We start from the raw sequence: 72089 nt of genomic DNA, 5'->3' as shown, positions 1-72089 counted from the left end.
GTTATTTCTTACATTGGCAATACATTTTGACAAGCGGGTATAGGCTTCATCTTGGAGACGCAGGGAATTAGTTAAGTGGGAAGACAAGGTCTTCTTATTTCGGTTTTAATCAGAGGAGCCATTTCGGCACCTCCAAAGCAGGCTCATAAAAGCTCTTCCCTTTCTGTCTACCTCTCAAGTCATTTGTGGTTTCTGTTCTTACTTTTTAGTAGTTTTAGACCTGGTTGATAGCTGGAAATGTAAAGATGTATTGGGAGTTTGGGGGGGTGTCTCCCCCCTCCATTTTATTTGTATTTGTTTCCCTTTTGTGCAAAAGCTGTCTCCAGTGCTATCTGGCTTCCTGACTGCTGCCCTGTTAAGGTGGTAGGAAAGATCATCTAACCTCATTCTGTAAAAAAAAATTGAAGTTCAGAGAGTCTGATTGCTTGAATTCATTAAGCCCGAAAAGCCAGAATTTTTACCTTTACTCTTCATTACCCAGATTCAATACTCTCATCCTAAAACAACCTTACATAGCGTATCATCATTCTCAGGATATTTTCTTAGCAGACTTAGAGAGATCAAGCACAAAATATTCAACACTGTGGGATGATGGGGTTCAATAACACTTTATCACGTTGACCCTTCTGTACTTAACATCTAAGAGGTGTTCATGTCCATCAACAGACAAGATCCATTTATTTAAGTTTAAATATTCCATTAACTTTGATTTGTCACAAAAACTGATCACCTTAGGTATTCGGAGCATATCAACACGGTGACTAAAATCACTACAATAATCTGTGGGAGTGAAGAGTAAATACATGCTCCTGTTAGACTTTGCCATAATCCACAGAACCATCTTGGTGTGATTAGTACCAGATAAACTTATATGATAAGAGTTAAGCTGGACCATCTGTGACATATGCCTTCAGAGACGTGTTATCAGTAACTGCCTTGAATTCTCAGGGTCCATCCCTAGAAGGCTGTTGATGCTCCTAAGAGTTCATTATCCCTCTGATTAAGTAAGTATCACCACGTTCAAAGTGGACTTTGAAGTAGACTCAACTACTCAAAGTAGACTCAACTCAGTCTTAGCAAATGGAGATCATTTAAGAGATTAACACATATGTACAACCAAATACCCTTCTCATATATATAGAAAATCCTTCTCGTTTCTAAAAGGATTAGTTAAACCAAAAGATATCAGCCCCAGCAAAGACAGCACCTAAACCCCATAGGGGAGTTTCTTCTTTCTATTTTAGAGGCATCAAGAGCTTCTCAAAAGTGAACGTAGCACTTCTTTCTCTGCTCCAGGCAGAAGCTGGAGGTGGATTTTCAAGTGTGGACGCTGAACTTTGCCATCTCAATCAACCGTATCTATTTGAAGCCTTTCCAACCTGGGCAACCCACGGTAATAAAATTTCTTAAGTGTTGACTCCCCATAAGTCTGAATATTCATTTTTTTTGCTTTCCACTAACAACTTTACTTGCCATTTGATGTCAGCCCTACTCAACCGACTTTGTTTTGGAGTTCGGTTCTCTGCTAGTTTCAGAATCCTTTCTCTTTCCTGGGCATTTGACTTTGATCCCTTTGACTAATCCTATGACATTCTTCCTCGACATTGTTTAGAGATCTCTTGATGGCAATAATGAAAAGCCTAACCCAGACAGGCATGAAGTAGAACAGCCTGTCTATGCCCGAGGAGTGATTAGAACAGGGATGTATATTGCCACTGACATTGTTTTTTGCTTGTCTCTGCTTTTCTTTTTATATCTATTCCTTTTTTCTCTCATATGGCAGACTTGTTTTCTCTGTTTTCTAGTTGTTTGTGATGGCAGGTGTTTTGGGTGCTCATTTCGCAGAAATTCATCACTTCTTTTCAAGCAAGGAGATAAAATGAGCAGGAATCTCCTAGACATAATCCAGATTCTTAGAGAAGAATGACTTACTCATCTTGGGTCAGATGCCCACCTCAGGGCTGATCAAATGTAACCAGGGGGTGGGATAATATTTTACTGTCACGGAAAGCCTATAGTAACCATATGGATATTGAGAAGTTTGGCAGGTTGAGGGGGGATGGGGAGTAATTAGTAGTTTCCAGAAAAACAACAATAGCAACAACAACAACAAAAACCCGACAGTTCCTAGGGGGAGATTCTGCGCTCAATATAGTACTCTTTTATAACACTTTTCTCTCAACAACTCCATAATTTTTCCAAGAATCATAGGGCTTTCCAGTCTCTGCTAAAAGTAATAAAAAATGAAGTGATTTGATTTTAAGCTCCTTTGCCTACAGTCTCTGTTAGGTGAACTTTTGACATCTATCTAGCCTTTTGAAAATGAAATGTTATTTATTGTGTCTTCAGCTCTTATAATTAGCTCCAGAATATAGCTTCCTTGGCTAGCATTTCTTTCTTTAGACAAAAAAAAAAAAAAGAGAGTCTGCTTCCTGGCTGTCCCTTTCTCCCTCTGCTTTATCATCTACTCTTAATTGAGGAGAAGTTCCAAAGAAAGCTGGTGGTCATTACTGGTGTCAACCTTGCCACCATCTCCTCACTTACAGGTTACAGCCTATTATAATTACACCACGTCGCTCTACGTTCACTGCCCCCCTTCTAATGACGGCTTCATTCCCAAAGGGAATATATTATATGAAGTCTACACTTTAAAATTTGGCCTCTTGCTAAAAATTAGACTTTCATTGGGCCTTGGGGCCACCGGGGTTTCCTTCCTTTGATCTTGTATCTTCAGTAGATCTTGCCTGTTCCCCTTCTGGAAAGTATTGTCTGATGCTACAATTTTAGACATGCTGTAGTTGTCTTCTACAGATCATCGGGTGAGGCAAACGTAGCAACACACTCACAAAATATCAAGTTAATGATCATCGATGGACTCTAGGTAAAATAGTTCAACTCAAATTATGGCTGAAGATATGAAAATATTAACATTTCCAACACTCACGGAAAAGCGGTTGGTTCTAGTAATTAATAAGCATAGAATTAATTTTTGGAATCTTCAAGCTATAAACTCTTGATAAAAACAAAGGATTCGGGCATATGCTAACTTTCTGATGTGCTTTGGTACAGTGGGTCCCAACTTGGGGTACGTGTAAGAACTAACTAGGTTACTATTTAAAAAAAATAGATCCTTAAACTCTACCTGAGACTTATTGAAGTGAGAATCTTTTAGAGGAGGATCTGAATGCTTCTCAGATCTTGTCAGCTAAACTGGAAATCACAGACTTCTACTGCAGCTGTACTCTTTAAGTGAATTCCCCACAGATGTGACATTGGCAGAGTAGGAGTCAACCTCACTCATAAATCCAGAGAGTCATCCGTGTGTCCTCATTGTCCCAGGTCCAGGTAGCTCTGCCCTCCACATGCATCTTGGTTTCCATTCGGCTTCTTTTCAGAAAATATTCCCATATCAGGTGCCTATCCCGGCAAGTTTAACAAGCAAGATAATGGCTCTTCTCCACACACGAAGTCTGGGCTGATTCGAGAGGGGAGACCATCTCCACTTGACTGTAGAGCATCCAGGGGACAGAAGGGAGAGAAGCACCAAGTGGCAGGAACTGCCTGTGTTCTAGCCTCGTAGGCTTGTCTTCCACTAGGTCCACTTGCATTCCTGCCTGTGGCTCCAGCCCCACCCTCCTCCTTAAGGCCAATCTGATCTTGGACATGAATGAGAATGGGGCTTTAACCCAGCTCTTAGGACATTTGCGGCCAAGCACGATGCTGTGACCTGACTCTGGTGACCAGGTTTCAGCCTCCCTCCACTTGTCAGAGTCTCTATCTTGGCAACCCGCCTGATACTTCAGTCTTTCCATGTCACAGTTTTCAAAGAGTGATATGGAAAATCCCTCACTTGGATTTTGTGAGGTACATATCAAAAACACAGGGGCATGGGCCACCTGGGTGATGGGCACTAAGGGGGGCACTTGTGATGAGCACTGGTTGTTATATGGAAGTGATGGACCACGACTTCTACTCCTGAAACTAGTATCACACTCTGTTAACTAAGTAGCGTTTAAATAAAAACTTCAAACAAACAAACAATACAATACAGAGTAGGAGCCTACATCCATCCAGATCCACTGAGTCGGAGTTTCTAGGGCTGGAGTCCAATAAGTGCATTTAAAAACAAGTGGGCAGTCAAGATTTTATCTGGAGAGTCTCTCAGATTCCTTAATGTAGAAATCCAGGAATTCCATACGTGTCTCTGTAGCTTGTTTTTTGGTCATTTTCATTATCATTCTGACTTTGGGTCCAGGTGTGCTATAGCGCACTATTTGTACATTTCTCTTCTAGTGGAGACATCGTAAGGTGTCACCCCTAATTTGGCTTAGAGTACATCGTGCATGCACAGTATTTGGTTTCAGTACATTTTCATGTGCTAATCAAAAAGATGTTTGGGGTGCTGGCGTGGCTGAGTCGGTCAGGCGTCTGACTCTTGGTCATGATTTCAGGGTCGTGAGGTCAAGCCCGTGTCGGGCTCTGTGTTGGGCGTGGAGCCTACTTAAGATTCCGTCTCTCTCTCCCTCTGCCTGCCCCTCCCTGCCGCTTGCTTGCTCTCTCGCTCTCTCTCTCTCTCAAAAAAAGAAATGTTCTGCACTATATTTTGGGAAAAAGTAATTGTTTCTAACCATACCTATCCAAAAACATTACAAAATGCAACTCATTCCATGAAGGGCAATTAATTTTTATTATTATTGTAATCATTTCTTATCCTCTTTAAGAGCAATTAACATGATATATTACAAATAAAAATTTAAATGACTATACTAATAGCAACATCTGGAATTTTCAAGGTACTTGTCCTTTAAAAGGTCCAATAGTCTGAAAAAGAACAAATTAGGTTTTGTGAAACATTTCCTAAGCGTTCTTCTTATTTTTAAGAAATATATATTCACCTACGTGCTACCTATGTGGCGAAGGAATTGTTCTCTCAAAGCTGAATATAAATTAGAAAGTTAGGATGAGGCCTTTATTTTCTATCAGATCAAATAGTTGTAAAACACTTTGACAAGCACGACGAAGAACAAATGAGATTATATCATTGCAAAACAATCAGATCTGACTTCCGCAGATCCCACTGACAGCGATATTTAACTTGTACAGCAAAGCTAACATTTCTGCAAAATATCCTCTGCGCCGAGGCTGACATGAGTTAGAATTGGTAAATCACAATAGGCGTTTGAGTATAAGGCACAATTAGAAGTGATTTATTTAGAGGTTTTAAATCTGAGAAGGAGTTTTAAACTTGGCTCTGTATAAAGGATGTTCCTGTTTTTATGAATGCTAATTACCAAAAATTATAACATAACTCATCTGCATCGTCACTGAACCGCCTGGAGAAACGCACATAAATCTTCTCACTTAAATGAGTGTGTTAGTGTAGCTTGCAACAGCACCGAGAGTGAATAAGGCTAATTTTTTCAAATAATGGTATCGAATTATAAAGAGAGATGGTGATACTCTTCCAAATCTATTTGATGAATTTGTTAAAAATAATAATGCTTCAAGTATGCCAAAAAATAATCTCTTTCTGGCTGGGTTGCATCATATCCACTTACATATATATAACATATTACATAGATATAATACATACGACTAGAGATAATAGTAGACAGGCAGGGTTGTTTTGTTTTTTTTTTTTGTTTTTTTTTTTTTTTTTTTTTTTTTTTGATAAAGTGGAAATGGTTCTCCAACAGAATTCGGAGAATCACATCTAATTTGTGTAATCTTTTATAAGCACCATTTTTCTGTCCTTGAGATAATATTTTATAACACCTAGAATCTTCTGCAATAGGATTTTCTTCAGCCATATACGTCAGAGACTCCCACTTGCAATGACCGTATTACTCATGAATATCTATATTGCGATATTCAATGCTTTAATTAAAAAGGGGGGATCTGCAAGAGGAGAGTTCCAGAAAACCTGATGTACGTTCCAAGGCCAGCAGGTGCACCGTGCAAAGGCATCAAGTCCCTGAAAGATCGCGGCCGGTGCCCCTAGAGAGCCCCCATTTCATCTATTCATTCCTCACTTTGCTGCCATCCACCACGTTCGAGGTACTGTGCTGGCTGCAAGGGCTACAAAGACAAGGCAGCGGGTTTCCTGTCAAGTCGCCCACAGACTAGAGGGAGAGACACACAGACTGACCCTTGAGCGCCCGGTGGGACGTGTGATACAGCGTCGGGATTGAACGCAGCCCAGAGCCACACCACCGGTGTTCGAATCTCCCTCTGTCACTAATTAACTATATGACCTTAGGGACGTCATGTAATCTCTTTCCTCAGTTACATCATCTGTAAGATGGGACTGTCTCCCCCAGTGGTTCATTGTGAAAATTAAATGAATTAGTATATAACACACATTTATATGGTTGACCCACATTAATAGGGTTGAGCCGTACGCAATTGGTGTTCTTGTGGTCAAATACTGTTGAGTAAACAACGTACCAAGAGCACCAACCGGGCAACATTAACAAACTGAACTTTACCAAATGCAAACACTTGGGCTCATCAGCCCTTCGGGGGTGGAAGGCAAGCCACAGGCTGAGACACCACTGACCGCCTTGAAAGAGAGGCAACAGCTTCACGTGGGCAGGCAGGGACGCGGTCCCCGTGATGTCACCGCCTTCAGCCCAAGGCGCGCAGGTCATTTTGGGGAAGAGCCCCGGGTCAGGGATGCAAGGACAGCTCCTGCATCAGACACATGGGGTCCTGTAGCGCGTGCTGTGCTGTCCCTCTCTCCCGGCCCAGGGGGTTGACGGTCAGGTCGTAGCGGCCAGGGTGGTGCAGGCGTGGCCAGCAGCTGCAGCCGAGGTCATCTCACCGGGGAGATCTGGGAGCAGGCTTCTACGAGCGTCGTCTACCCGAGGGGCCTGCATGGTTGACCAGCCGCTGCGATTTGTCTCCACAGTCCTCCGTCCCAAAGCGGGGTAGCTTTAACCCGCCAGCCCGAGTCGTCCGGGTGACATAGGTTACAGGCAATAAAACCAAACTTAATGGGAATATCACAAGGTTCATCCAGGAGAATCGTGTCTAGAGCCCTGAGCGTGGCCTTGAGTCCTGCCCGCGGAGTGGCAGGACCGCTTCCGTTTGCGGTTCTGCAGAGCCGGCGCTGAAGTTGGATGGTCACGGGGGCCAGGCGCTGTCACATTTCAGCCTGACCGAACAGCAGTGAACTAGGCACACATTTTTACAAAAAAAAAACCAAAACAAAACAAAACAAAAAACACAAAAAAAACCAACCTTCTTCCCCACCGAGCTAGCTGGCCCTTTTCCATGTGCCTAAGAAGCCTTTGGGCCCTTCCCACTGTGAGATACTGAGTCTGAGCTCAGCCGCCCCAGAAGGTGAATCTCCGGGGGGAGTCCTAAGGCCCTCATTTGTCACACGTTCCGATGTCAGCTGTCCCCAAGGGCCCAGAAGCGAACTAACAGCTGCTTTTCAAAATGATTATCTGGTGGCAATGTCAGGGAGGGAGCCTCAGGGGATCCCCCAGATAGAGGCTGCCTCCCTTTGCCTGTGGGTCCAGTAGGTGGAATCATCCGTCACAGTGACTTTTTGCTCAAAGGGGTGGTTAGGACATTGCGGCCCCAAGGTGGGAAGGGCGCGACGTCTCGCTGGCAGCTTCCCCCCGGCCTCTGCATGGGGCCCTTCTCAAGAAATGCCGCCTTCTGGGTTAGCTCGTCCAAGAGACCCAGGGGAATGTCCAGATAAGGCCCGCGCTGTGCGGGGCTCCCTTGAGTGCTGGGAGTCTGAAGACAGAGTTTTCCCTTGACTTCCAGGGGGCTTGAGCTCGTCACACCATCTCAAGAGACCGTACTTGGCGAGTGGGTCCCTGAATACTGTGTTGGGTGTCAGCCCAGCTCCCCTCTCCTTCCGTGGGTGGAAGTCAGGGCTGCTGACCCCGAGGCTTCTGGTTCCCTAGTCGCAGGGCATGATCCCGACAAGGGCTCTTGTTCTCTTGTGCTAAATTCTGGCCCACAGGCTGGCGGCTAAAGACAGGGGGTGTGGGTGTTCCTGGACGAGGAGCTGGGAACCCGCGTGGCCTCCTGCTGAAGCACTTCCCGGCCCCACGCTCGGCCGCAGCCCAGCACCTACTAGCAGGGGGAACAAGGCCCACTCACCAGGCCCCTTTGGCTTCCCTCCCCCAGCGAACCCCGCCCCAGCCGCACCCCTGCATCTGGGTCTCGCACATCCAGGGCCCGTGGGGCAGTGACGCGGCCGCCCATCTGCAGTGGAGCCACCGGGGTGTGTGCCTCCCCTCCCGAGTGTTGGGCCCGCTGTCTCGGCATCTCCTGGGCCCCCCAAATCCCGACCCCTTCGACTCTACCTCAGCCCCAGCCCCCAAGCCCCAGAGTGTGGCCTCACCTGTCAGCGGGACCTGTAGGCACCACCAGGTAGTGCGTGGCTGTTGGGCAGCTCTGACCTGGCGCGAGCGGTGCCCCTGTGCCTCGGAGCGAGTGGCCGGCAGCAGGCGGGAGGCACCAGGCGGCGGGGACAGCCATCGCCCCGCGGCCCTGCTCACGAGCCACGACCGACCGTGGTGACCACTTTGTACTATTTCACCTCAATTGGACTTGGACCTGCCACAAGGTCTTCCGCCCCGTATCGGGGTTTTGAGACTGAAATGTGCCTTGAATTATCCAGGGACGTCTTTACACATGAAGGTGCTGAGGACCGAGCGTGAACGGTGGCGGGTGGTCGGAAGTAGAATCCGGAGATGAAGTGTCTTCCACTCTTCCCCAGGGGCCGTGGGGACGCAGCCCAGGTCGGAGGCGGCCCGTGTCCTGCAGGCCTTCCTGCCCCGGCCTCCACTGGCCGGCTCGGTGGCGGTGGTGGTGGCGCTCGTGCCAGTCTCTGCTGCAATAGCCAAAAACTGCAAAATTTTGAAAGTGTCCCCCGTACCCACCGCACAGGGCAGGGGGGAGACTACACGGCAGCTATGAGCACGGGCGAGCTTGTGTGCAGATCCCATTCCCACCACACAGGACCAAAGAAAGCAAGACAGCCGGAAAACATCCAAGTTTTTTACATAAAGTTCATGCACGACTACCCAGGGCATTGCTCGGGACGCATACACACGTCATAAAACGATACAGAAAAGCAAAAAAAGAAATGATTAATACAAAATGCTATTGTTTAGATTACTGCTTCTGAGCTCTGGCTGCACATGAGACGTAACTCGGGAGCTTAAAAAATAAATAAATAAATTGATGCCCAGGACCCAGCCCAGAACAATTAAATAACAATTAAATTAGAATCACTTTGTTCAATGGCTTAGCTAAGACTTACAGTCAACGAACAGTGCATCACTGAGGAAATTAGGGTCATCCTTCCTCGGTCCTCGAGGTCTGGGCTTCTGCAATTACTGCCTCTCTGTCCTGCAGCATCAGTTTTTCCCCAGGCCGGGTCCCTGCCTCGGGCCTGCGTGCGTGGCCCAGGGTGGGCCACCCGAAGAGAAACAATAAGACTGAGAAAGAACAGGTAACAGCCCCGAAGGCATGTCTTCCTCCCTTCGTCCACCCGCCGATTTTCCCCTGCTTTTACCCCCTGTCCGGGAGCGACTGTCCACCCCTCTTACCACGCCCTGGCTTCCGTGTGGGCCCGCAGAGCCAGGGGCGCCCCTGCAGCCCGCCCCCCCCGCCAATGCCCGAAGCTGCGTGCCCCCTGTGCAACATCAGGCAGATGGTGTGCTTGCCTGCTAGAGCCCTCGGGGCCTGGTCCACGCCTGGGCTCGCCGTGGCCTGGGCTGGGGACACACCACTTGCAGCCACGGTCTGCACCTCTGATGTCACTTCGTCCCCCCACTCTGCTGTGAGGTTTCAGACCTGCGCTTGCGTCCTTGCAGGTGGCTGGGCCCTGAGCCCCCGGTCCAAGGGCCCGGAGAGCCGCTCCTCGCTGTGACTGCGTCCTGGGCCCACCCTCGGGGCCCTTCCTGGTCCCTCGCAACGCCCGGGCCCCACACCCATGGTCCCACTCATCACCTTCTTTCCTGTCCTCCGTGGCTGTCACCACCTGCGGGCACCGAAGTTCTCTGTGGGTCTGTACTGTGTCCCCTGCTTCATAGAATATCGGGTCCCCGAGGGAGGGACTAGAGGTGATTTTTAGTGCAATGCTTGGCCGTCGGTAGGGACGCAGCAGTGTTCGGAACGGATAAATAGCAAATCCAGTGACTTTCTACCTTTTATGCATGAGGACCCTTGCTTTATGCTTATGTTGCGTAAGTGTAGTTTTCAGTTTTTTCTCAGTTTTGGGTGCCGACCTTCTAGATCATGCCGCCCTGTGCTGAGAGTCACAGCTCCTCCCCGGACATCGAGGATGTGGCCCTTTGCACTGTTGTTCCCGCACAGGAAGCACCGTGACCGACCAAGTGCTCTCAGCGTCCCTCCAGCCCCGGCCCCAGCCCATCCCCCTCCCTGCTGCAGGTGCCCCCACCCCGCGGGGGCCTGTCCCCAGCCTGTCACCCGCTGCCACTTTCCTGTGTCCTCCAAACGCTGTCTTCCCCTCGTTGCCCCTCACGACTTCCAGACGCCCCGAGCCAACGTGTGACCTCCTGGCTGCCCTCCGAGGCCCGCGGTGGCCCTGCTCCCCGCCTCCCCAGCATTTGGCAGGTGCACCTGCTGTTGGCGAGGAAGCCCGTGGCGTGGACCCGCGGGCCCGGCCACCCGGATGGGACCCGCAGCAGAGTCCGTGGCTCGAGCATCACACACCTGCCGGTCCCGGCGAGCAGCTCACGCGGGTGTGACTTGCACAAAATACAAAACGTTATTTTAAAATAGAAGTGCACCTCGTTCAAATGTTCCCGAAGTGAATTAGATGGCAATTTTGTGCAGTTTTTCGGAGAAAGGATTTACACCTACACTGTAAATTATAAAGCAAGCCGCAGTGTTCTTAGCACCCACTCCGTGCTGTTTCTGTTAAGAATTCCCAGAAGGGCCGCTTAGAATATACTAGCGATTAAGGGAGTTACAGTACATTCTGAGGGACCTCTGAATACCACGGAGAAATAGAAATAAAACCACACAACATATATTTAAATCGTAAAAAATGTTATTCCAGAAATTAAAAGTGGGGTTTATCTGATGATTCATTCTTCATAGGAACATAGGATTTCTACCCGGGCCCTAACAAGGTCCTCAAAAGGCAACATTTAATGGTACAGAGTGTCTTTTTCTGAGTGATTGAATTTTGTCAAAAGACCAAATGTCACCCTCCATTCAAGTATTTGTGGCATTTGGAAGCAAAAAAAAAAAAAAAGGCCGTCATTAAGCTAAGAGTATTATATTACCTTGAAACTAAAAATCTTACTGCGACAAGTCACAAAAGAAGAGATATATTATTCTTGCTCTTTTGTATTTTAAATGAAGTAGACATGAGGTAGAGCAATGCTTCGGGGTCGGGAACAGGCCGTGGGAAGAGTCATCCCTCTGGAACCACTGTCCACCTCTCTGGCCTGCAGGCCTGTCTCAGCGTGGACGTCCTCTCCTGACTTCTTCTTCTTTATTTTTTAACATTTTATGTATTTACTCATGAGAGACACAGAGAGAGAGGCAGAGACACAGGCAGAGGGAGAAGCAGGCTCCATGCAGGGACCCCGATGCGGGACTCGATCCCGGGACCCCAGGGTCACGCCCTGAGTGGAGGGCAGACACCCACCTCTGAGCCCCCGGGGTCCCCGTTCTGACTTCAAGGCCAAGAGCAATGAGACTTGAGGCCCATTGACCGCTGCAAATGATGACTTCTCAGATTCATCCTTTAGAGACCCTCTCCCTCTTTTCCTCTCCCTCATCCTTACCCCCATTTTTGAGCATAATTCTCTTCCCCTTCCTCGGTATTTACCACATTTGTCCATACGATTCATGATCTTTTGTGACCCTTCAAGGCAGGGACTGTAGTTCTTTATTTTGGTATTGAATTTGCCACCATAGGATTTGCTTGACGAAGGTGCTCCCTGCAAATCTGGATTGAATTATATTCCCCTTCATTACCGTTTGCTACCAACAAACTCCTATCCCATGCAAGGAATTCTATGACTCGGGACTATAGAGTTTTAGCAACAGATTAAGTGATAATAATGACTGAGTGACTTTTAAGTTCAAAATACTAACACTTACGAAAAAGGGAAGACATCAAATTGTGAAGTCTGTAGTCACGAAGGGACAAACCTGAAGGTACGACGGACTTTGTACAAAACAACAAATAGCAAAACACATCTTTGTTTCCCAAAGCAATAGGATTAAGAAAGGGGAATGGGCTCTTTCATTCTACTCAGACAGGAATTTCAACTAGTATAGAAATTTTTAGTAAAAATCCCCTAAAAAAGGGCACACAACCATAACATGTTCATAGAAGATACAGATAATTTGGAAGATATGTTACATAAGGATAGAGATGTTTGGTTTTTCAATGTAGGTTATTTCAAACATATAAGTAGAGTGAATGTGTGTATAGAAAAAACTTCGTTTTTTTTTTCTTTACTTTCAAAATTTAGAGCACCTCATTTCTGGTCACCAAGTGAGCGGTTTCTTTCCCCCAGACTGAGCGATTCTACACCACCAGCTGGATTCCTGGCAATTTAACTCCACTCTGACACCATTTACCTGCAGTTAGCATCAGATCCCGCAGGTGAAGGGCTCAGCCCCACAGCACTGGCGCCCTTCAGACACCGACCACAAGTCCCATGTTGTCACCTACACCTCTGACTCACCCACTTCAAATCATGGTTTCCATGACCCCCTCATTGGGTTTAATAATTTCCAAGAATGTCTCAAAAATTCAAGGAACCACTTACATATATTGTAAAAGGACAGGGCAGGGTATAGTTGACCATCCACAGGGAAGAGCTTCCAGGCCCCGGATGCATTACTTTCCAGGGCCTTCATGTGTTCAGCAACCCAGAAGCTTTCCAAACCCCACGCTTTGGGATTTTTATGGAGGCTACATCATTTAGGTGCCATCAGTTATTAACTCAATTTCTAGTTCTCCTGCCTTTCCTGGAGGATAGGATGGTGGGAGCTGAAAGTTCCAAGCTTATATTCATTGTTTGGTCTTTTTGGTGATAAGCCCCCATCTGGAAGCTATTCAGAAACCCACCAAAGACACTCCTATCACCCAGGAAATTATAAGGGGTTTAGGAACTCTGTGCCAATCATATATATGTGTATATGTATATATATATATTTCACATACATATATATTTCACAATATGTGTCTATTATCCCAGCCAGCTTAAAGAATTATGTCATGACCAATACTATCTTATTTACATCCCAACTAACTTCATTCCTAACACTATGAATTTGAAGCAAATTCCAGGTATAATATTATTTCGATAATAAATCTTCAAGTATGTATTCTTTAAAAATGTCATTAGAACATCTAGAAATACTAAACATAATTCATTGTAATATTCAAAATTCTCCAAGTAACTCATTAATTAATTCATTTTTTTTACATTTGATTGATGGAATCAGGATCTGCACACTAGTTCACACATTCAATGTCTTTTATTCTCTCTCTTTACTGAATATCACATTTATGCGAGAGAGCAAGAAGGAACACAGAATGGGGTTGTCAGTACTTGAAGGAAGAGGCCATGATGGGAAAACAAGAGGGAAATAGGAAATTAGATCAGGGTTCTAGGACCTAAGCCTGGTCATATTGACCCATTCTCAGGCGCCGATCTCTTTAAGGAAATATCCCCTAAATGTGCCATTGGACACCCTCCTCGTATGACTCAGTGTACCTGGCGACATGACAGCGAAGCAGTCTCCACGCTCTCTACCCCGGGAAGAGCTACTAGTGATGCCGAGTAGAACAGAGGACGCTCCCGTAGCAGCAGCTTCAGCCTGTAGCAATAGGTAGGGGTTAGGCAGCAGTTTCACAGCAATGCAATGAGATTCGAAGACTTTTAAATCTTCCATGATTACATCGTAGCTGTGTTGAGACTCCAGATCTAGACGTGCTTTCGGCAAAAGAGCCAATTTGGTCGTAGAGAGAAAATGAAATTACTTTTTTATTCTGGATAACCAAATAGATGCTTTCTGGTTTTATTTTTAAAGGATTTCCTTTTAAAACAGACTTTTAGGTCTGGAAGTCCTCAAAGAGTCATCTGATCTAGCCTCTTGCCTCTACATGTGTCTATATCCAAACAATTATTTTTAAAGAGTCTAGAGATGGAGAATCCAGAACATCCCTTGTATACTGTTTTCAAGTTCAACTTCCTAAATAGCGCCTCTGTCTTTAGGAAATTCATAGCCTCATGGAGAAGACAAATATGTACACTAATAATTAAACCTAGCGAGACCCATGTTACTACGGGGTGCACCAGTTGCTGCGGGAGCCGGGATCAGACAAAATTTCACAAGGGAATCTTGGGAAAACATGGAAAGCTTTGTGAATTTGCAAGTGCTCCGTGCACTTGCCTGTGTAAATCTTCCAGTTTTAGCACATGCTGTGACACCTGCATTTTCTATGTTGTTGAGATTGATCCTGAGGTGGGAAGAGATTCTAATTTCCTCTCCTCAGCTCCTCTTTCCAGCCTTCCTTATGCATGTAGATGTACATATATCCATGCATCTTACAGAGAAAAGAATAATTATAGTAAATTTCTAGGTCTGTGCCGGAGAGGAAAAGAAAGGGACCCGGTTTCCTCAATAGGTGAAGTTCCACATGTGTCAAGCTTGACAGCTCAGCGGGTGATCAGTGTAACTAGGCCCAGCTTAGCAAGTGCTGGTTAAATAAACTGTTACCGGAAAGTTTTGTTTTTCTTTTCTTCTGTCTTTTTTCTTTTCCTTCCCTTTTATTTTTTTGGGTCAAGATTAGAGGCACAAATGTCTGATTCCCAAAGCACTGTGATAGTGACTTCTGTCTTAAAAAGTCTAGGGTAATGTTGACAGCCCAGTGTCCACAATGGCCAAACTATGGAAAGAGCTGAGATGTCCATTAACAGATGGATGGATAAAGGTGTGAGATAGATAGATAGATGATAGATAGATAGATGATAGATACTATATATATATAATTTTATACATAATGGAATATTATTACTCAGCCACCAGGAAGGATGAATACTTACCATTTGCACTGACATGGATGGAACCAGAGGGTATTAAGCTGAGTGAAATGCCATTTAGGGAAAGACAATTACCATATGGCCTCGCTCATATGTGGAATGTAGGAAACAGCACAAGGATCGCAGGGGAGGGGAGGGAAAGCTGAACGGGAAGTCATCAGAGAGGGAGAAAAACCATAAAAGACTCTTAACTCTAGGAAACAACCTGAGGGTTCCTGGAGGGGGTGTGTGTGTGAGGGGGACGGGGTACCTGGGAGATGGGCATCAAGGAGGGCGGGTGATGGGGCGAGCACTGGGCGCCGTACGCCACTCATGAATTGTTGAGCACTCCAGGAAGACAACGGGTTCATTCATCATGATGAGTGCTGAGTATTATATGGAACTGAATCACTATATTGTATACATGAAACTAATACAACTCTGTTAACTGGGATTAAAATAAAAATTAAATTACAAAAAATAAAAAAAAAACCTTAAAAAGTCTGGGGTCTGCAGCATCGACTTGTTTACTGACGGTTTGGGTGGACGTAGGCCACAGATTACGTCTGAAATCACCCTAAAGACCAAGAGCCCGTTTCTGCCGTTGAATCTTCGTGCTGTATCTGAGTGTCCTAAGTGGGTGTTTTCTTGCAGGATAAGCTACCAGTCCAGCTACCAGCGGAGGATGTTGCTCTGCGGTACCCAAATAATGAGACCAATACGGAGGTTAACGGACAATATACTTAAGTGGTTGAGCAAACGACTCCCCTGTGATCCTTTCTATCTAGTTGTCCAACATATTTTTCTATGAGAAATAACGAATCCTCTCTTTCTAGGCTTCACAGATGCCTCCGTCAAGTTTTCAGTGACCTCTAGTTCTCATTTTCCCAGCTATCAGTCTCCGTACCAGATACCCCGGCCAGCCGGCCCCAAAGCTGTCCTCCGTTTTCAGGACAACTCCAGGTGGGATCACGGCGTCGATGCATGCAGCTGGCATCCTCTTGGATGGCCCGACGAGTCAGTGGAAGTCACCGGGGGACACCGCTGGGACAGCTGTTACTTCCTCCGTAAAACAGGGTGGATTGAGCTGGCGTGAGCCTCTTGCCATCACCTTTCACCCCTTCTTGTCCTCAGGGCGGGATTGGTGCCCAGTAGAGGAGAGCACAGCTGCGATGGTGGGAATGGAGGCCACATTCGAAATGAGTGGCTCAGAAGTGACTTGAAACCTCCTTCCCTCATGACTACATTGAGCCACCAAGCTGGTGCTGGCCTGCTCAACCCTCGGCTTGGTCAGTCACTATCATTTGGGTCACCGCAGGGGCATTTCTGTCACCGTGAGCTGAAGGCACTGCTGACCCGTTGGCTACTCCTTCCTCTTACCTGGATGGGCCATTTAATACCACAGGACGAGAACTATTGGAGCTAGAGAAGTTGGGCTCGATTTCCAATTATGCTGCTTGTTAGCTGGATGATCTTGGACAAGTTTGTTTTCTTATACGTAAAAAAATATATATTAATACTTTGCTCTTAAAATAATCATAAAATTTAAAGAATAGGTAGCAAGATATTTAAAAATAACATCTTCAGTGACTGTCATTCCTGGTATCATCTCCCTAAAACGTCCTTACGATCATCATCCACAAATGTTTGTTAATTCTGGACGTGTTACAAAGGGCTCTTGGCTGGGAAACATATTTTTGATAAGTTCCTAGAATTCCACCTCGTTGCACAGTGTACAACAGGAAAGCTAAACCGTGAATAAATGAGCCATTGCCTTCTCATAAACAAAAGCCATGAAAAAGGGAGTATAGATCTTACAAAATTCTATTGGTTGAAGTGGAGTTAGTTGATTTATATTCTACCCTTAATCTCTATTTCCTTGGTATTGGTGTCAGTGGGAAAAGGAATGGTCTGAGCTACAGCAGGCTGCCCTGTGATAGAGGCCGTTAGAATGAACGGAAACCATCCCTTTTAGAGCAGGGCACGCTTCCCTTCACGGGAGGAGGCAGGAATCGGAGGACACGGAGGGGTTTAGGTTGCAGGCCCCTGGGTGCTCCCCTCAGATCCCTCCTTGGTGTGGGAGCTGGGGGCACCAGGCCGCTCAGCCTCAGTCTCTCTTCCGTGGGACTCCGTGAATGTCTTAAATGTTCATACATGTTAAGTGTCCGATCGAGTTCCTGAGCTCAAGGCGGGGGCTTCTTCTCGATCTATGACTGTAGAGGGGCAGAGGCAGGAGGGGGGGCGGATAGTGAGGCCAGGGTCTGGCCCGGCCCGGGGCACTCCGTGCAGGCGCACGCGGCTTCTGCATCCGTGGCCGCTGAGCACAGCTGACCCCGTGGACTCTTCTCGGGTTCTCCCCTTCCCACAGTTCCATAAGAAACCAGAAAACGGCTTTTAGTCATTTTAAACCTATATTTTTGATTGTGTAGATGCTTCTTGTTTACGAACTAGGGGTGGTGGAAGGGGAGGAGGGCGGGGTGGGGGTGACTTGGTGACGGGCACTGAGGGGGGCACCTGATGGGATGAGCACTGGGTGTTATTCTGTATGTTGGCAAGTTGAACACCAATAAAAAATAAATTTATTATTAAAAAAATAAAAGAAAGGAGGAAGGAGGAAAGGAAGAGAAGGAAAGAGAGAGGGAAGATACTAAATGTTAGGAGGGGAGAAGAGAGCAAGAGGAGCCCTTTCCTCGGGTGAGGGTGACAGCGACGGTGCCCAGGCGACCTCGCCCAGTGCAGCCCCTGCCGGCCTGGAGGAGGTGTTGGCCTGCGAGCAGGTGGGGGGAGCCATACCAACAGGTGAGGGGGGCACGCGGGCAGGTGGGGGGAGCCGTGCCAATAGGTGTGTCATTGCAAATGGCAAGATTTCACTCCTTTTTAAAGATTTATTAGTATTCCATCCTATACATATATCACATAATCCTTATTCGTTTATCAGTCAATGATCTGGATTTTGACCAGGGGCTCTAACAGCACTCCCCCAAAGCCCCTACTAACAGTGTGTGCCCCACATCATAAGTGTGGGTGGTTTTTTTCATGTTTCTGTGAGGTGAACATACACTTATAACAATGGTTGTTGTGTGACAGATGCCCCATAAGTTAGAGAAATATATCATTAGGAGTGATATTGTAGCCCCAGGTAAGAGAAAATACAGAAGTTGAAGAATTGACATGAATTCTGCATGTGGAGAGAGGACGCCTTTCCTGGGTTGTATAACTGGCTCCTTGGATTTAGAAAAATAACTTCTACTTCTTTATTTTCCTAATTACCTCCAGATTTCCATTTCTACTTATGCCCAGTTTTATTTCAACCTACACAGGCATCTCAAACGTTCCTTGCCTGTGTTGTGGTTGAAGTGTTCTCATGGACCTCTTAATTTTGATTAGAGAGACACAGGTAAGCCCAGTGGGTAACAATTCAGAAATTCAGACATTTAGCCCTGGCGTGTGAGATGCGAATACAAGTAAAACACGATGATGGCACTGTCCTTAGAAAGATGAGACCTACTAAAAGGAAGTGTGAAGAACTCTATCCCGCGTGGGGAGGGAGCTGGAGGTGGCTCCCTGGAGTCACTGCAGAGGCACAGGCAGCTCTTGGTGGTGTCGTCTGATGAATAAATGTCATGGAACAAAGGAAGTGTAAAGTGTGGTGGGCTCCTGAGGAGTACGGAAGTCCTGTTTCATCTTCATGATTGACTTGAATTCCTGTGTTTTAGCACCAGATGCTGTTGGATGACAAGGATGACTGTGCCTAGGCCTAGATGGGGCAACAGACGGAGGAGGGGTATTGGATGCAGCAGCCCTCTCTTTCTTTCTTTCTTTTTTTTTTTAATTTCTTCCAATAATATATTTATTTATTTTTTAAAAATAAATTTATTTTTTATTGGTGTTCAATTTTCCAACATATAGAATAACACCCAGTGCTCATCCCGTCAAGTGCCCCCCTCAGTGCCCACCACCCAGTCACCCCCACCCCCCGCCCTCCTCCCCTTCCATCACCCCTAGTTCGCTTCCCAGAGTTAGGAGTCTTCATGTTCTGTCTCCCTTTCTGATATTTCCCACACATTTCAATATCAGAAAGGGAGACAGAACATAAAGAGCCTCCGGGCACTTCAACGGGCTGTGAGAGCACCCTTCTAGAACTCCTGGGGCTAATGACCAATTGCTGATGTAATTGATCCTTGCTCTCAGTGGCCAGCCATAGTTCCGGGGCCAGGCACACCAGGCAACCCTTGCAGATGATTGTTTTTTAGTTTCGATTAATGTTTCACCCTATTTCTCCAAGTTTTCAGGAGATGTATTTTAGTTTTTATATTTCCAAAGAACCGCACTATTACTGCTCAAGATCAACGGATGAAATTGTAGAAAACAGCTGCCACACAGACAGTCGTTAGTGCTGCTGGAAAATGTAGGGCAAGGATCTGAAATGAAGATTAAGGTCTTCTCTCCCTGTTGAAGCATGATTTTCTGGATTAGTTGAATGCTTCCCTGAGTCACTGCAAAATTGAGCCACTTAATCAGGGATGCAGAAATATTGGAACATTCAGAAAGGATACATATTACAAGAGGCATCAGCCCTTAGAAAAATGCATATATTTGATTTCTGCAATTACAATTTTTATGATTCCAGTTTCTTTGCAGTGATTTGTAATAGTTTTGAATTCACAGGCAGCTGAATCTTTCTTGTCAGGAATCTGCAGACTTACCCAGGTATTGGAGTGTTTGCCATGGATCTCTAATTAATATAATTCTACCAACAAACACCGACTCTACTGTTTGCAAAACAAGCTGTGCTCGGCAGGAGGAGGGAGATACGGTACAACACGTCTTTAAAGACGGGGTCAGACGGGCAGGTATACCAAGAAGTAGTTGGAATTCAAGGCAAATGAAGTAATTCTTATGAAATTGGTTGAAGGAAAGGTCTGAGGGGCTGCCAAAGAGGTAGGATTAAGAGACAGGATGTCTTGGGGGAGCTGCTATGGCTATTGTATAAAATCTTCAATAATCATCTGGCTTCAAGTCTATAGTATCTGACAAATATCGAGTATATGATATCTGGCAAAATCCTCAAGAAATATTGGCTCTGTGGGAAGACCAAAAACCTAGTCGGTGGTACAGTCACTTTGGAAGGTAGTTTGTTGATTTCCTACAAAACTAGACCTACTCCTGCCATATGATCCTGTAATTGTGTTCCTTGGTATTTACCCCATAAATTGATCACTTATGTCCACGCAAAGACCTGCACGTGGGTGACTGTAGCAGCGTTATTCATAATTACCAGACCTTGGCAGAAACCAAGATGTCCTATTAGTAGGTGAATGAATGAAAAAAATGGTGTCGCATCCAGAAAATGGCATCTTCCGTGTTAAAACATAATGGGCCATCAAGCCACAAAAAAGAAATGGAAGAATCTTAAATGCAAGTGAAAGAAACCGATCTAAAAATGCTACATACTGACTGTATGATTCCCAGCCCTACGGCATGCTGGGAAAAGCAAAAACCATGGAAAATGTTCTTTTACAGTGATTTGTCTCTATCTTACCAGGGGAGTCCATGTGGACTCTGCCTCTGATTCTGCGTCCTACTTGTGTGATTGTGAGAAGTCGTTTTACCTTTTAGCCATCTCAGTTTTCTCATCGCTAAAGCAAAAATAAGAAGAAATATATCTCATGGAGTGGTTTTGCAGATTAAATGGAGTGATAGTAGTAAAGGTTTTTAGAACAGTGCTTGGCACACTGTACATGCACCGTGGATGGGAACCGCTGGTCATAGAATATACATCCCATTACGTCACACTAAAATCTATTTGGCATATCAGTGCTTTTGTATGATGCCTGACATGATTATGTGACTTTCCAATAAATATTTCTTGCCTAAACAAAGAATAAATAATACAAAACCAAAGTGAATACAATTATGCCATGAAAAACCATTTCATACCTATAAAATTAAAGGGATAATAAAAGTATCTGCTGACAAGGAGTCCAACTGATTTCTGTATTTGGGTCTTAGAAAACGATCCAAGTCCTAGACGTACAGCCCAGGAAAGACAAATTTTGTTGGTGTTCTGATTAAGCGCACTGGGTGATGCTGGTTTTCCATGACTAGACTCAAAAACATGGCTATAAAAACAAGACTACCAATTTATTGATTGAGAGTGAGATATTTCATTACACAACGTACGAGAAAATTTACGTTTGGTTAGCGCTTCCTCTACTTTATAAGAAAGCATTATTGAAAGTCAGAATATTATAGGAAATGCATTTGTTAGGCCTGGAATCAGAGCAAAGGAAGAAGCTGGATGATACTTGCAAATAGTCACATCAGGCTATGAAGCTGTGGCACAGCCATCTTCCCTCTGGATACCAGGTCCTATAGACAGACCTCTTCCCCCCGGGGTTGTTCTGACTCAGTTTTCCTCTTGGTGAAAGTGTATCTTTTGCTAGACGATATGTGGGCTACTTGTTTGTGTACATATTTTTCTTCTTTTTCAGATCATCGTGTAGATTGAATTGCTATGGCTCTATTCTAGTCTTAAGGGAGCAATTTGATCTTCCTTTTATTAGACTTAGGCATTTCTTGAATCTCCTTGGTGATACTTCTGTAGTTCTACAGATTCATTTTAGAGTCTTGCTGTTGTCATTTTTTTTTTTTTGTTCCTGTTGTTATTTATTTATTTAAGTGCCTGACTCCTGATTTTGACTCATGTCATGACCTCAGGGTCTGGGACCCAGTCATGTCTGGCTCAGCGCTCATCAGGGAGTCTGCTTCAGGATTCTCTTTCCCTCCACCTCTCCCCTCGTTTGCATGCTTGCTCTCTCTCTCTCTCTCTCAAAAAACCGGATAAATCTTAAAAAAAATAAAATGATGTAAATATTCCCTCTTGATGAATACATCTTTACAAATCACCTTTGAAACCAAATTTTTCTTATTATTGGACCACAGAAAGAAATGTCATTTTATAGTCTTAATGAGTGTTTATTATTAGAGATGACTTTGCAACTATCGTTAGGTACAGTAAAAATTTCCATTTACTTGGACTAATCAGAGAGGAGAAGCTAGTTGGGATGTAATGGGAAGTCCAAAATGATTGTTATTATCTTCAAAGATAGTGATAAATACAGCAGGTTAACTCCAGCCTCCATTAACGAGACATCGCAAAGAATTAATAGTTAGCATATTGGTTGCTTTAAAATACAGTTAATTTCCAAACAAGATCTCAGCAGAAATGTTACAAACACTTAAGGCAACAAGCAGAACTCCTACTATTAATTTTTCAACCTTATTTTCCAAGATTATACAAAATTGTATTCTAAGAACCATTTCAAATTATTACAAGGTTGAGGTCTGCAAGGCAGACGTCTGCATCAGACGACATGACAAACTTTGTAGGTGGAAAGTTGAAGCAGTTATTTTTTTAAATAGTGGCTTCGTGTGTTTTATGATCTTTTGAGTTTTTAATGCCTGCACATTCCTAATTATGATTACAATTGCTGGCTCAGTTAAAGTTGAATGGTGATTACATGGGAGCATTTCAGGTAATAAGTTAGATATTTTAACTTAGTAATTGCCAGTGATTAATTTTATTTTTCCAGATTGTTTTTTGTTTGAATTCGAAAAGTTGGCTTATTATTTCCTTGAACTGTAATTGCCTCTAAATTATGCACAAGGCTCTAAGTTCTGAGTTAATTATATCCTAGTGAGCTCTTTCAAATCAAACTCAGAAATTTCAAGGTGCACACATCATAAGAACCCGTTAAATCCTTTAACATGTGTCTGGGTAAAGAACCACCATGCATGATTGATGATAGAGGTTTTTTGAAGTCCTTTCAATTCTGTGATGCCAATCATTAAAGGCATTGAAATTCATCTCTATTGAAGAATTTATAGAGATTCACAAAATTAAGATTATGCTGGTGAATCTCTCTGGCCAGTGCCTTTTATCCCAGCTTCTTTAGGAAGCACAAGCTCCTGGTCTGAATTATGGAAAAAACGTAGGCAAAGAAAGTGTCAGGGTACAACCGTTTTATTTAACTTACGTTCATTTTATATCCCAAAGTGAAAAACAAAGTGGCATAATAAATAGTAGAATGAAAAATCCTGAAGGCGAAGTATGAATATATCTCGATGATGTTACAGTTGCTTCTTAAATAAATAAGTGGCTGTAATGAAATATCCCTTCACTTACCTGCTCATTTATTTCAAAAGTGACATGGAGTTCTGACTCAAGAGTCATGCAGGAAACTCACTCACTTTTCATTCTTCTGATATTGTATAGAAATAAAACCTTTTTTTTTTCTTAAGTATAGACAATGAAGTGAAGTGTGTTATAGGGTTAAGCAGTGAAAAAGGAGAAAGATAAACATATTTCTGCAGGACTGAAAGCAGTTGGAAAGACACTGATATGTTGAAAGGTATCATAAAGCAAAGGGAGCAACATTTCATAATACATACAACAAAACTTCGGTGGAGTCAGGAATCTAATTCTTGGGTAAAGGAGAAAGAGACTAGGGGCTTGAAAACTTGGCACTGATTAATTATGCCTTTTTGGGACAGCTACTCCAGGGTCCCGCCATCCTTAATTCATCTATAAATGAAGAAGAACAAAGGAACATAGTATTAGCCACATTGGATATGAAAAATAAAACCATTCACATGGAAAACATTTTTAAGGACTTTTATTAATTAATTATTTTTTTTTTTAAATTTAAGGACTTTTTTTGAAGTTCAACTGAATTATTGATCGAGAGTGAGAGCAAGAGCTATTTTTGGAGATGTAAGAATTCATAAACTTTACTTTTCATTCACTCTTCCTGAGAAAGGCATTTGAGGGTATATATCAGAAAAAGAGGGAATAAAACCAAGAAATAGATAAAAGAATTATCCTTGGAATGAAATGATCATGATGCTAGAAGGAGAGCTTCGAAGCAGACCAGAAAAAATGAAAACTGAAAATAAAAATATATATATATGTGTATATATATAAAATAAATTAATATATGTATGTATATAATAAAAGAAATTAAATGAAGAAGTGGAGAGTTTGGGCAGATAAGCAGAGCTTATTTTTAAAAATCATGAGGAAATTCTAAGTTGGGAAACATCCCTGAAATTAAGAATCAAGTGGATGTGTTTAGCAGCAGGATGGAAATAAGAGAAAAGAAAATTAGTAAGAGAATTAGTAATCATTCATCTATCAGAAGAAAATATCCAGACTAAAGCATAGAGAAATCAAAGAATGGTTCATAAGACGCAGGGCAATGAAACTTTGAAAAAGCCTAACATACGTCAATAGTATCCAAGAAGTAGAAGAGAAAGAACAACATTTGAAAAGATAATGGCTGAGAATTTCCCAAAACTTTTCAAAAGACAATTAAATCACAGGTTCAAGAAATCTTATTGCTCTAAATAAAATTTTAAAAAATATCAGGATAAAATACTTAAACTGGTGAAGTCACAGTAATGAAAAACAAACACATAAAGAAAACCCAAAAGCAGCCAGAGGAAAATGACACATGACATTCAAAGGAACCCCAAGGATGGGAGCTGACCTTGAGCACAAAAGAAGGTCAAAGGACAATGGAATGCTGTCTTCAGAGTATTGGGAGGAGGCCTTTGAAGATGGTAACACTGCTAATTTTTATGTAGACTTTAAGTCAAGGATATATGTGGCATTTCCAGAAACACAACTAACAGAATACAAAAAAACATAATTAACCAGCTGGTATGTATAACGAGGTACGAACAGAAAGACCCTAAAGTTGACTTGGGGATGTAGGAACGGAGTGGCGGAGAGATGGGGGGCAACACTGCGGCTTCCGTTTCGTGAGCTCGTCCGACCTGCTTCATTTTTTTAGTATATTAGTGTGTTTATTAAAATTATTTTAAAATTACATATCTTGGTGCAGCTGAACGTCGCATGTCTTTGATGATGTGGCTCTAAGTCTAAATCCTTGCTTTGCTACTAATTAATTGGTGACATTTGCTGTGTTATTTAATCTTCTGAACAGAATATTGTGTTTATAAAGTTCATTTACAAATAATATTCAGAGTCGGTTAGTATTTCTCACAGATATTTCATGATCTTTTTTCACTGAACAGTATTTTATATATGATTTATTAGTCAATAAAACCAATTTTACAAGATTGCTTTTTAAATGCCAAAAGAATGTCTCATTATATGCAAGTCACAATTTGTTCTTTCAATGTCCTAATTTCAGCAATTTATTTAGTTTCCTTTTTTTTTTTTTTGGCAATTACAAACAATACCACCATAGGCATTCTGAAAACTAAATTTTGGTGTATATTATACGAAAACTACTTTAGGATTAAGCACTAGAGGTGGAATTCCTAGGACACATAGTCTGGGCATTATTAAAGAGTTTATTTCATATTGCCAAATTGCCCCCAAAAATTTTTGTAAAATTTTTGCCTTCATTGTTAATAGAAGTGCCTATATTTCTATAATCTAAAAACACTGAATATTATGTTTCCTTATACATTTTGCCATCATCGTGTGTTTAAAAGTATTTTCTTCCATCCTCAGTTTATCTGTTTGGATATTTGTGTATTCCTGCACTTTGCTACTTTTTAACCTTTGTATGAAACTTTAATCCATAGTCCTCATTTATCAGTCTTCCTTTTCAGGATATTCATGACTATTCTCAGTAATACACACAAAAATAATCTTAAATGTGCCACGCATATCAAATTCATTAATTTATCTCCTTACTCCCTCGGCCCTGCAGCTTGACAAGACGACGTAGTGGTGGTGTGGGGTGGTTGTGTGTTTTCTGGAAGTGAATTAAATTTCTCGGATGATTGCAGGAGTGCCTGGGGGAAGGCTGACCGGGCTAAACAGTGCAAATCTAGCACAAAATGTATATTGGGGTTGCCCTTGCCCAGGTCTTGTCCATCGTAAAGTGTGTTTCTGTTACCCGAAATACTTCAGATTCACTGTGCCCACAGTCCTTGGGTCACCAGCCCTTGCGCTCCCTCCACGGGGCGCTGATGCATTGTCCCCTGGCGGGTAGTTCAGGGTTGGTCTACACCCTCTAAAAAGGCGATGAGGAGCCGGCGAAGGGGGCAGGGGCGTCCCTGGGGATGGGCCCCTGACGACACAGGGAGAGGAGGAGAAGGCAGAGAAGCCACGACTGGATAGGGACCTGGAGCTGGTGAGGGGAGCAGGGAGGGAGTCTGGGGGGCGGGCAGCGCCCCTGGGGAGGCTCTCATGAAGCCTGGGCCCACGGGCCAGGAAGGCCAGAGCAAACAGTTTCCCTTCAGGAGTCCCAAGCTGGGCAGAAATGCTCGTTTTTCCCCTCATTCCATGACTTGCCCTCTCATTCTAACAGCATCTCTTGTTCAGCAATACTTTTCGATGCAGATTTTTATGGACCACGCTTCGGGGGTGACATCCTAGATCTCTTTGCTTAACCCAAAGGCTTGAGAGATTTCTCTACTGTTTTCTTACAGGAATTTTATTGCTTTTTTTTTTTTCTTTCACATTCAGGCCTATGATTCATTTTTTAGTTGGCTTTTATATAAGGTACGAAATACGAGTTGGGGTTCATTTTGTTCATTTTTTTGTTTCTTTTCTTTTTTTAATTTTTTTTCATTTTTTTGTTTCTTTTCGGCATATGGGGGTTCAGTTGTTCAAGCAATGAGCCAGCTTTTCTCCAACTAAATTTGTCTGTCTTATACGAACTTCCTATATGTCCAGGCCTGTTTCTAGATACTTCTCTCAATCTCACCAGCCTGTCTATCTTTATGCCAGGAAAACACTTTTATTTATCAAAGCTTTAAAATGTTTTGATTTTGTACAGTGACACCTACCTCATATTTTTTTCTTCAAGACATTTTTAAAAATTATTTTTGAAGCTTTACTCTTCTCTTTGAATTTTAGAACCATTTTGTCACTTTCCATAAGAATGTCCTATAGAAATTTTTGTGTCGACCCAAAGATGTCACCATGTCCACTTATTTGTTGCCACATAATTGGTGTTAATTGGAAACTTTCCCTGATATGGGGCAGAGCTGCTTGGATCTCTTCTCCATGTAACTTAAGCACAGCAATAAAATAAAGTAATAGTTGGAAAAATAATTGAATTATCATTTAATTAGTAGAATTGAATTAATAGATAATGTAGAAGAACTGATATCCCTATGATAATGAGTTGGCCCATTCATAAATTTTATATATTTTCCATTTATTCACATCTCTTTTATGACCTTCAAAAGTCTAGGAACACTTTCCCAAAGGGTCTTACCCCTTTTGGTAGATTTATTTCTTAATACTTTATAGTTCTACTTGCTTTTATAAATCAAACCCTTTATCAAGTCTCATTTTCTAAATGATCATTGCTGGCGTATATAAACGCGATTTCATTTTTCTTTTTATCTTGCATTCAACAACACTGGAAAATATTCTAATGGAGCCTAATTATTTGCTCTGGATTCCTTTTGATTCTCTTAGTTGATGGTCTTATTTTCATGAACATCTGGATTTTCTGTTTCTCTCCTTTTATCCCTTCCTTCTCCCGTCTTTCTCCCGCTCCTCCTCCTGCCCTTCCTCCTCCTGCTGTCGGGTATTCCAAGTGAGATGTTACATAGTGGTGACCGTGAGTGCCCCAGTTGTGTCCTTGACATTGGGAGAAACGTTTCTAAAGTTTCAAAACAAGCCATTCTCTTTATGATATATTTGATTGATACCTTTGAATAGTTTAAGAAAGTTCTTATCTATTACTTGTCAAGAGTTCATTGGCTTATGGCTACAAATATTAAATATCAAAAATAGAATCACTACATGAAAGCAAAATTTAATTGTACGTATCGTGATACTGATAGACTTACCTCTGGGATGTGTCTTTCCATTCTCTTTTCAATGGGAATTACTGTCTTTGTCGGTGATCTATTCCAGACCCCATCCTGGGCCTACTGAATTTTTTTTTTTTTTTTTTTTTTTTTTTTATGATAGGAACACAGTGAGAGAGAGAGAGGCAGAGACACAGGCAGAGGGAGAAGCAGGCTCCATGCACCGGGAGCCTGATGTGGGATTCGATCCCGGATCTCCAGGATCGCGCCCCGGGCCAAAGGCAGGCGCCAAACCGCTGCGCCACCCAGGGATCCCTAGGGCCTACTGAATTAATAACTGTTTAAAGGGTAAGGGGTGGAGCGGGAGTCTGTATTAAGGAAGAGAACCTTCCCAGGCCAAGTTAATGATGAGACAGGTTTCGAAGCCATGTCTGCGCAGTCCAGTGCAGGCTCCTCGTTCCTTAGCTGAGAAGACAGCCCCGTCAGACTTTTCGTTATTTCTCCAAGGCCCGTCTCTTGCCTTCCCCTCTCATGTCTTGTGTGTCTGTGATGCTGAGCTTCCTGGGTTATGCTATACTCTTAGTCGAAATGCTTTTCCTTCTTCAGCATTCCCCAGGTATGGCTGGTGTCCACTCACTGTTTAATAGTCACTCAGTGGCGTTAGCTGGGGCTGGAGGTGCAGTTGGTCACCTGTGTCTCTGCCCCGTCACAGGGCATCAGACGTCTCGGCTCAGAGACCCGGTCAGTTCTTCGAGGTCGGGACTTGTGTCTTATTCACCAGTAACTTCCCAGTGCCTAGACTAGTGCAGATCCTTGGTCACTGTACAAAATAACCTTCTGAAATGGAGCTAATTCTTTAATACGAATGCTCAAAACTGAACTCTTTTTTCCCCCCTGGACCCTCATCTGTACTATTGGGGCAAACTCTGACCATGACCTCGGGCCTTTTCCAGTGCTCCCCAGTGATGCCAAATGCTCGTGTGATATACCAGCACTGTTCTTCCCTCGGAGGTTTAAAGCACGTCTCTCAGGTCAGTTAACTGTTTCATCGCAACCAAGTCTTTGAGTGGGAACAGGTCAACACATAGCTCGGCCAACCGGGGGTGGGGGGGCGGGATGACAGACTGTATCTCTGTGTTTCTATAGATAGAGGCACGAAAAACTGTGGGGTTTCATTTTTTCCTATTATATCCTAGAGACATCCACTGACAAGCGTTTTTGAAAAATAGCCATATGCGAAAGAAGTGACTTTAGACAAGTAGGCAAAGGAAAAGCTTGAGGGAAGAATTTTTAAAATGTATTAAAAATTATCAATATTTGGTGACAGATACCCAATTTCTATCAGGGAAAAAAATACAATGACACCCTTATTACTTCCTGGCTCTTCGTCTTAGTGTCTGAGCCTTCCTGCTCAGTTCCTGTCGTGGTCTGAGGTTCTGATACGCGAGACCTACACTTCTCTTTGTCCCAGGGAATGAGCTTTATTTAGACCCTCGTCTACAACATCAGATGAACAGGGTAATGATCAGTTATGTTGTATTATTATAGTTCATTAAGTCCTAACAAGTCATTAACACGGCAAATCTGCCCTTTAAAAGGATTCGTAGGAGTTGGTCAAGCACTTTTAAGAAGCACATGGGACAAAAGCTGTTAAATAAATAGCTGTCATGACTGATAAAAAGATTTCCCGAAATAGAACCAAGAAAGAGTCTCTCATACTCCCTGTTGGCCCCGCCCTCGGGAGCAGCTTTGACCTCTGCCCGCACTTACCAACTGATAAAAATTCCCTAAAGTCATACAGATCTTTGCGATTTGCAGACCCTTGTCCCATACACACGCTCTCTCGGGTAATTCACTGAACCTCATTTCCATTTGCGCAGGTATAGCCAAGGTCCCAAGCAGGTAAATGGGTCGACTTCACTCAAAAGCTCTGACGCTAACGTGCAAACTGAGACCAAGTCACCCCTGCACCTCTGAAGCCAAGCAAGTCGTGCTGCGCTGGGGACAGTGACCTCGAAAGGACCGCTTACGTTTCAGAGACCGAAATAGGATGTATTGGAACCTGTTGGTGAGAGGGTGGACTCAAGACTCTTCCAAACCTTTCCGGCCTCGTGATTTGTCAGGGAGTTTCCACGGGGTGTCAGGGGCAGGAGGAGACACGCGCTTCTGTCAAACTTAATTTACAAGAAGGGGAACCAGAGACGCTCAGGGCCTTTCCCCTTAATGGAGGCTCTGAGCCGGGGGTGAGAGCCTTATATTTATTCTGTACCACGACAGGAAAAACATATTTACTTAGTTTCTGATATCGCCTAAAAAAAAAAAAAAAAAAAAAAAGAAAAAAAGGGAACAAATTGTATTTCCCCTAAGGACAGCATGCTCCTCTGTGCAACGGCTCCATCTCACATTTATCTTATTGGCAATGCACGCAACTTCTGATGGGAACATTTATTTCTAGAATTAGTTTGACCAAATTATAAATGCCTCCAATGGAACAGCTCGTACTAATAAATAGAGCTCCCTCTCACTTCAAAACCTACTACTACAAGATTTTTAAAGAGCATTTATCAGAAACCCCTAGACAATCCTCCAGCTTCAATTGAACCAATTAATTTTATGCAATGAAGAGTCTAAAGGAAGTCTCTTGACTGCCTCTCTGACACTTTAAATCCTGTGATATTTCATTTTTAGCAAGAAGTGATTGAGAGCAATAGACATGACTGTTTTTCAAAATGGTACGTGGGACTCCAATCTACTTTTTTTTTTTTTTTTGTTAGCAGTACTCTCTGCCTGACACCCACTTGCACTTTGAAGTCTTACCTCATTGTGTCATAACAATGATGTGTCATTTCTTAATTCGGAAGATCTGAGAAAGAAATCAGGTTATCTGGAGAAAAGAGGTAGAAGTATATATTACATAGCAGAGACTTTGGCCGTTTTTATCAACATGCCTTATCATAACCATCTTATTTGATTGGATGGGCAGGCTTCAAAAGTAGGATAAACCATGGATTCCTTCGTGTGTTTGTTTTTACATCATGATGTTCAGCCACAAAATACGTAACACCATTTTTTTTTCAAGATTTTTTTTTTTTTTACTACAAAAATGCATTTCTTCCAAGTGAAACATTATATTCCTGGTTGTGGTAAGTGTCCGACGATGTAAAGGATACTTACTCATCTTCCTTAGATTTTTACCATCTGAGACTAGAGTGCCTGTTATTTTATCTATTATTATGTCCTTATACAATTGTTACCCAGGAAGCTTTCCATTTCGCTTCTAGCTCTTTAGAACTTATATCATAAAATCTATGCAACATTTAAAATCAAAACCTTGAGTGGCAGCAGAGGACCGTCTAAGTATTCAGCCCTATTGAACCGTTTAGCCAGACTTAACAGCACAGAAAAGGCAAGAATGAGAGAAGGAAGAAAAATGAATCAGTATCAATAAGAAAGAAGAGGACATCACTACGTATCTTAGAGAAATTAAAAGGATAGTGAGGGAACATGGTGAACAAAGTTATGCCAGGAAATTTAATAGCTGAGATAAAATAGGCAAATTCCTTAAAAAGCATAAGTCACCAAAACTTTAAGAAGAGACTGTAGGTGGGGCGCCTGGGTGGTGCGGTCAGTTGGGCATCTAACTGTTGGTTTCTGCCCTGGTGGTGATGTTGGAGATCGAGACCTGCCAGACTCTGTGCTCAGCACCGTGTCTGCTTGGGGCTCTTCCTCCCTCTCCCCCTGCCTCTGACCCTCCCTCCATCCCCACCCCCACCCCCTGCCCGTGCACTCTTGCTCCCTCTGTCAAGTAAATAAATAAAATCTTGAAGAAGGAGGAGGAAGAGGAGGAGGAGAGAAGGCGAGAAGGAGAAGGAGATGGAGAAGAGAAGGAGAAGGAGGAGAAGAAGGAGAAGAAGGAGAAGGAGAAGGAGAAGAGAAGGAGAAGGAGAAGGAGAAGGAGAAGGAGAAGGAGAAGAGAAGGAGAAGGAGAAGGAGAAGGAGAAGGAGAAGGAGAAGGAGAAGGAGAAGGAGAAGGAGAAGGAGAAGGAGAAGGAGAAGGAGAAGGAGAAGGAGAAGGAGAAGGAGAAGGAGAAGGAGAAGGAGAAGGAGAAGGAGAAGGAGAAGGAGAAGGAGAAGGAGAAGGAGAAGGAGAAGGAGAAGGAGAAGGAGAAGGAGAAGGAGAAGGAGAAGGAGAAGGAGAAGGAGAAGGAGAAGAAGGAGAAGGAGAAGGAGAAGGAGAAGGAGAAGGAGAAGGAGAAGAGAAGGAGAAGGAGAAGGAGAAGGAGAAGGATAAAGAGAACAGAAGGAGCAGGAACTATAGCCTAAGTAGCTCTATATGTATTAAAGAAATTTAATTCAGAGATAAATCTTTCCAACCGGGAACCTCTAGGCCTAGTTTCTTTTTTTCCCCCTTTTAAAGCTTTATTTATTTATTTGAGAGAGAGAGAGAGAGAGGAGCAGAGGGAGAGCGAGAACCCTGAAGCAGACACCCCACAGAGTGCTGAGCTGAACTCTTGGCTCCACCCTAGGACCCTAAAATCACGACCTGAGTCAAAATCACCACCTGGGTGCCCCAGGCCTAAATGTTTTCAATGGAAAATTCTACCCAACATTTAAGGTAGCAATATTACAAGGCAGATATATAATCTATATTAAATATGTAATATTGTCACAAACAACGTAGGAAATATGATCATATTAGATGACTTGTTAAAGATAACATGTAATTGGAAAATATTTTTGTATTCAACTTGATAGTATCTTCTTCATTGTGGTTTTATGTTTTTATTTTAATTCCAGTTAGTTGGGGATCCCTGGGTGGCTCAGTGGTTGAGCGTCTGCCCTCGGCCCAGGGCGTGACTCTGGGTCCCGGGATCGAGTCCCACGTCGGGCTCCCTGCAAGGAGCCTGCTTCTCCCTCTGCCTATGTCTCTGCCTCTCTCTGTGTGTCTCTCATGAATAAATAAAATCTTTAAAAAAATCCAATTAGTTAACATACCGTGTAATACTAGTTTCAGGTGTACAGTGTAGTGATCCAACCCTTCCATACATCACCTGGTGCTCATCAGAGCTGCACTCTTTAATTCCTATCCCCCGTTTAACTCATCGCCCCCCACCCCACCCTCTCTGGTGACCATCAGTTTGTTCTCTAAAATTAAGAGTCTGTTTCTTTCTCTCTCTCTTATTTTTCCCTTTTGCTTATTTGTTTCATTTTTTTTAGTTGTATTTTTTTATTTATTATTTTTTATTATTCTTATTTTTTATAAATTTATTTTTTATTGGTGTTCAATTTGCCAACATACAGAATAACACCCAGTGCTCATCCCGTCAAGTGCCCCACTCAGTGCCCGTCACCCAGTCACCCCCACCCCCCGCCCTCCTCCCCTTCCACCACCCCTGGTTCGTTTCCCAGAGTTAGGAGTCTCTCCTGTTCTGTCTCCCTTTCTGATATTCCCACTCATTTTTTCTCCTTTCCCCTTTATTCCCTTTCACTATTTTTTATATTCCCCAAATGAATGAGACCATACAATGTTTCTCCTTCTCCAATTGACCAACTTCACTCAGCATCATCCCTCCAGGTCCATCCACGTTGAAGCACATGGTGGGTATTTGCCGTTTCTAATGGCTGAGGAGTATCCCACTGTATACAGAGACCACAGCTTCTTTATCCATCATTTTTTGATTTCTTAAATTCCACATATGAGTGAAATTATATGGATGTGTCTTTCTCTGGCTGACTTCTCCTGCTTAGCATTATACTCTCTAGCTCCATCCACGCCTTTCCAAATGGCAAGGTTTTCTTCTTTTTTATGATTGAATAATATTCCACTGTGTGTCTATGCCCCATTTCCTTTATCCACGCGTCAGCCGATGGACACTTGGGCTGCGTCCGTATCTGGGCTATTGTAAGCACTGCTGCTCCAAACATAGAGGAGCACGTATCCCTTGGAGTCAGCCTTTTGTATTCTTTTGATAAATATCCAGTAGTGCAATTGCTGGCTCGTGGGGTAGCTCCACTTTCAGCTTTCTGAGGACCCTCCCCACTCTTCTCCACAGTGGCTGCCCCCGCCTGCCTTCCCACCAGCAGTGCACGAGGGCTGCCCTTCTCCACACCCTCGCCCACACCTGTTATTTCTTGTGTTGTTGACTGTAGCCATTCTGACAGGCGGGAGGTGGGATCTCATTGTGCTTTTGATTTGTATTTCCCTGATGATGGGTGATGCTGAACATCTTTTCATGTGTCTGTTGGCCGTGTGTAGGTCTTCTTGGGAGAAATGTCTGCTCATATCCTCTGCCCATTTTTAAATTGGATTATTTGTAAAAACAATTGGATGTTGAGTTTTATAAGTTCTTTATACATTTTGGGTACTAACCAGAAAATTTTATTTAGTGTAATTATTGGTATGATTGGATTTAAATCTCACTTTATTTATTTTTTTAAGATTTATTTATTTACTCATGAGAGACACACACACACACACAGAGAGAGAGAGAGAGAGAGAGAGAGAGAGAGACAGGCAGAGGGAGAAGCAGGCTCCACACAGGGAGCCCGATGTGTGGGACTCGATCCCGGAACTCCAAGATCACACCCTGGGCTAAAGGCAGGCACTAAACTGCTGTGCCACCCAGGGATCCCCCTAAATCTCACTTTAATATTATTTTCTGTTGTTTCATCTGTTTTTTTGTTTTTCCTTTTTTTTTCTGTCTTCTTTTGGCTTGAATTTTTTCATTCCATTTTGCCTTCACTCATAACAAGGCTTATAAATTATATATATATATACACACACATATTTTGCATCTATATATATTATTTCTCTACGGTTTATAATATATATTTTTATATTGTCATTTTCTACATTTAAATAATATTGAATGATTTGATGTAAGTATAAGAACTTTACAATATTATACTTTTATTTCCTTTTTCCATCTTATGTGTTATATTTGATATACTTTTACTTCTTAATATGTGAAAGAATCCATAATTTATCATTTCTACTTTTGCTTTAGGCACTTAATTATCTTCTAAAGTGAGTAAGAAAAATATTTTATATTTATATTCACTTTTATCATTTTTAGTACTTCTTCTTACTTTGTATAAATCTAAATTCATCTAGTACTGAAGCTTCTGCCTGAAGAACTTCCTTTAATACTTCTAGCACAGACCTCCCTTCAAAGAATTCTCTCTACAATTGTTAGTATGAAAGGAAAAATTATGGTTTTGTCTTCATTTTTGAAAAATAGTTTTGTTGGGGATACAATACTGGGTTGACAATTTCTATTTTTTTCAAACACTTTAGAAGATGTCGCTCCATGGCTTTCTGGCTCGCTCTATCCTTATCTGTGTTTCTTGATGTGTTCGTGTTTCCATTTTCTGTTTGACCTTAAGATAAAATCTTTTTCTTTGGTTTTAAGCAGAGTGACTATGGTATATAGCTGTGTGTCCTCTGAGCTCTTTAGATTTGTGGCTTGTTTTCTTCATTTAATTTTGTAAAATTCTCAAAAATTACCTCTTTAAATATGTCTTATGCCTCATTCTGTCTATATTCTCCTTTTGGAACCCCAATTACATTCATGTTAGGCCACTTAAGATTGTTCTGGGGCTCTTGGATATATTGTTCTCCTCCTTCCTTCCCCCTTCCTTTCTTGCATTTTTAAAAAATATTTTATTTCTTTGAGAGAGAGAGAGAGAGATCAAGTGGGGGGGGGAGAAGGAAAAGGAGAGAGACAAGCAGATTCCCCTGTTTTGTTTGTTTGTTTGTTTGTTTGTTTGTTTTTTTGCAGATTCCCCTGTTAATCAGGGAGCCCCACATGGGACCAAATCCCAGGGCCCTGACACCATGACCTGAGTCCAAGGCAGATGCCCACCCCCTATGCCACCCAGGTGCCCCCCAATGTGTGTAGCATTTATGGCAGCGCATGGTAAAGCCCCCACCTCCTTACCTGGTTCTTCCTCAGTAAAGCTCTTAGTGTAAGGAGTAGGTTTCATTGTGCCATCAGCTGAGCTGGTTTTGTTTTCTCTTGGAACAGCTGTTTTGGTGTAGTCCAGGCTTTAGGTTTTCCAGTGTTTGGCTCGCTGTGGAGCCTGAGGACCTGGGAGGTCTTGGGAGGTCCTGGAGAGTTTTTCTCAGGGTTCAAATTCTGCTCTCAGATTTTGGTAGTACCTGCAAGCGCCACTCCACAGAGGGTGTTTCTCTCCTAGCTCTTGTCCACAGTGGTGTGCTGCTTGTGCTTGTCTTTTAGTGCTAGATTTGACATGGGAATAGGGCAGATTTTGCTTTTTTTGTTTTGTTTTGTTTTATTTTGGTCAGTGTTAGGCAGAATTTGTGTACCTGAGCTTCACGGATGAGGGTTTCTTTCCATTCCAGATTCTCTTTCCTGGGGCAGCCAGGCTCTGGGTGGTCTTGCCTTCTCTCCAGGGATAAGCTGATTTCTTTTTGCCAAGAGGGTAGGATGCTAGATCCAAATAGAAGTTTTGCAAATTAAAAAAAAAAGGAAAAAAGAAGGAGTTTTGCTTCTACCTCTAGATCCTCAAGAAGGGATCTCAGGCTATGTCCTCAGGAGAAGAGGCTTCCCTCCCCCTTACAGAGTCAGATAGGTTTTACTTCTACTGCGACACCAGAAGCAATGTACCTTTAGCCATGCTTTGGGGGTGAGAGGGCTTATTTCCCTTTCTTGGCATAGTAAGACTTCTGTTTTATACAAGGGAGCTCTTGAGAAAAGTGGCACAGCTTCAGCTTGGTCCCTAGCAACTGCCGAGCCCCCTCCTTTGTGCCTGTGCCTGAGTAGAACTCTACTTGTCACGTGTCCTGTCTCCAACTGTTCTAGGCCCCTGAGGGAGGTCTGCGGAGCAGATGTGAGTGAGTGTGAACTCCTCCTGTGTCTGGCCCTACCAGCTCTTCGAAACTAAGATGGCACGAATGGAATTTAAGAATTTGTTGGACTTCAGCTCGTTTCTTTTTAGCCTTTGTTGTATGTTCTGTGCTCTGGCAAAGGTGAGTAAGTGTATCCCGGCTCTTTGTAGATGAGGCCCGTCCTTGTGTGGAGTTCAACTTACTTGATTGCCTTGTGACTTCAGCTCTCTGATGGGCTCAAGAAAATGATCATTTTGTAGATTATATGGCTTTTCTCCAGATGAAGGAGGGACCTCTGCTTTGCAGGTTTCAACATTGTAAAGGAGAGTAACTTTCGGCTCATGCCATCACAGTGGGAGGTACATAACAAGCTTTTGAAACCATGTTTTTACTACTTCCCTGGTCCCCTCAAGCTTCTGCCCCCCTCTGTTTTAATATCTTGCCAGAAGCTATGGAACAATTTCTAGTGCTGTTAGTGGTGTATGGTAAGTGTAGAGGAAACCCTGATGCCTTGCACAGGCTATGGGCTTGAAAAGACCCAAAGGATCTCTGGTCAGGTGTGCTCTTCTGTTGTCCTTGGGCTTCCCCCCAGTAGCATTGGTTGCTGCCATGGAAGCAGTCATTCACTTGCCACCCTGCCCTGGGCTTCTGCTTTGATCAGAATTTCCCTTAGTATCTTGCAAGTTCAATTAAAGTTATATCAACATCATTAATAGCCTACAGCATAAACTATTTAGCATCCTAAAGTCATTACGTTATTACATCTCACCTGGTTGTCTCAGAAATGTCTTTAATATATTTAGTTTGTTCCATTTGGGATCAAAGCAAGGGCTACCCACTTCATTTTACTAAAATATCTCTTAAATTTCTTCTAATGTCTAATAACCTCACCTCCTTTTATGATATTTATTTATTGAAGAAATAGGGCCATTGGCCCCATAGAATATGCCATATTCTGGATTTTGAAAAAAAAGTTTATAAATACCTAAATCTATTGGTAAGTAGCCAGAGCATCAATCAGATGACAAATTAGGCAAGTGTGAATAAAAAGCAGATGGAACAAAGCAGGAAAGAGAGATGCTGACCCAGACTCAGTTAGATGAGGCAGGAAAATTGGGGAAGTGAAATTTCACCAGGTTGGGCAACTTTCTCTCTCTGTCATCACTTTGGCAAGCGTTAGAGAAAGGAGTGGTTTAGTAGAATATGTCTCTGACCACAAAATATAGCAGTTTCGGAGGATAGGATATCTGATATCTAACTCCACAAATGTGGTGATAAATATAAATGACATTTAGCCCTCTTAATAACATAAATAACCGTCACACACATGGAGCCAGATTTTCCGCCACAAAATGTAAGTCTGGGTTTTACATGGACTTGTTAACTCTTTCCAGCTAGACACAAGCGAGATGTTGAAAATGAGAATCTTATGTGTAGCAGAGCAGTTTGGATTTGGATCTCCCTGCTAGATCACTTGACATCTCCTCCACGATTTTTTAGTGTCATAATGAGAGATTCAGGTAAATGTTAATTAAGCTCAGCCTATAAGCAGAAATTCTGAATCGTAGCAATAGGCCTAAGGGAGCCATGCAGAGGGAAAAGAAGGCAGTCCTGAGATTGTACCCACCAAAACTTCAGGTCACTTTTCACATGGTGGGGGGGTGGGGCAACTTCTCAGCTCCTTTTCCTGTTGCCGTGCTCTATTACCGCCTCATCAGACGGACTGCCCACTTATAAGCTCTTCCATTGAAATATGAGGCCTTTATTCTCATTCTAATCTCTATATTCTCACTGAAGATATGCCTGTTACAGCAAAACTACTTCCATAGAATCGTCAACCCCACAATATAGGTTCGAGCAAATTTTTTTCTTGGCAAAATAATTTCTAATCATCAAGATGTGCCAGATAAGTGATTCCTTTACTAGGAATGTTCAGAATGTAGCCTTATATGAAGAGTTCTGTTTTTGTTTTGTTTTGTTTTTAAGTAAGAAGGGTTTTTATTGATCATCGAGTCAATCTACTGGCTGGGTGTCCTTAGGAATGCTTATTCAAGCTTTATTTTGCTATCTTTTTTATACACTGAGCTAAACCAATTTGGATATACAAATATTTAGGCTCCTTTGCATAGAAATCAATAGCCAATAGTTATACGCAGGAGAAGATTAGATACTGTTGTTGAAACATCTTCCTAAGTAAAGAAAGCAAGCTTTCTAAGTATTTAAAAATAAAATTCTTCTGGGACCCCCTGGTTGACTCAGTCAGAAGAGTATGTGACTCTTGATCTCAGGGTTGTGAGTTCAAGCCCCATGTTGGATGTAGAGATTACTAAAAAAGAAAAAAAAGAAAAAAAAGAAATAAACTTAAAAAATTCTTTAGGGTGCTAAGAATATAATATAACTGGGATGAAAGATCCACTCAAGACAAATACAACAAATGCAATATTATAGAAGTAGAACTGAGATGACTCCTACTCAGCCTTGGATAAGCAACACTCCACCAATATAGCATTTCCACAGAGGCCCTTGTAGGAATCAAATGTAGGGTGGCGTTCTTAAGGTTAACTTCTGGTTAGATTAACAAACTATAGGCTTGGGACAGAATAAGCGTTTCTAGAATTTTTAGCTTCTATTTTAAAAATCATTAAGTTCAACAGCAATAATTTCTAGTAGCATTTTGCTAGTATGTAAATGCTATGGTTTTGACCAGCCAATCAAGTCACCCGAAGCACCCCCCGTAGCTACTTCTGGTATGTGTCCCTTTTATTATGCCTTTAAGTTGTTCCCATTTCAAATTGTGCATCCCTCTGTTTCAACAAATATCTGCCAGTGACAATACGGAAGGTGGTAGATGGTACATAAAGAGGAGGTTGATGAGCGACAGTCTGGGCAAGGGGGTTATGGTCAATGGTTCAGCCTGGGGATTTCACTGGTTTTCTGTGGGGAATCCACACTCTAAGATTCTTCCTAATGAATTAGTAAGTTTACAGGCTTTATTTTTTCCAAACAGTGCATTAAGTCATAAATACATATTTCCCTTGATATAAAGGACTACTCTACAGAAGCTAAAAAAAAAAAAACAAAACAAAAAAAACGGTAATGGTTCTTTAGTCTAAAATTCCATCTGGAGGAGAAGGACGTATTGTTCAATTGTGTAGTCTTCCATAGGCCAAGCTCCTAGAATCGGTCCCAAAGAAAAAAAACAAAACAACCAGACCCAGAAATGTTTTTGTTTTATTTTAAAGAAAGAGATCATATAAGATCCTACTATAGCCTCGATCAAAAAAGCCACATTTAATTTTTCCTGTCCTCTATAAAAGTTTAAATCAATTTCCTGTATGATCTAATTCTGTAAGGATGTACAGAAATTGAAAAAAATCACTCAAAGCAAGATTTAATTGCGTTCATCACACTAAACTTATATGAACCAGAATGTGCTTCCATCTATTTTGAAAGGAATTTTAGCATTAAAGGTTAAAACAAAAAGAAACCTCTAGTTAACCTTCAATTAGCTGTAGCTGCCTGGCACTTCCTTATTAATCAAGATTTTACTCCTTCTCACATTATATTTATGACATTCAATTTTATTTGGTTTCTTCAATATATTTCTCAGAGGTGAAATAGGTCTATTGTATGGATGAAAACCAAATCAAAATGTGGAAGGCTTTCTATGTGACCTTCAGCAAGTCGCGTCCCTGAGGTTCTTTTCCTATTTTTAAAGGGACAGTAATGAGGTCAACTCTTGTGCTATGGAAGGATACAACGAAATGGGGCAGGGAAGCAGGGTGGTGTTGGCTCTGGAGCCAAGTAGGCTCAGTTTCCACCAATTGCGAGCTGTGTGACCTTGGGCAAGGTGTTAACGTCTCTGAGCCTTTATTTCTTCATCTACAAAGTAACACTGTCAATCCTAATCAGGACGTTGCAACGTTAGATAAATTAATGTATGTAAAGGACTTGGTATATAAAAGACAAAAAGAGAGAGAGAGAGAGAGAGAGAGAGAGAGAGAGAGAGAGATGAGTCCTGTGGACTGAACAGTTGCATCCCCCCAAATTCGTATATTCAGTCCTGACCCCAAATATGATAGTATTTGAAGGTGGGGCTTCTGGAAGGCTAGTAGGTCATGAGGGCAGGGCCCTCACGAAGGGAATCTGTGCCTTTATAAGAGGCTCTGGGGGGGCCCCACGCCCTCCATGGCGGGAGGTGGGGGAGAAAAGATTTGGTTCAGAAAGCTGGCTCCAGCAGACACCACGTCCTGCAGCACCATGGTCTTGTGTTCCAGCCTCCAGAACTAGGAGAGGCAAATTTCCGTTGTTATAAACCACCTGGCATTTCGTTGTAATAGTCCAAGTGCACTAAAGGAGTAGCTGGTTGTTGTTGTCGTTTTCTTCAAATAAGAGGAGACCTGGAATGTGACTACAAAGAAATGGGAGGAGCGTTAGACCTTGTGCGTTTTACTTCTATTTTTTTTTTTTTTTTTGTCTCTTCTGGAGAAATGTCCCTCTCTGCCCTCAGTGTCCGTATCTATACACACAAACTCTAAGACCAGTTTTCCATTTGGGAATTTTTTGGTCGTTTTTAATCCCATCAAGAGTAAAATTGAGCTTCTGCAAGATCTCCCCCCGTAGGTGTGTGTTTGTTGCTACGGAGGGTGCTCTGGGAGCTGTGTCGGGGCGCGGGGGTTACCTTTCTCGTGGTTCTCGGTCAGAAAGTGTGAAGGCCACGCGACCCGGACCCAGGATACAGGATGTGATTGTGTGAGAAGCAAATTAACACGAGGTCCCCAGCTTGCATGTGCTGCAGGATTACAGTAGTCATGACTTGACTTCGAAGATATTTAAAATAAGGGAAGGAAAAGAAAAATAAAAGCTGGAGAACTGCCTTCTGTGAGTTGATCTGGAGTCTACACTTCACCACGGAGCCCTGGATGCTGCTTATTACCCAGTCACGTCCCTAACTCTGCCTCCGCGATTGTACGTGAGCTTGGCATCCTCCTGAGACACTGGGCCGTCGCAGGCTCCAGGAGGAGGGAAGGGACGGCAAGAGCCCAGCGAAGGGGCGCGAATGCAGCGGCGCATCAGGATGCTCTTCCAGCTGCGGAAACATACCAGCAAACTCACAATTAGTTTTTCCCCCTTTGGCATTTTTCTCAGCCATATGTGGTTTTAAAATTATTATGGTGACTTCTATCACTTTATGGAAAATATGCAGGATGTATTTAACATAAATATGATTTTACTTGTGTGTTTTCTGAAATAATAGCGCACAATATGCATCAGAAAATAAGGCGATTATATACTAATATAGCGGCTGGCGAGCTGTATTTGAATCTGCCAGGATTTAGGAAAGATACACGTTGAACAGATGCAAATGTTTATATTAGATCATATGGAACATAATTATTCACCCGCCTTTCAAAGAAGCGTGGAGCTCCTGTTCGTCCTCAGGAGAGTCGTTTCCACGGTTAGTGCACACTCCGCTTGGGCCGCCGGAGTCGCCGGGTGCCCACACTGACTCACAGCACTCCCCCCGCAAGCGGAGTCCATGCCTCGTTTTAATTTACAGGGAATAGGATGGGGTGGAGGGAGGTAGGGTGGGAGGGATGGATGGAGGGAGGGATGGATGGATGGATGGATGGATGGGTAGATGGATGGAGGGAGGGAGGGATGGATGGAGGGAGGGATGGAGGGAGGGATGAAGGGATGGAGGGAGGGATGGATGGAGGGAGGGACGGATGGATGGAGGGATGGATGGAGGAAGGGAGGGAGGGATGGATGGATGGAGGGATGGATGGAGGGAGGGATGGAGGGATGGATGGAGGGAGGGAGGAGGGAGGGAGGGAGGGAAGGATGGAGGGAGGGATGGAGGGATGGATGGATCGATGCAGGGATGGATAGAAAAGATGATAGAGGGGGGGGATAGATAGAGATACACAAATATGTAAACATAGTGTAATCTAAATATAGAATTAAGCTTTTAAAAATCATAGTGTCTAGAGACACAATTAGGCTTCAAGCGCAGAATGAGGATTCCGTTCAGAACTAGAACACTTTCTAGGTTATACATGTATTTTGTACGCATGTCTTCACTGATTCTCAGCGCTAGGTGGAAAAGACGAAAGTGGGCACATTTCACAGAAGAGAAACCAGAGGGACTCAGGGTGGCTGAGGGGTGGCTCAAGGGTTGGGCGTCTGCCTTTGGCTCAGGGCATGACCCCAGGGTCCCGGGATAGAGTCCCGCGTCGGGCTCCCCGCATGGAGCCTGCTTCTCCCTCTGCCTGTGTCTCTGCCTCCTCCCTGTGTCTCTCATGAATAAATAAAATCTTAAAAAAAAAAAAAAGCCAAGAGAAGAGAAACCAGATACTGACATTAACAGCCTTGCTGACTCACAGGCCACGGAGGTATTAGGCTCAGGGACCCATTTCTGTGGACTGGCTTCAAGCGCAGTCATCACCCCACTAACCATCTGCATGAGACAAGCAGAATTCTTCCCTGCTGTGACTTTGTCCTTAAAATCCCTGATTTCAGGATGAGACACTTTTGGCTAAATAGTTAAACCCTGATTGTGAGATGATTGATCATTCCGCAAGCTTCTAAACAAAAACCACCGAGCAGAACGAGTTCATTCCTTTCCTGTTCTGCAGACATACTCTCAGCAGAGGTTCCTGAACCCGGGGGATGCTCAGGATTAGCCACAGGGCTTTGGAGAAGGGACACTTCTGGGCAGCACCCAGACTTACGTGGGGCCAAGAAATCTCTTTTCTTTTCTCTTCTTTCTCTTTTCTTTCTTTCTTTCTTTCTTTCTTTCTTTCTTTCTTTCTTTCTTTCTTTCTTTCTTTCTTTCTTCTCTTTCTTTCTTCTTTCTTTCTTTCTTTCTTTCTTTCTTTCTTTCTTTCTTTCTTTCTTTCTTTCTTTTCTTTCTTCTTTCTTTCTTTCTTCTCTTTCTTTCTCTCGTGAAATCTCTATTTCCTTAAAGGTCCACAGCTGACGTGATACTCAGCTAAGTTTGGGAACTGCTGCCTTAGAAAAATGCTTTAGGGAAGTCTTGGTGGAAAACCTATCAGAAAAATCGAATAAAAGCTAATACTTGCTTTATGAGCGTGTCATAAAGACAAAACAAGTCTTAAAAAAGAACATTTACTGAGTATGTGAAAAGTAATCACAACAACTCATACATTTTTAAAAAGCTTTAACCTACCACAAACATCATTACTAATGAACTGCCTGACACAGGGCTGTGCTTAACGATATCCTGAAAATCAATCCACATTAGTTCATAAATCTCTTTTTAAATAAGAATGTTTACCGTGTGGATGTACCGCAGTGTGGACGGGCATTTAGGGTGTTTCCAATATTTTTCGACGGTAATTGACGATCTCGTGTCTATGTATTTTCGTGTTACTGGAGGCGTATCTTCAGGACAAATTCTGCGATACAGGATCCCTGGGTCGAAGTGTAAACACCCGTGTGGTTACTTCAGATGCCGCTAACTTCATCCCATAATAGTTGTGCCGGTTTTCTTTCCCAGCAGCAATATGCTAAAGGGCGTCTGTCTCCGTGGCCTTGCAGAGGACATTGTTCTCCTTTCAGTCATTACCAATCTGACAGGTGAGAGACGGCGTCTTGGTGTAGTTTTAATTTGCATCCCTCACTTCTCAGGGGTGAAGCTGAACATTTATGTCCAAAGGTTATTTTTATAGAGTTATTGTGAACTGATAGAGAACTGAATATTCTGGGTTTTTTCCCCCTCAGGTATGATAAATACACTAGAAAGTCCTATATACCAGCTTCTAACTTCATAAAATACATTTTATAGTTATAGTAAATAGTGTAATCATATAATTAAGCTATGAATAATGGCTTTTCTTACTGAATGATAGAGCTTACAGGTATACAGCTTAACTTCCATAATTCACAAAGCCAGTCTTAGGAAAGAAAAAAAAAAACCCAGCCAATTCCATTAATAGGTATTGCCAATTCTCAATTAAGAGCATTTAAGTGCTTGAGACGCCCGGGTGGCTCAGTTGGTTAAGCGTCTGCCTTCGGCTCGGGTCACGCTTTGGCATAACTGCTCGGCAATGAGTCTGCTGCTCCCTCGTCCTCTCCCTCTATGATCTCTCTGGCCCTCACTCGCTCTCAAATAAATAAATAAAATATTTTTTTTGAAGGGTGTTTAAGCAGTCAATCCTAAATAGTAAATTTATTACGATATTTAAAATATTGTTTTACCTGTTTGACCATTCTAGTACCGCCACTTAAAATAATTCATACAAAATCTAGAAATGTTTGCTATTTTATGTCATATTGTGATAATAGGGCCACAAATGAAATGTGTTGCAAAACATCGTTCCAGTACTTTATATTAGCGCTTGCTTGTCTTCATTTAATATTACCTAGTGTTCATTATCTGTTCAAGTAGTTTCAGTTCTAGCAATTACGTGTCCACTTTTTGAGTGTAAATGTTTTTGTCTAGTGATGTGTGAACGTGCATACGTGTGTGCATGCACGTGTGCATTAACCAAATGTTTCAGTCACATCATATTGGTCAAAACTGATCTTGGAAGATTGGTTGTGGAACACATAAGAGGAGTAGAAAAATACTGTCTTTAAACTTTGAGTAGAAAGGGTGATTTTTATAGTCTTTGTCCATTTGAATTAACTGTGATGTCCAACAAAATTTTCTGCAATACTCCTCCAACAAAAAATAATAATGAATGATTTGAAGCAAATTGTGCTTTTCTAGAAAATGTTCCACTATCGAAAGGACATGATGATAATTTTCCAGGATAATTTTCTAATAAACATAGTAAAGCTTCCAAGTTTTGTATTTTTATCCGATTTTCTGATTCCATGAATGTAATTTATTTTATTGGGCAGGCCAGAGTTGCATTTGTTGCTTCTGAACTGGGAATTTTATATGAGTAATACTTTTTCATTATTATTATTCTCACTATTTTGATCATCAAATAAAACTTTATGGAAGAAACTGATCCCCTCAAATTTTGTATTTGATGAAAACAATTTCCTTGTTCATTGTCATTATTTTGACTCAAAATTTTTAAGTAAAAAAATATAGATTTTTATGATGTCCTACTCAAATATGTAATGTGATTCATATTTACAAGAGATCCTTTAAATTTTTGTTGTTTCTGTTCTTAAAAAGTTAGGCGATCATTTCTTTCGGATCCTAAATTTTTCCTTTACAGGATTTTTCTTCTTTCAATTCCAAGGTATTTTCTTTTTCAACCACGATTTAATGTATCATTCACATTGGTCTGAAGGACTAGAAAGTAATAATACATTTTCATGCAAAGTGCATAGAATATGAGTAAATTTTCTTCAAAATATAGATTAAAGCAAATACAAAACAATGAAAATTTTAAAGGATTTTTATGTTTTCATAATTCTTTTCAATAAAATATTTAAGTTCTCTATTAAATTAGAGCCAAAATATGAACCATATTTAATATGTATTAGAATTTTAAGTGAAAACTGTTTTAACACCTGAATTGTAATATTTAACAAATTATAAAATTTAATCTTTTAAAATACTTTCATAAAAATACAGCTATTAACAATCTTACTTGCCAATTTAAAGAATCAATTCCATTTATATATGCATAAATATACAAATTTAGAATTACAAAAATTGTCTAATATCGCAAAATCAGTGGCTAAATTTCAGCGATTCAGTGTACCTGCTGCAAATATGGTGGTGATTCATCAGTCATTTCAGAGACATGACACCTGAGTTAACATGACACTGGTAAAGCATCTGAACAGCCCTTGGCATTTAATAAGAGCTCAATAAATGCTAGTTACTATGATAATAACTATTATTGTTACTTGAGTGATTAAAGTTTGAGAAACAGGGACACCTGAGTGGCTCAGGTGGTTAAGCATCCAACTCTTGATCTCAGTCAGGTCTTGATCTCAGGGTCATGAGTTCAAGCCCCATATTGGAGCCTACTTAAAAAAAAAATGAAAAGCATCAATCCAACCTAAAGTTCCAAAAATAAACTTCAGACCAATGACAAACCCTACAAGGCAAAACGACAAGTAGAGAAAGCTGGTCTTTGCAGCGCTCTCTGTCCCCTTCTGTACCCTCTTCTCCCCCACAGGGCTTGCTGCTCTGGGCCCCTGGACCCCACGCAGGTCCTGCCTCAGGACTTGGGCCTCCCCCCCCGCCCACCTGGATCTAGGTCCAGTGATGGAGACACAGGGCAAAGAACACTAACAGAATTAGTTTGACTCTGTATACTTGTCTGGGCATGCGCTTGTCACAGGAAGTCTGGAATAATCACTTCTCCTTTTCAGTGGAAGCTGCCTTGACAGAAAAGCAGGGTTGTTAGATCTGCCCACCTCCTCTCGTTAGGCTGGATTATTTTGGCGTCACGCGTACATTTACTTTGACTACATGGAGGAGGAGTCACATCCAATAATCAATGTTGTTTTTCCCCTCACAGATAATCGACATTGTAGTCTGGAAACACGTATTTTACAGTATATTTTATTACTTCCACCAAGCTTATAAATAGGTCATAGAAATTGGCTTTGATCTAAAAAGTTTATTAATTAGGCAACTTGCTTTACTTAGGGATTAAAAACAAAGAATAAATACAACGATGTCTCGTTTCTTTCAAAAGGTTCCCCGGCCCTTTAAATAAAAGCCGAACTACTTCGTTATTTTAAAGAGCTCTAGGAGAGGAAACTTTAAAAATGTAAAACAAAACAGAAAAACCTTCTCTGTTTAAGGTACATTAAGGTATCAACAGCTGAAACGAAAGATTAAAGGCGATTAATTATCCTCCCGGGGGCTTGGCACAGTGAGCCCGCCCGTTTGGGATCAAGGTCCTGGCCGGGGCTCATCTCTTTCAAGTTTCTCTCCTTTCTGCAACTTCCAAGTCCTCATTAGACAGTTTTCACTTTTGGTTATATTTACAGTGAGTCAGTGCTGAAGAGGGCTGACTGATGTCACCTGGGCGCGGGTGTCCCACAGCCCTGGCATTCCCCGCTCGCCGGCCTGGGCCACCCGGAGCATCACTTAGATTCCAACAGTTGGTCCCGGCCTGAAGGAGGATCCAGGGCCCAGGTGCATGGGGACCCCAGTGTCCACAAGACCAGGCTCCCGCTGACCCCGGGGGGGTGGGGAGGAAGGATAGGGATGAGGAGGGCGGGGGAGACAGCGGGGGGAGAGGGCAGTGGGGTTGGGCAGGGACGGGAGGGCAGGGGAGGCAGCAGGGGCCCCGGGTTCTGAGGCCGACAGGCGGGCAGACCGGGCACAGGAAGGGGCCGCACAAGCAGGGCCGTGCTGGGCCCTAAGACACCCCGAGGCCCCACGAGCCCCAGACACCCGGAGGCGCACAGATGACGTCCCTACCCCACGGCGCCTCACTCCACGGGAGGTCCTAACCCGCACAGGCGCCCTCACCTCCACGAGGAGCATCCACCACACACGTGCGCCTCACTCCACGAGGGCATCCCTAACCCGCACACGGCACCCTCACCTCCCCAGGACATCCCAACCCACACGTGCGCCCCACTCACGAGAGCATCCCTAACCCACACACGTGCCTCCACCTCCCCGGAGCATCCCTAACCCACACACGTGCGCCCTCCACTCCCACGAGGAGCATCCCTAACCCGCACACGTGCACCCTCACCTCCCACGAGGAGCGTCCCTAACCCACACACGTGCGCCCTCACTCCCACGGGAGTCCCTAACCCCACACGTGCGCCCTCACCTCCCACGAGGAGCATCCCTAACCCACACATGTGCGCCCTCCACCTCCCGCGAGGAGCATCCCTAACCCACACACGTGCGCCCTCCACCTCCCACGAGGAGCGTCCCTAACCCGCACACGTGCACCCTCACCTCCCACGAGGAGCGTCCCTAACCCGCACACGTGCGCCCTCCACTTCCCACGGGGAGTGTCCCTAACCCGCACACGTGCGCCCTCACCTCCCACGAGGAGCATCCCTAACCCGCACACGTGCGCCCTCACCTCCCACGAGGAGCGTCCCTAACCCAGCACATGTGCGCCCTCACCTCCCACGAGGAGCGTCCCTAACCCACACACGTGCGCCCTCACCTCCCACGAGGAGCATCCCTAACCCGCACACGTGCGCCCTCCACCTCCCACGAGGAGCGTCCCTAACCCAGCACATGTGCGCCCCACCCCTGCAGGCTGCCTGCTTCCCCCCACCCCCACCCCTGAGGCTCACCATCCTTCTCCTGAGTCTGCTCGGGGCTCTAAGAGTGCGTCCTTCCCTTAGGGTCCTCACCTCCCCTGTGCTCACCAGTCACTAAGGGCACCCGCAGCTGTGGGAGACGCCGTGTTAATTGCTTCTGCTATTCTGTCATTAATCCTATTAATAAGATCTTATTACCCTTTTGTCAGCCTAATCCAGAGTCATCCCCGCAGAACCTAAGAAGATGGCATAAAGCTTGTTTGTCTGTTTTCCAAAAAGATCAGCAGGTCCTGCAGCTGGACTTAGAGGACCTAGGGGGGTTCCTGACAGGCCTTGGCTGTGTGTGCCCTGAGCCTCAGTCTTCCTCTCCCAGAAGATGGGTACAGCAGGAGCTTTGGACCTGCCTGACAGGACTCGGAAGGTGAGGTGCACACGGGAGCACTTTAGGAGCTTGAAGTGGTGAGCGGCAGGGCTTCTGCTCCCGTTCTGGAAGCCGAGGGTAGGGGCTGCGGCTTATTCAACGGGAGGCCGGGCTACTGCTCTAAGTATGTCCTTGGCAATTCTGGTGTCGTCTTAATTGTAGTGTCGGGGCCGTCGCACGTCTGCACACTGGCCTTTGTGTGAATTTTTCAAAATCTGCTTTGGATAAATCTGTGGGGACAGGCCTTGCGGCTTGAGCAGAGCAGAGGCCGACCCAGGCTGCAGAGGCCCTCCACGTTCCCCACGTGGGCCCCTGGCGACAAAAGGCCTGGTTGACCCTTGTCCCCGGGAAGCTGCAGAGCTGCTAAGGGCAGGCCAGAGCCAGAGCGAGCGGCCCGTGATCAGAGGGGTAGGAAACGAGCCCGGCTTGCGATTCAGGCACAGGAGAAGGTTCTGGGAACAGAGTCGCGGCCTGCTGGGGCGGCAGCACTGCTCGTCCCCGGGCGGCCCATCAGCCAGAGGTGGTTTAGGGACGGGGAGCAGGGACTCGTCCGTCTGTCATGGGCCTTGAAACGGGGCCAGAGTTTAATATGGAGCCCACAAAGTTAACTGGAATTTATCTGACTTTATTTCTAACTTAATGTGCGGTTCAATTGTCTCTTGTCAACGTTTTCTTGAGTTTCTCAATCATAAAATCAGCTCATTTCATTTGCTTCTTAAATATTCACAGTTACTTCTTTTCTATCAGTAATTATTTTCAAACTTAGTGTTTTTTTTTTTTGCATTAAATTGTGTTTTATGAATTAGTTTCTCGCCTCCATTTTCTTCTTGTCCATGTTTTGCTGGTCAATATCTTATCCCCTTTTCACTTTTCTCACATTAATTCGCATGCATTGTTTTGTTCAGAGGCGGACGGCTTGCTTTTACTTTTGCCCAGCGTGAAGGTTCTATTTTTCCTGGTGGTGACTCAGCGTACTCACAATTATTATTATATCTCATGTAATTATATCTCATGTAATCTTTTAATTTGTTCATATTTTCAAATACTATCAATTTCGTCTATTGTTTTATTTTTGTATATGAATTATATTTTGTTCACTTTTACTTTCTTCCATGATTTCACCTACAACCTCTATGCTTTATAATTCTAACAGAAGCCACCTTTGGGTATTACAAGTTTTCTATATTTTTATAATGATCAAACTGAAGGATAAAATGCTACATTTAAAATGTTACATAATTAAAATAGAGAATTTATTCCTTTTTTAAGATTTTTTAAAATTATTTATTTATTTATTATTTATTATTAAAATTAATTATTTATTCATTAGAGACACAGAGAGAGAGGCAGACTCATTTCTCTACCATGATTCCCTTGTTTCGCTTTTTAGTGTCTGTTCATATGACTGAATTCAGGTAATTATTGGTAAAGCATGACTCTTCCATTAACTATCTTTTATTTTAAGGAATCCCTTGATATTTATTTTATCACTATACGGTGAAGTTTTCTCTAGATCTAGTTCTATGTGTAACATGTTGAGTGCTCATCACTGTCTGTAAACATACCCGTAATCTTAGATTCTTCTTCAATCACGTCTCCGTGAGTGGACTCTACCCCATCAAAGAATTTCTCTCCCAACAAAGGTTGGTGAGTGATCTATTTCTGAGTCTTTCTGCATCTGAATGTGTCTCTATTGTCTTAATTTATGAAGAGAAACTTCCCTGCCTACGAAATTCTTTGTTTTCTCCCTCAAATGTGAGTACATGTAATTTTATTTTCTTCTGTGTTTGTTTTGCTGAAGACAAATGTGAAGTTTTCTTCTGTTTTTATGATATTTTGGAAATACGCTTTTCCCTTTTTTTGATCCATTTATTCAACAAAGATTTGCTGAGCAACTAATATGGGCCAGGCTTTTACCTGGTCACTGGGGGATGACAGAGCCAAACATTTCTGTCCTCGGAGGATTACATCCTTTTTCTCTAAAATGCTCACATGATTTTAAATTTTATGATTGTATTTAAGTTTTTGTTGTTAGATGTATCTTGCTTGACCGAGGTTTTCGTAAACTCTGCTTGAACTAAAGCTAAGGTAGCTTTCTTAAAACAGCAAAAGCAAATGTATTTTCAGCTCCAGACTCTTCTTTCTACTTATGCCTCGATTTTTCAATATTTTTCCCCCCAGGGGAACATATGATTCTCGGTTGCATCTTTATTCTCCATTACAAATGTCATCTTTTGGGATCCCTGGGTGGCGCAGAGGTTTGGCGCCTGCCTTTGGCCCAGGGCGCAATCCTGGAGACCCGGGATCGAATCCCACATCAGGCTCCCGGTGCATGGAGCCTGCTTCTCCCTCTGCCTGTGTCTCTGCCTCTCTCTCTCTCTCTGTGACTATCATAAATAAATAAAAAATTTAAAAAAAAATTTAAAAAAAAAAAAAACAAATGTCATCTTTCCTCCGAAAACTTTTATAAACTTTTCATTTGCTTTCTCATTCTGAGAGCTGCGCAAATTAGTTACTCTACACAACTTATTAGCTTTCTGGGTGTCCTTCTTTTGCTATTCCGTGTTTCACTTCCGGTTTTATTTCTGTTTTTGCAGTTTTAGTTCTTTATTCCCACCCTGAGCCTTCTTTCACGCATTCTGTTACCTTTCTGCCCTGCTGATTCACTAGTTATTTCTGTCCCTTCAAATTCTGTTATTGCACTCACGTCCGTGCACAGAGCAGCATACGTGTCAAAGGATACACCGGGTGGATTTTCGCTTTGTACGAACAACTGTGTAACCAGTTCCAAGTTCAAGATTCAGAAACGTCTTTCCTGCTCCTTTCCAGTCACTATTTCCCTCTAAAGTTACTCTACTGTCTTTTATTTCATGTCTTTTTTCCCCCTTATTTCTTCTTCTTCTTTTTTTAAATAGGTGTGTCTACTTATATCTCAAGGAGGATGCAAAATCCCATCCTAAAATTTTCTCCAGGTTCCTGTAGTAGATTATCTTCAGGGAAATGTTCTTTTACTTGATTTTCATGATGCTTCCTTTTTCCCTTTTATTAGTGTATTGTCATGTCCCCACCACATTTTTTTTTTCTTTCAGAAAATGAGAAAACATGGGGGACACCTGGGTGGCTCAGACGGTGAAGTGTACCTTGGGCTCAGGTCATGACCTCAGGGTCCTGGGCTCGAGCCCCAGGTCAGGCTCCTTGGCAGCAGGGTCTGCTTCTCCCTCTGCCTCTTATCCCACTTGTGTTCTCTCACTTGCTCTCTCTCACTCTCTCTGTCAAATAAATAAATACAATCTTAAAAAAAAAAAAAAAGAAAGGAAATGAGGAAACCTATATCCAAACTCACTGTTAGGTTATCTGGATTTCCTGTTGACTCTTCATATTTGTAAGCCGCCTATTGGTGGGATCCGTTTCTCAGGCTTCAGCTGGTTATCAATAAACCCTACTTGGTCATCAAACGTTGCCCCGTAGGGGTGAGGTTTTCCATTATTCCTGCTGCCTCTGTCTGTGGTGTTATGAACCAGGTAAGGACTGAAGCAGCAGGATCTCCACTTGCACCCCGCCCGACGTCAGTATTTAGTATCCTACCTGCTGTGGTCCCCTGTGGGCCCCCACGCACCGAGGCGTTGCTCCGCCCCCTGCCCTCACCCTCTATGTACCTACATCCAAGCCACCTGAGCACAATCTTGTTTCATGGAACAGTGGGGAGCTGAAATAACAGAGCCGTGGGCACTTAGAAATGTGATCTCCACGAGGTAGTGAGAAGGCTGGGGACTTTCGCATCATCCAGGCCTTCCTCCTCCCAGTGTGGTCTCCTCACCTGGAACATCAGCTTTCACCCGGGGCTTCACTGTAGTTTTGTTTGTTTGTTTTTTAAGATTCTATTTATGTATTTGAGAGGCAGAGAGAGTGAGAGGGAGAGAGGGAGAGCGGGAGAGCGCACAAGCGGGTGGGGGCAGAGGCAGAGGGGGAAGCAGGCTCCACACACTGAGGGGCTGGATCCCGGGACCCCGGGGTCATGACCTGAGCAGAAGGCAGACGCTTAACCCACTGAGCCACCCGGTGCCCAGACCTGGGAATTCTTCGAACTCAAGTCTCCCCCAGACCTACTAATCAGAATGTGCGACTTTACAAGACACGTTAGATTCCTGTGTCCGCGAAAGTCGGGGTAACGTCGATTCGGGGGCTGTTGAAGGTCTCGGTGGCCAGTCTCATGCCCCGGATGATGATTATTTTCAGATTGAAGGCACGGGCTGGAGTTACCCAGTGGGGGACAGGTTCCTGGGACAGAGGGCTGCCCTCTGATGCCTCACGCTCTCTGGGCCCTGCACCCTGACTTGTCCCGGTGTCTCCAGAATCCATCTGTGCCATGGGGCAGAGGGCCCTGATTCTTGGTCGCCTGTGGCTGGGGCTCACCCTCGATGTCTGGGGGCCCCAACAGTCCTTGAGTCCTGGCCGCTCTGTGTGACAACATGTCGTGGTGGGGAGGCCTCCACAGCTTTGGGTCCCCGGGGTCATCACTTGGGGCCTGGTGCCGGCCCTATCGTCTGCAAGTCTCTGGTCTGCCCCCTTCCCACCTCTCAGGGCCACGCGACTCCCCGGGCACGCCTGGGCCACCTGGGCTCGTCCTTCTGGTCTAAAAGTATCCGACCGGTGTCCAGCCTGAATTCCTCCTACGAAATCGTTCAGAGCTGCACTTAGCGCCTGAGCCGGACCAGGCCGTGGGAGGTTGGCGGGCCCGCATCTCCAGACATCTGCCCACCCCAGGCCACCTCGGGGCTTTGAGTGTGTAGCCGGGTGGAGAATCACCAGGAAGGGGTCTCTGATCTGGGGCGAGGGCAGCAGGTACCTTCCCACCTTCCTTTAGGGACGCAGGAGTGCTGTGCTTGACAAAGTACAGAAAACAACCCTGCCCACCGAGGTATGAGTCTACGCATCTCTCTCTCCGTCAGTCAGCATCATCTGTCATCTCAGCTACTCATTTCCCCCCCACAGTTGACACTGGCCTTACTTTGGAAGAACACACCTCTGGAGGTTGTCGGTAGGTGCCTGCATGTGGACACATCACAGGCCCCCCGGGCGGGTGTGTGCCCAGTTCCTGGACTAGCCCGAGACCAAATGAAGCCAGGAATCTCCACTAATTGAAGCGGGGCTTTTACTACTTTCATTTTGATTTTCCATCTTCCAACCAGGAAAATCAGGACTTGCAGACATGAAAGGCTGTTGCAAAGGAGGAACGTGGGCGGCTAAAACACCAGCCTTTACCAGCTCCCTCCTAGGGAACCGAGCTATGTTCTGTGCAATCTACTTTTATTTCCTTTCAATCTCTAATATAGGATTTTACCCTGGGTTGGGGGAGGGAAATACGTGATCATGTCTAAAAGATGCATTTTTGACAGAGCTGGTTAAATTTCTGTGAGGAGAGGGGGTGTTTGAGGGTCGCAAAGCCCCCAGTGCACCCTGGGGAGCAGTCAGTAGCCAAGAGGGAAAGGTCAGGTTTGAATCTAGTACCGAAGTTCAAGGTCTGTGGAGGTTTGGGATTTCATAAGCGAGGGTCAGGAATGGGCTCTTCTAGTCTCTGAGTCCTGGAGCCAGACTTTACGAGAAGTGTGTGTCTTTCTACTTTCTAAGACCTTAGATAGAAAAATGAAGCCACCCTATGGTTCCCTTCTCCGCTGGTGAGCCCTGATTAACGGATGAATGTCTTTGTTTTGGCTCAACTATGAACTGGCGTACTTCATTAGCACTAATTCCTAATTATCGGTGGTAACAGGGAAAGGGGGAAATGAAGACGTATCGAATCCCTTGATAATCATTTTAGCCACAGGAAAAAAGAAATGAAGCTGTTCCCTCCATTCGCGGTTCTTGACACCAGACTTCTTCACACGCGCAGCCCGCCTGCAGCTCACACATGCTAGATGGCGACTTCGGAATGACTCAGAATCTTCGGGTTCTTAGATTTCTGATTTCATTTCTTTGACTCTTGTCTCTGTGATCCTGAAGTTTGACCTCATAATCTACTCTTAGATTTCAACCTTTGGTCTCCCAAGGTTACGTGATCTGGGACATGGGCACAACTGCACAGTTTTTACTTATTTCTTTCTAAGACTTGATCATTTTATTGTCTATATTTGATTTTATCTTAGTTACCTTTATTTATTATTTCTAAAGACCATTTATTTCTAAGGCTGTTCTCGTGGTGAGAACTTCAGACTCCACTTCTGACTGCAACAAATAATCCCAGAGCGGTGGCCGGCTTGGCCAGCTTTAGCTACCCTTTAGAAGATAAAAGCGAGAACATAGCCCATCATTGCTCTGTGATCACTAGAATTAAAAACAAGGATGTAAGTTTTATCACTTTTCTCTACTGTTGTATGCTCCATTTTTCTGCTCAAGATGGCCAAAATGGGTTTAGTTTAGAAAACAACAGTATGGATAATAGCCACGTAGTGTAGTTGGCTGCATTCCGTCTCATACTCACAGAGATGTATCCTAGGTCAACGTTAGGACCAAAGCTTAAAATCACAATTTTAGAACTAAAAGAATTTAGTGATCAGCAATGTAGACTAGTATGAGCGTTTCCTGAGCTTTCCCGGGCTGAGAGGGGAATGCAGGAAGTCCGAGGGAAGACAGAGGGGTGAGTGAGGGCGCCCCAGCTGAGAAGGGCTACCTCACCCCGTTCCTATAGCAGCATCTCATTTTGCCCATGTAAGAGCCAAGGAAGATTTTTGTTTGAACAAAGGCTATTGTGAATTAAAAATACTAACAGCGGTGGATCTGGCCTATCCTGTTGTTCTCTACTTGAGGAAATAGAGATCCAAAGAAGTCAAGTGGATAAGATCATAAGAAGGCCAAAGACCCTCCACTCCGCCAGCACTTCTCCCACAGACCCACAGACTTTGTTCTGTGGAATTGTTTCCCCAAACGATTAAATGTCAGTCATAGTTCCCATAATTCTTTAGGTAACTAGTAAGTAGTATGTGGATTTCACATTCATGAACTATTTACAAAATTCTAATTTTATGTTTATATAGGAAGCCTGGGGTATTTTTGTTGATCCCCAGAGATCGAGGAACATTTCACTGTTTTTCACTCCATAAAAATTTTGGTGCAAGGTAAGTAAAATGTGTTTCTCGACCTTAAGAAGTTCATCGTTTAATGATAGAACCTATTTTGGGGACAAAAATTATGGAACCCCAGAATTAATCACACGCATTAAGATTGAAGGCAGTTTAATATAATCTGTTTCAATACAGTTTAATCAATTTAATACAACTTAAACAACATATATTTTTTTTGCATGAATGAAAGAGTAATGTCAACATACAATGTTTCCATTTAATTATCTTAGAAGCGATGGCAATTTTTATGCTTGTCTAAAACAGCCATCGACGTGAAAATATAAATGTGTCAGGAGGTAAATGCCAGAATTTTATCCATTTCCATTATTGGAAGCTATGTTATATTTTCTTTTCTAAACTTTTTCTCTATTTCCTTGAAATATTTATGAAAAATAGCATTTCATTGCCTCCAAATTGCATCTGATATTTCCAAATACATGAAGGCCAAATCTTGAATCAGTTGCTATCAATAGTTAATTTATGTAATTTCTAAGCATAGTGAATTCACTTCATAAAAATTTTATATGCGCATATATTCTTTTAAATATTGCTATTTCACTAATTCATTCATTAATTTAACAAAGAATTTTTGCTCTTTCCCAGGGACTGTGCTAGGAATTATATTTACTCCCTTCAAAGAATGTGGAACAAATAGCAGGGGTTTTTTTTTTGTCTTATGTTTTCTTTTCCCAATAAAAATAATGAATTGTGCATTGGAAAAAAGATGCTATCAACAAATTATAAACATATAAATCCATAATGAAAGAAAACACTTCCATTATAAAGCAAACATATTGTATCAAACACATCATTCTAGAAAACACCATGGATGCCTTTTAAATTAGAAAAGAAAAAAAAATTAGAAAAGAAAATACGTCCTTTGGCAATACAAACATATAGGGATAAGCCCTACCAATGAATACGAGAGCTATAAAGATCTATTCGAAGTAGCTTTTACATAAAATGAAATCCTATATTGGCTAGATTTGCCAGCCACCAGGCTAAAGGTAGGAGCCACAGAATGTCTATAACTCAAAATAAAATCAACAAATTTCCCTTCTAAGTGAGGGTAGCCAGGGGAACATTATTGACTCATTTGCTGATTTCTACATGGTAATTTCTGGTCTGATATTTGCTCTTTCTCACCTCCCTAATGTAGCATCATCTAGATTGCCTCGAGGTTATTGTGCACCGGAGGCCCCTTTTGGGGGACTTACTGGGCCTCCAGTGAAGGGAATCAAACCGATCAAAGGAAAGGAAGGGATGCTTCGAGTTGTTTTGTGATGACGTTCATTTCTCAGTGACCTTCCACCACACCATCCCACTTATTTATTATTATTTTTTAAAGATTTTATTTATTTATCCATGAGAGACCCAGAGAGAGGCGAGACACAGGCAGAAGGAGAAGCAGGCTCCCTGCGGGGACCCTGATGCAGGACTCGATCCCGGGTCCCCGGGGTCATGCCCTGGACCAAAGGCAGATGCTCAACCGCTGAGCCTCCCCGGTGCCCCCCGCCACACCATCTAATTAAGAAAAAAAATTCAACACAATGTGCAACTCCCTCAGTGAGTGCAGTGGGAAAACAGAAACCAGGCCTTATCCAGGAGGCTTTCCGCCTGTTGTCGCCCAACCAGAGATCCCGGGCAGGACAGCTGACACGGCTGTGGGCCGGGGTGCCCAGCCCCGCTGCTAAACACAAGTTAGTGTGTGGATGTGTCCCCAGCTGGCAGATGAAAAGGTCTAAAGTTCAGATTGTTTCAAAAAGTCATAATGAAGCCACAGGGCCATGTTCTTTGGGAGGGAAATGTCAGCTCCTGGAGAGTCTCCGCGACTGTGAAGGACACTTCATTACAGAGAGGAGCTGACTTAATACACTCTGCAAATGACTTCATAACATTCAATTTTGAGAATCATTTCCACTCTTTCATTCACAGTACATAGGGAAATTAGCTGAAATATTTATCTTTGCTTCTCCCTACGTTTTATAGCTCTAGTCAAAAACTAATTAGACTCCGGCAGTTAAATCCTGCATGTAGGCACCCCCCACCCCCCGACCCCCCAAGGAGTTTCCTCTTTATAGGACGTCCTCGGTTGCAGAGTGGCCTATTTAACTTAAAGCGTTTTCGTTTAGGTTTTGTTTGTTTTCTTTTAAACATCCTATTTATTTATTTGACAGGGAGACAGCAAGAGAGCAAAGCAGGGGGAGGGCAGAGGGGGAGGCAGAAGCAGGCTCTGGATGCGGGGCTCCACCCCCGGACCCCGGCACCGTGACCCGAGCTGAAGGCAGACGCTGCAGCCACTGAGCCACCCGGGCCCCCTGTTTGTTCCTTTAATGCCAAGTTTATCCATCTTTCCATGAATATGTGATAGGTGGTCGGGAAAAGAGGAGACGAAGGGAGCCGAGCACCGAAACCAGTAGGCACGTAGTGACACCTGATTCATGAAGGAGAAGGGAAGGCTCGTCATCATCTTGGGCACCAGGCAGGTAGGAGTCCTCTCAGGGATGCCCCAAGCCTTCTCTCTACCTGAGGGCAGAGACCGCTGTGGGGCAAGTTGGGGTAGGACTCATCCTTACCCGTAGGGCCGGGAGGCTCCCCTTCTCCTGCCAGACAGTCCCAGAATATGGGGACTGCTCCCCCAGGGCCCTCCCTACTGCAGTGACCTGGCCCAGTGGGTTCCTCTCCCAGGGGTAGGCGGGTCTTGGATGCCCTCTGAAGGGTGGGGACACGCTGAGATGGGGGTGCAGGGGTGCAGGAGGTGTCTGATGCTGCTCTCAGCGCAAGAGAGAGGCGCTCCCTGTCCTTCCGTGGCTCCTCCTTCCCACCCCCCTCGGAGGCCCTGGCCGTCTGGGTGGCAGGATCGAGCCTCTCTGAATCTGTCACACACCTGATGGGACATCGTGGGTTCGGTGGTGGTGGTGGTGGTGCTTTATTGTTTGGTTGGTTCGGGTTTTCCCTCCGTTTTAGACGAAAGGCCACATAGGTCAGTAGGGCCGACACCTGGGCCCGTCCCACCAGAGCGGGGCCTCCCCGAGGGGTCTGTGGCTGCGGCACCCGAAGTGCTGCTTGGCCGTGCTGGCCTTCCGCCCGGATTGTCCTTGAGAGTCTGGTGGCGGGAGGATGGTCGCTCACACCGGAGCCTGGAGTCCCCAGCGGCCCTCACTGCTGCTCAGAAACTCGAGCGGTGCTGTTTCCCCACGTCAGCATAAACGGAATCAGAGGAATCATGGGTCGCCATAAGCCACACCAGGCGCGTGCTTGATTACCCTCAGCATCAGTGGGATAAGGGCACTGAGTTTCTCCTTTTTTTTTTTTTAAATTTACGTAAGAGAGAGGGAGAGCGGGAGAGGGAGACACAGAGCCCTCTGCGGACGGGGAGCCCGACCGCGGCTCCACCCCAGGGCCCGGGGACCACGACCTGAGCCCGAGGTGGACGTGCCCGCTGGCCCCCGGGCGCCCCGTGTAAGAGCCCGAGCTACGGTTCCCTTGAGGCGCGGTGGCGGGAGGAGGGACGGCCCGGCCCGGTGTGGCACCGCCGAGTCTGCAGTGGACGGAGGCTGAGCCGTAACAGCGGGAAACATCCTTGGGTTCAGACACTGGCAAATTCTCGTTTATCCGAGTCACCGTTCGTGGACTACCCCGTGCCTCCTGCCTCGGGGCACCACACCGGCCTCCGGATGGCGCGAGGACGGAGCACGGGACCGGGGCCTGGCTTACCCACGAAGGGCCGGGCACATCCACCCGATAACACGGCTGCTGGGACCCACGGGCGGCGGGCCGTGGGCAGGGGCTGGGAGCGACCCTGGCAGCAGCTCCACGTGGGACGAGGGCGTGTAGGGGCAGGGAAACAGAACGTGTCTGTGCAGGGCGGGCGTCGGGGGCCAGCTCGGCCGAGGCTCTCAGCCCCCCAGTGTGACGGGGTGCGGCAGGCAGGACACGATGACCCCCGACCCTGCCGCCCAGCCTGGAGCTCCGCGCTGGCCTCTCGCTTCGCGGTGCCCGGAGCCGGCAGGTGTTGGAGGCGACCCCCTGTGCTTAGGTGACACCAGGTGCCTACGTCACAGGACACGGATGAAGGGCTTTCTGCAGAGGTCATGAAGGTCCCTAATTAGCTGACTTGGAGTTAAAATCCAAAGGGAGCCTCTGCTGGGTGGGTCCGACCCAACCAGAGGAGCCGTTTGAAGGCGGGTCAAGCGGTCAAAACAAAGCAGTCCAGAGGCTTCTGCTGACCTCGAAGGAGCAGGAGCGAGCCGTCAGGAGCTACGACTGCGGGGAAGTGCCGCTGCCGACAGCCTTGATGAGTTTGGAGGAGGACCCGAGTCTCAGCCGACGTCACCCTCTGGTGCGGCCTCCGCGGCAATCTGTGGGCACCCGAGCAGAGGCCCAGGCAGGCCCGGCCCCGGAGCTGGGGGGCGGCAGGTGGTGTTCCTGGGAGCGCTCGCTCCGGCGCGGCACAGACAGCCCCCAGCGCTGGGGGCAGGCCATGGCGAACTCAGGCCGACGCGCCCGTGGCCGTGGGGCAGGCCCAGGCGTTTTGGATTTTACTGAAAACAACTCAGATTCATAGAAGAGTGTTGCCATCTACTTTTGCCCCCCAGATACTAGATTGTTATGACTTTAGTATCGAATGTTTCGTCCGTTACGGTCACGGAAACGCTGTGCATCCAGTTAGATGGGTGGTGGCTTCAGGGACATGGATTGAGAGCATCACTAGAAGGCTTCCAGGCATAAAACTGTATTAGGATAAAATCCCGAGGAAGAGGAATGGAAATAGGAGTCCACGCACAGAAGTGAGTGATGTTAAAATTCTGTTAAAGATCATGTTTAGGTGACTTTTAAATAGTTTTCGGTGGTTATCAAGTTACTATGTTATTTAGGTTTCACTGGATGCATATGAGGAAGTGTAATAATCATGCTGTAGAATATAAACATTATCACAGTGTCTATTAAAGACATAAATACTTAGAATCACATTTTTATAACTATTTAAGCTTATAATAACGTTTTTTCAGTAGAGACCTACAAGTCTGAGAAGATACATGGTCTCACCGCATTCTCTTAGAAATGTGAACAGAAAGTTTCGAGACCAAAGGTGAGAGAGAGGATGTTGGAAAGGGAACTTAGAGCTTAATTAAACCTGCTGGGATAAAGGACAGGGAGCCAGTGACGTGGGCGCAAGGCTGCTCTTACTTCGGACGCCCTCCCCGGGCCCCCGGGTGCCACCCGCCTGCCAGGCTCTCTGGTCCCAGCGGCGCTCCCGGGAAGTCTGGGTCACTGCGAACCAAGCTTCAGATCCTAAGCGAAGATTTCACTCCTGATCTTGGGGGGAGGAGACGTTCCTGAGGCACTTTCTGCTGATGTGTGCTTGCCCCAGCCCGGGCGGCCGAGCCCCCGGCACACGAAGGCCGGCTCCGGCCCCAGGACTCAGGCCAGCGGAGCCGGGGCGAGGGGCGCTGCGCACGGTGGGCCCCAGGCCGGGAGAGGACCAGAGGTCGGGAGGCTCAGCCCGAGTCCCTGGGCGAACCCTTCTGTCCGGGCACCAAGGTCCCTTGGGCTTCGCTTGGCACGAGCCCTGGCGCCGTTTCCCCAGGTCTCCCATCAGGAGGATTTTAGGCCACGTGTCTTGCGGCCTCCTATCACTTGTCCCTCCTAGTGTCCTGCGTGCTTTCCCCACCGGGGTACCACAACGATGCTGTCACCTAGTGGCCAGGATCCCCGGGCTGTGTGTTGGGGGATAACCCGGGCGGCCCGTCGTCCCCCGGGCTCCTTGCTTCACCCGACAAGTCTGCGCTTACCTGCCCGACTGTGGCGGGGGAGCCGCTCTGCTGGGTTGACCCTCACCTGTCCGGCCCGGGGCTCGTGGGCCTCGCAGGGCGCCCAGCAGCCCCTCTGGCACCTGCGCCTGCCGAGCGCCCACCTGGTGGACCGCACCGTGGCCTCCTGCCCCTCGCCGTAAGGGGAGCTGCATCGCCCCGCATCGTCCCGGCCCGATTTGGAAAGGCCTGTCCGGGGCGAGTAGAAGGGGCTGCGTCTTTCCACCAAGACGAGATCCATGAGTGCAGCTCCCTCGGTGACTTAAAGGGTGCGCCCCTCCCCGAGGACCTGGAACCCCAGCAGGCAACGAGAGGCCGCAAAAATGGCCTGAGATCTAAGGGAGGAAATAAAAAATGCCACGTTAATATGCAGTGGCAGCCTCCTCCCCAAATTCTATTTGTGCTTTCCTATGACAAAAGGGACACAACGTGACTCTAAATTTGTGCAAAAGAGCTTCTCCGACTTATGTAGGTCGGGGCGATTTCCTACCGGATACTTGATCGTGGTTCTCGGGCAGGCCCTCGCTTGGTTCCGGATTTAACATGAGTCTAACCCAATACTGGTGTGTATCTATAAAAAGACCAAGGTTTGTATCTTGGTCACATTCAGCTTAATAAAACAGAATTCTGTTAGCGTAATTGGTTTGTTTCCTCACGATTAAATATTCTTCCAGAAATTTTCAATGTGATTTGTTGTTCATCTTTCTATTTAGAGATGCATCGATTGTCTTGTTTGGAGCCGTTGGCCTAGATATCCAGAAAACAAAGAGAAAGAATCAGGTAATTAGCACCACAATCGATGAATCACTGTTTATTGGTGTGAGCACTGTTTTCTGACATCACAATCTGAAAAGGGCCACGGTGCATGATACAGGATACGACTGTTATAGATTAACGGGCGCCTTAAAGAGGGCTTCTGTCTTCCACACAAAAGCAGCTGAAAATAACGGAAACAGAGAGTGAAGTTGTAGCAGAGTGTTTTGTGTACAGCCCCATATTTATAGAACCTTTATTTTTCCTTGATGTCACTAAATAATAGATTGTATGATATATCTTGATACTTCTGTTGAGGAGATGAATTTGAATGACTCTTACTAGTTCACAAAAGTCTTATAGCAGAAGCTTCCTCAGAAAACCTAGTTACACTTGACACATCTTTGTCACACCAAATTCTGTTTGCTTTCATAAAACAGATTTGTATTCCTGTTTCGTATTTAATTTTGTGCATATTGTAAACCAAAGTTCTGCATTTTAATTGCCTATTTGTAATAGCTGATTGACTAAATAAATTTCCCCAAATATCCATCCCCCCAATTAGCTACTTTCCTGCTTGTATAACAAGTGTTCACATTTATGCTGCTGTACAATGAATATAAACAGATTTATTTTCTACTCACCTGACGTGAATTTGCTGCAAAATATAATTGAGTGGTGATTACGATAAACGATGTTTTATTTTCTAAATTCGAAAATTTAGTTTGTCATCTGAAAAAACTTTTGAGTGGAAATGCTTGGAATGGATTTACTTATAGGCTTTATTAGGGGAAGTAGCCCAGGACAGTTTTTGTAATGTTAAATAATAAATTAAATATCTGAAGTTGATCAGTAACAATCAGTTAATTGACTTAAAAAAAACTATTTTTTAGAAATTTTAGAAAATTTAGAAATTTTATGAATGGAAAAAATTGTCAAACTCAAGTATAATGTGTTATAAGGCAACAAAATATATTAGAATGAAATTTTATTATAATATAGGTAATATTGAAATTACATCCATAATTCTTGGACATATGAGTTGAGACTGGGTTTACTGATGCAAAGTCTCAAACTCAAAGACAGTATGATAGGAAACATAATAGTTTCGCTACTTCTGTTTTCAATCTTCCACTAAGTCTTAAAATTTTCTGGAGGGCTTTATCAGGATGGAAGGAGAAAAGGATAATAATTGCTTTTGTCACAGGTCATAAAAGATTACTTAACCCTTCCTTAAAAAAGCAACAGCAACAAAGAAGTGCATGTTGCTCTTAGTCAAAGAAAACCCTTTCTAATAAGATGTTAGACATTTTCCTATTGAGGACAGAACTGTATTTTATGTATGTATGTTAACTACATGTTTATTCTCCCAAATTAGTTAAGTTATAAGAGTGCTCAGATTACATAAGATAAAGTAGGAAGTAGATATGATTTTTATTTTATCTACCTCTGTACTATTTGCAAATTTAACAGGCAACAAATATCACCTTAGAACCAACAGCAATAAAATTAGTAGCATTTCTTTAAAATAAAGCGGGGGGGGGAGAGTAATTTGTGCTTAATGGAAAAATGAGAGAGAGACCTTTAAGCACAAGTTAGCTGACCTTTCCTCCCTCCTGTGTGGCAGGGAAATAGCACAGCACTTGGGGTTTTCTGTAGAAATAGCAAGTGGCTCCCAGACAGAGAGCAAGCACTCCTTTTGCAGTAATGATCCTTGTAACCAAAGGCAGAAGATATTTATTACAAATCACACATGGGTAATGTTTGTTTCATAGAACCATGTAAAGGAATTGATCTTTATTATTATTTTTTTAATTAAGCAGAAAATACCACAGATGAACTCTGCTTTATAGTGGTTAGTACCACTGTACAGATAAGCACAAACCTAAGTATGTTGTTTTGTAGCCTCTTTTTTTTTTTTGGTAGAAAAATATCACCAAAGAATATATGTTCTAAATTGTAAAATAGCTATCTCGTTCTTTCTCTGTGGATTGGCATCTAGGAGTTATCATTGTCAAGTAAAGACCGCAATGATTTTGATATTTTCCTCTGCAATTATTTGAATGCATGACATTTGCAGTTAGATTAGCTTATGGAAAGATTAACCATGAATATTCTAAAATAGCTACTCTTCATATATATGGATTATTTTAATATTTCTTAGTCTGCTTCTGTCATGTGGCCTGCTATGTGAATCATCAACAATCATGGCGTGTGAATGACTGATTTTCAAGAGCTTATGTTCCAGGCAGAGATTCTAACTTTTGGAAATAGACAGATAATTAAGTATGCCAAGTCATTTTGATATCTAATGGAAATAGAAAAACTTTATTATTTAAAAGCACAACTTCCTTTTAAGTGGATCCTTAAATAAAACCTGAAGGTCATTGCTGATTGAGTTGCTAATAGAGCTCCTGCATTGGAGCTCTAAATATCATCCTTCTGAATATCTAAAAATGAATATCATTTAGAAATTTTTCTGGGACTGAGTTTAAAAGATGGGGCCAAAGAAAGATGAATATTAGAGCGAGGAGAATTTGGCATTAGAAGCAGTCTGGGAGCGAAGGAATGGGCCACAGAGACAAAGTGAGGGCCATGGGTGAAGCGAACAACAATTCCACCAAAGCCTATGTGCTCCTTGGTGTCATTTAGCCAATAAGAAATTTCCAGTTATAGGTCAAATGAAAGGGGTCCTGGAGCAGGAATAATCTATCATTCAATTTTCAGTTCTTGGGCTTGTATCCATGTTAAGTAATGACCAAGAACAAGCACCATGTTTGTGTTGAAACGGTGAAGAAAAGCATACACAAGACAGCTATACTCTTCTTAAAATAATTCTACAGAAGCAAGAGCTGAGATCAGAGGTATAAATGGAGAACACGTTCCCTAGAAACTTGCAGACATCCTTGGAGGGACACTCATCTTCCCTTGAGGCATCGATAGGGAAAGGGCTTGAGGCAATCATCCTTCCTTCTAAAAAGTCTTGGTAACTGTAGCTGACACTTGTGTCTCATAAATATTTAAAATCATAAGGAATCATGATGTAGGCAGGTTTATGAAGTTTGAATTCCACTTTCTGTCATCTAAAAATCCTAAAAAATCTAAAAAAATTCTGAAAAAAATCACTCACATAAGACTTCCAAGACCAATATCTTGGTATGTTCAGGTTAGAACTTCTATTCGACTATGCATTTCTTCATCTGTTTGTTAAATAACTATGATGTGCTCAGTCCACACCAGTCTACACTGCATTAGGCCCTGGAAATGCCAACATGAATAAGATTGTCACTATCCTCATAAATTTCAGTCAATTTGGGAGAAAAACATGTGCATAATTAGAAAGCAATGTGATAGAATAAGAACACAGTTATATAAAAAAGTGTGGTAGGATTCCAAAAGGAATAGAAAGTAATTATTGGACTATTTGCAAAATCCTCAGAATAATGATGAAATGTGGTGGAGACTTCAAGTTCAAGGTGAGGGGCTGAGCACATACCTTTAACTCTAATCCGTTCTCAAATCTCATTGAAGTGGCATAAAGAAACCCATAATAATCTTGAAGAACTGGGAAGGATGCCAACAGTAGATCAGAAACTGAAAAAAAACGAGAAATGAAGAACAGATCTGTCAGGATTGACATGGCGGGGGAGCTATGGTGGTTGAAAGACCATGAAAAAAATGAGTGTTGCTTTCCCTTCAAGAACATTGAAAGACTAAGAATAAAGTAAGCAGAGCCTGATGTTAAGCACAGGAAAACTGGCAAGTAAACCACTGAAAGAATTCCAGTTCACCACTCAGAGTTTCCAGAATGCCTAGGTTGGTTTCTGCCTCCAGATTATATGTAGCAAGTGCAGATCCCTGAATGAAACACAGAGCTCGCAAGAGGGCATTTCCAGCCAGGTCATTAGGGCTGGAGGAAGAAGTGGGACTAGGGACTCTTGGCTTCTAGAATTCATGTCAAGAAAGCATCATGGGTTGAATTTAAATAAAATATTTTTCAAAAAAGAAAGCAAGCATCATGGGCATGAAAGGAAGCTCGTCTGTCTGTATGTTCCATCTCCTTCCCACCATATGGCTCATGCAATTTGGAGTCATATTCACCGAAAGGAGAAGAGTGGTTTTTCACAAGTGCTGAGGAAACAGCTATCAAACCGATTAATTCCAGACGTTCAGAAGTAAAGTGAAGAGATAACCAAAAAGTCACTTGAAGGAAAAGAAAGCAGCAATGTGAACAAACTAAAGATCTAAGCTCCGAAGAAACAGTTACTGCAGGAAACAAAATACATTTTTTCAAATAAATCCACTTAATATTCTTAGAGTGTTTTTTATGGAGACACCACATCCATAGAGCAATAGAACGTTGTGGGAAAAAGGAAAGGAGAGTTGAAGAATAAACAAACTTTGGGGAAATTAAGAGCATATTATCATTTAAAGAAGTCAATAGAAAATTTGAATTGCAAAAGGGACATGACTGACAGCTAAATCATTAACCTGGAAGCTAATGTATTGAGTACAAGTGCAATAATAAAAATGATTAAATCATGAGAAAAGAGACAGGACAGATCTCAAGCATCTGATATCAGTTTAACAGAAGTTCAAGAAGAAAATGTAATCACAAAATAGTTTATTAGAAGAAAGTTCTTCTAAACTGAAGAAATTCAGGTCTTTTCTTCAAAGAGCCCTTCAAACACTTTAAGATAATATCAATGAGGAGAAAAACACACAATTTTGATGTAACTTGGTAAAAATTTTGGATTCCAAAATACAAAGAGAATCTAGGAGAAAAGAGGATCCTTAAAAATAAATTATTAGTTGTTAAACTGGGTGCTAAAGGATTGTGGAGCAGTGTTTACGACTTAAAGGATTTAGATATATAATTCTGTACCAAAATATGACAAAATAAAATCAATACACCACTTAGGTGAGCACTAGAAAAACAATTGTTTGAAGGTAATGCTTCAGGAAAACAAACACACAAAAAAATGAATTCAATGGGAAAGACCTTGAATGCAGAAGGTCGCGCGAGAGAAGTATTCAGTAAAATCTCTAATAGAATGTAGGCAGTTGCTGGTAATAGGATTATGAAATTTAAAATGGTTTTTAAGAAGGAGCTCCTGAAATATGTGAGGGAGAAGAGACAGTACAATTGCATTCAACGTTGAGTTGGAATTCTACATGAATCTAACAAAATATGGGAGGATGGGGAAAATGGGATTGTTGGAGCTCCTGCCACATAGGGTGTAAGAGGCTATGCATACGATTGGCTTTGCAACCGAGAGAAAACATTTTAAATATATTTTTATGAATTTAAGATACAACATAGAATGCTATAAAAATAAGGTAGAGCTGCCTTACGACTCAAAGAAACCAAAAAAGATAAAAGAAAACTCCGTCATAATCGGAAAAATTTGGAAGGAGAAAGAGTAACCCAATGTTGATGTTAAAAACGAGGCAGAAAAACTTTAGAGTGAACTCACCTATGAAAGTGGAGGTAAAATCTTGAATAAAATGTTAAAGACGCATATTAAGAATGAATTAAAATTAATAACACAACATCATAAACCATGATTTTTATTTCAGGACTGCAAAGTCAGCTCAACAGTAGGAAATGTGTTACCATAATTTCTCCCCTAACAGATTAAAGGAGGTTAGAGTGATTTATGTTATCTTCTTTGATCACAGAGACTTTTATGTCTGTACTTCTGCAAAAAAAAAAAACACCAGAAATTTACGTTAAAAATATCTTTCTTGGGACACCTGGGTGGTTCAGTGGGTTATGTGTCTGCCTTTGGCCCAGGTCATGGTCTCAGGGTCCCGGGATCACGTCCCCCGCTGCGCAGGGAGCCAGCTTCTCCCTCTCCCCCCACCCAACTCCTGCTCTCTCGCTCTCTCCTTCCTGTCTCAAATAAATAAATAAAATCTTTTTTAAAAAAATCCTTTTCAATAGCATCAGCACTATAATTATGAGCTTAAGAAATATTTATGACCTATATGAACTATACAAAAAGACGTTAGCGATCTTAATGAAAGCCAAATACGTTGTACCTTAATAGATTCAATACTGTGAAGGTATTATCTATCCCAAATCACCATATAAACTCAAGGCAGTTTCAGTCAAGATTACAATGAGATCTTTTCTGAAGTTTACAAATTGGTCCGAAATTTTTTTTTCTGGAAGCGTACGCATCTATAATAACCAAGAAAAACTTGGAATTCATCAAGCTGTTTATCTAACACTGTGTATAATAGCAACCTCCCCCAGACTGATTAGCAAACTCAGTTATCAAGACATTATGAATCCTATAAAATAATGGAAAATGGTAATGATTTTAATGCTACGGGTGAGCGCAAAGTGTCTGTACCTGATGACGGCAAACATAAAAATAGGAATACGTGAGGACAAAAATAGGTATGAAAAATAGTGTGTCAGAGGTAAAGAGAACACTTTTTACTCCCAAAATGTCTGGTAGAGTTAATGTGTCGTCTTCCAACAAAACAAACATGAGAACACAGCGCGTGGGGTCCTCGGTAGTGTATCATGTCAGAAAACATGGATCAAGTGTTTATTTTCCTTCTGAAGTTAAGTGTGCAGGTGCTTCACTCACAGCTGGAAGGAGGAAGGCGAGGAAGGCCGCTGGGCTTCAGCCCAGCCCAGCCCAGCCCAGGCCCAGCCCAGTGCAGCCCAGGCCCAGGCCCAACCCAGGCGCAGCCCAGCCCAGGCCCAGGCCCAGCCCAGCCCAGCCCAGCCCCAACCCAGGCCCAGCCCAGCCCAGGCCCAGCCCAGACCCAGCTAGGCCCAGCCCAGCCCAGCCCCAGCCCAAGGCAGCCCAGGCCCAGGCCCAGCCAATGGCAGCCCAGGCACCAGCCTTAGCCCCAAACCAGGCCCTAGCCCCAGCTCAGGCCCAGGCCCAGACCCAGCTCAGGCCCGCCCAGCCCCAGCCCAGGCCCAGCCCAGGCCCAGCCCAGCCCCAGCTCAGGCCCAGCCCAGCCCCAGGCCAGGCCCAGGCCCAGCCCAATGCAGCCCAGGGCCCTGCCACCCAGCCCAGCCCACCACAGGCCCACCCCAGCCCAGCCCACCCAGCCCAATGCTCAGCCCAGGCCCAGCCCAGCCCAGCCAGCAGCCCAGCCCAGCCCAGCCCAGCCCAGGCCCAGCCCAGGTGCAGCCCAGCCCAACCCAGCCCAGCTGCCTCCCCGGGAACCCGCGGCCCCCAACATCCTCCTGCTCATCCTCGTACCCGGGCGGCCTCGAAGCACCTGCTGCAGGCCTTTGCCAGGTAGCCCTTTCCCTGACGCCTCTGCTTAGAGACCTACTTCTAAGTCTGCTCGTGGGGCCGCCAATCCCTCGGGAAGCCTCTAACCGTGCTTCTCTTCCACGTAGTGCACCAAATCGTGGCCTCAGTAATTTCTGGCCCCGGCCCTGGCTTCATCCTCTGGGAACATAGAGAAGAATTTCTTCCTGTGGCAGGACTTTGGACACTTGCAGCCACTTGGATGATGTCCTGTGTCCCCTGGTCTGCAGTCCCACCCTCTCCCGCCACTCCGACCGGGCCAGCACTCTCTTTAGCCTCCACGATAGAACCTTATTTAGCCAACCCAACTCCAATGTGCTCTCCAGAGGCCGGCAAGCAACTGGGGGCGGGGGGGGGCACTGGGAATGTTGTAAGTTCCACACACAATACGGCGTAAACCACGTTTTTGGGTTTTGTTTGTAGAATAGTTTTTGGCTCATGTTGAGCTTGCTGTTCATAAACATATGTTGATTTTTTTCCTTTTTCCTTTTTTTTTTTTTTGTTGATTTTTTTCGCATGAGCTCCTTAAGTTATACTTCATCTATTCTTCAATTGAGTGGATTATTTTGTAAGGCTCAGGGTGGCTCTGTAGTATATCTCGGATTTAATCTTATTACTTTTCAGTCTGTTGAAACGATTCTAAACGTCGATTTGCCACTCAACCTGCTACCTGGTTAACTCAGTTTCTAACTATCTGCAAATTTAAAGTAGCATTTCATTTATTTCCGCCTTCAGCTGGGTAACCAAAGGACTGAAATGGCCGGGACCTCTAGCTCTCCGTGGCTGACTGTCAGTCTCGTCCAATTCACACGTCATTTTCATGGTCTTAGAAATATCATGAGAGACTTTATTAAATCTCTCCCTGGAGGAAAAATACTTCATCAATAGAAAGGTTGGTTTTCAAATTGCTAGTTTTTTTTTTTTTAGAAACATAATTACCTTTTTTAAAAATTGCAATTGTATGTGGAATAATAACTCATAGAACAAAGAGAAGTGGAGCTGTGTGGTTGAAATGTGTGTGGAAAGATGGGACACCTATGGTCCTCGCCCCCATTCCTCCCACGCTCTTCTAAGCCTTGGCTGCCCACCCCACGCACGTCAGGGCTCCAAGGCAGACATTTGAGGACACAGATGACATCATAACTACCAGTAGAGTCAGCTTCACATGAAGGACATGAGTTTGATTCAGTAAGAATAATGCACGCTTTGGGGTCCACTCTTCTATTTGAAGTCACTTCTTAGAATCTGTTTAAAAAAAAAAAAGAATCTGTTTAACAAGGACACCTGGGGGGCTCAGTGGTTGAGCGTCAGCCTTTGGCTCGGGGCGTGACCCCAGGGTCCTGGGATCGAGTCCCGCATCGGGCTCCCCCGCAGGGAGCCTGCTTCTCCCTCTGCCTGTGTCTCTGCCTCCCTCTGTGTGTCTCTCATGAATAAATAAATACAATCTTTTTTAAAAATAACCTGTTTAATAATTTCTTTGAATGATACAATGTCTAAGAGAAACACTTCCAGGTTTGTCGGCCTATCTGTTCGCCTTTTATAACAGAGGAATTATAGTTAATGCAGAGGTCGGCCCCTGGTATCTGGTATATCCTCTTACGACTCTCACATAAATACTTACGTGAGAGATCTTGATAAAGATCAATTAAGCGACCAAAATTGCAACGGCTCAGGAAACTAAAAATAAGAAAAGGCCAGATGGTGCTGTGTGAAGGGAATTTTCAATGACTTGGAATACACATTCTTGTGTAGATATAGTCCACTTACTGTGCCAGCATCGCATAAACAGCTGCATCCC

The sequence above is a fragment of the Vulpes lagopus genome, chromosome 17 (assembly GCF_018345385.1).
Source record: "Vulpes lagopus strain Blue_001 chromosome 17, ASM1834538v1, whole genome shotgun sequence".
NCBI classification, from domain to species: domain Eukaryota; kingdom Metazoa; phylum Chordata; class Mammalia; order Carnivora; family Canidae; genus Vulpes; species Vulpes lagopus.
This window is presented reverse-complemented; position numbering follows the sequence as displayed.